The sequence below is a fragment of the Chenopodium quinoa genome, unplaced genomic scaffold, assembly GCF_001683475.1.
Source record: "Chenopodium quinoa cultivar QQ74 unplaced genomic scaffold, ASM168347v1, whole genome shotgun sequence".
Lineage (NCBI taxonomy): Eukaryota > Viridiplantae > Streptophyta > Magnoliopsida > Caryophyllales > Amaranthaceae > Chenopodium > Chenopodium quinoa.
Window position 1 is genome coordinate 395,151 of NW_018743946.1, and position 71,497 is coordinate 466,647.

General features: G+C 37.3%; 5 protein-coding genes across 6 annotated transcripts; 3 read left to right on the plus strand and 2 right to left on the minus strand.

Annotated features, from left to right (window-relative positions):
- Positions 1-2,518: 2,518 nt before the first annotated feature.
- Positions 2,519-10,419, plus strand: LOC110688942. Of its 2 annotated transcripts, XM_021865691.1 has the most exons (9): positions 2,519-3,293; positions 3,832-4,075; positions 4,658-5,928; positions 6,057-6,175; positions 7,442-7,619; positions 7,700-7,819; positions 7,911-8,087; positions 8,218-8,406; positions 8,682-10,419. In XM_021865691.1, the coding sequence occupies exons 4-9, from the start codon at positions 6,108-6,110 to the stop codon at positions 9,219-9,221; spliced, it is 1,272 nt and encodes a 423-aa protein (XP_021721383.1). In that variant the 5' UTR covers positions 2,519-3,293; positions 3,832-4,075; positions 4,658-5,928; positions 6,057-6,107; the 3' UTR covers positions 9,222-10,419. The 2 variants fall into 2 exon arrangements, with proteins under 2 accessions (XP_021721383.1, XP_021721382.1); XM_021865690.1 differs by having other exon boundaries at positions 4,658-6,175.
- Positions 9,938-12,798, minus strand: LOC110689026 (protein FAR1-RELATED SEQUENCE 5-like). Its single transcript, XM_021865776.1, has 2 exons — positions 12,535-12,798; positions 9,938-10,882 (listed from the first exon to the last, which is right to left on the minus strand). The coding sequence occupies exons 1-2, from the start codon at positions 12,796-12,798 to the stop codon at positions 9,938-9,940; spliced, it is 1,209 nt and encodes a 402-aa protein (XP_021721468.1).
- A 28,544-nt stretch (positions 12,799-41,342) lies between these two features.
- Positions 41,343-43,223, minus strand: LOC110689027. Its single transcript, XM_021865777.1, has 6 exons — positions 43,023-43,223; positions 42,777-42,857; positions 42,233-42,508; positions 42,116-42,133; positions 41,620-41,852; positions 41,343-41,562 (listed from the first exon to the last, which is right to left on the minus strand). The coding sequence occupies exons 1-6, from the start codon at positions 43,221-43,223 to the stop codon at positions 41,343-41,345; spliced, it is 1,029 nt and encodes a 342-aa protein (XP_021721469.1).
- Positions 43,224-52,807: 9,584 nt separating this feature from the next.
- Positions 52,808-55,248, plus strand: LOC110689028. The gene is made up of 3 exons (XM_021865778.1): positions 52,808-54,008; positions 54,108-54,488; positions 54,665-55,248. Exons 1-3 carry the CDS (start codon positions 52,808-52,810, stop codon positions 55,246-55,248), a joined length of 2,166 nt encoding a protein of 721 aa, XP_021721470.1.
- Positions 55,249-58,721: 3,473 nt separating this feature from the next.
- LOC110689029 (DNA damage-inducible protein 1-like) lies at positions 58,722-59,468 on the plus strand. Its single transcript, XM_021865779.1, has one exon. The coding sequence runs from the start codon at positions 58,722-58,724 to the stop codon at positions 59,466-59,468; it is 747 nt and encodes a 248-aa protein (XP_021721471.1).
- Positions 59,469-71,497: the final 12,029 nt, after the last annotated feature.

Below are 71,497 nucleotides of genomic sequence, written 5' to 3' on the forward strand. Positions count from 1 at the left end.
TCGAATCATGAATTAGTTGTTGATTTTGTAATTTTTTTGAATTTCATTATTTAAACCCTAGGTCGTTTAATTTTTTATGTTTTCTATTTACGAATTTCATTATTCAAACCCTAGGTTGTTTAATTTTGTATCTACTTTAGTTTGTTTTGATTTATTTCATTTCATTTGTTTTTTAGGTTTCATTTCAACCTTGATAATTATTTTTGCTTTGTATGTTATCAATATTTAATGATCAATTTTCATATGTGTTCATGATTATTTTTGCTTTGCATGTTATCAGTTGTATTTGTTATGTTTATAAGTTATTGTTTTTTTTTTTCTCTTTTCTGTGCAGTTAATGTTGTTCAATTGCTTGTTTTTGTTATTTTGTTACCTGTTTCCGCTATGTTGTGACTTGTTTTTTTTTTGAAATGTGCAAAATACTCTGTGTAGTGACAGTTATCATGATATGATTTAGTTAGATTGTTACAGAGGAGTTACTAAGGGTGTACTGAGAGGTTACTTAGTGAGGGGTTACTAGGGGTTACATGAGTTGTTATTGAGAATTTAGGGGTTACTTAAGTTGTTACTAAGAGGTTACTTAAGGGATTACTGAGAGAATTACTGAGGTATTCAGGGGTTTCTGAGGGGTTACTTAAGTAGTCACTAAGATGTTACTTAAGAGTTTACTTAGTGAGGGGTTACATGAGTTGTTACTGAGTAGTGAGGGGTTACTTAAGTTCATATTTAGGGGTTACTTAAGGGGTTACTGAGAGGATTACTAAGGTATTGAGGGGTTACTGAGGGTTTACTTAGGGGTTATTTAAGTGGTTCTAGGGGATTACTTCAGGAGTTACTTTAATTTGGGGTTACTTAATTGGTTAATGAGTGGTTACTTGAGGGGTTACTGAGGGTTTATTATAGGGGTTACTTCAATGTGTTTACTTCAATGTAGTTACTGAGGGTTTACTTAGGCGTTATTTAAGTGGTTCTAGGGGGTTCAATTCAGGAGCTACTTTAATTTTGGGTTACTTAATTGGTTACTAAGAGGTTACTTAGGGGGTTACTGAGGGTTTACTATAGGGGTTACTTCAATGTACTTACTTCAATGTGGTTACTGAAGATTGAGGGGATACTTAAGTTGATACTAAGGGGTTACTAAAGGGGTTACTTAAATTATTGAGGGGTTATTGAGGGGTTATTGAGGGTTTTTTAGGGGTTATTTAAGTGATTCTGCGGTGTTACTTCAGGAGTAACTTAAATTTGGGGTTACTTAATTGGTTACTGAGGGGTTACTTGAGGGGTTACTGATGGTTTACTATAGGGGTTACTTCAATGTGGTTACTAGAGGGGTTTCTGATTGGGGTATTGAAGGTGTTACCTTAATGTGATTATTAAAGGGGTTACTTTAATTGGTATTATTATTGGATTATTATTGAGTTTGTTACACAAGGTGTTACTTCTATTGGTTTATGAGGGGGTTATATAATGGGTTACTTTATAGATTACTTAAGGGGATATTTTAATTGGATTATTATTGAGTGTTATACACAAGGGGTTACTCAACTAATTTCTTTAAATCCTGTTGATTAAAATTATAATTGTCACTTGTACTCTTGACTTATTTTGATTTGTTTCTTGTGTAGGTGTAGTAAATGATGCTGGTGGTATTGGTGATGCCGATGTTCTTCCTCATGCTGGTGAAGATACTGGTGGTGTTGATGCTGGTGTCAGTGTGAACAGTGAAGATGTGAAGGCTGTAAATTCTAATGACCAGAAGGATGTTGATGTAGCTGAATATAAAGAGGATGAGAGTATTGCTGAAGATGTTGATGAAAATCTAGCTGCTCCTCCAATGAAGGGTAGTGATGAAGATCTTGAGGTAAAGCCAGCTGCTAAGAAGCGTGGCAGGAATTTGGTGAAAGAAGAAGATGTAGATGTAAAGCCGAAGGTTCGAAGAGCAAAAACATCAACAACTGTCTATGAATCTGTTGATTTAAAACCTATTAAAACTCGGAAATCTTCTACAGGAAAAATAACACCAGATGCTAAAGTTGTTGAAGTTGTAGACGTTGAAAAAGGGTAACATAATTTTCCTGGAAATTTGTTCTGTATTGTGTCTTAGTTTGGTCACAATCATGTGCCAATTTTTAATTTTTAGCTTTAGTTCCTATTTTTCATATAAACTTCAAGGGTTACATATGGGGTTACTTATGTGGTTACTAGTGATTACAGTTGAGGTTACTTATGGGGTTACTAGGGGTTATATAATGGGGTTACTTGATATGTTTTACTATGTTATATTGTTTATAAGGTTACATATGCGGTTACTTTAGGGGTTTTTTGTTATGCTTTACTGTGATGTGTGTTTTTAATTGATTTTTTCTTTTTTTTTTTTTTAATATAGGGATTCTGATGTTATTGCTCGATGTAGACCTTCGGGCATTGTTGAGTTGATGAATTTGATAGTGAAAAATAAAGAACAAACCCGAGCTGTTATGATATTGGTTTTGGTAGTCTGTTTTCCATTAAGATGACTGAATTTCCAAGGGAAATGATACGTTGGTTGTGTAAATGCTTTGTGCCTAGCAGTAGAATGTTTGTTATGCCCAGTGGTGAGAAGTTTTAGTTGACTGCTGCTGATGTGCATGATGTCTTTGGTATTCCTATGGGATCTGTTCCTGTTCCAGTCTCTGCTCGAGGAGATAATGATTTGAAGGTTGCTTGGAGGAACACATATGGTAATGGAAAGACAGTTACTGTGAGTCAGTTGGAGGGATTTTTGAAATCAGATGTAGGTATGCAGTCAGGGAATGCTGAATTTAAGAAGTGTTTTGTGATGTATGCAATGATTACTTTGCTGACACCCACTACAAACAGATTGGCTGATTTAAAGCTTGTTTTAGCTTTTGAAGATGTGTCTATGATTAGGCAATATAATTGGTGTCAATATGTGTTGGATGATTTGGCTGATAAGTTAAGTGGATATAAGCCAAAGCAAAATTATATTGTTGGGTGTGTCTTGTTGCTTCAAATTTGTTATTTTCATCGGCTCCATTCAGAGGGGCAGCTTGTCCTACATCTATTCCATTGATTAAACATTGGGGTAATCAAGAAGTTAGGCAAAGGTTGGCTAATGAGAGTGGAGTTTATGGTGTTGGTGAATTGGATAAAGATACATATCCAATAACTTCAATTGATTCTTTGCCTGAGCTTCCTGTTTTTGAGGATGAAGATGAGGATAAACAGGAAGAGGAAGAGAAAGATGAAGATGAAGAAGGAAATAAGGAACATAAGAAGATTTCTTCACAAGGGTAAGATAAATTTTATAGTAATTTATTTTGCTTGTTATTTTGAAGTTGATTTCAGATGTTTCATGTGAGATTACATATGGGGTTACTTAAGTATTTTGGTATATGGTTTTGAAGTTGATTTCAGGGGTTTCATGTGGGGTTACATATGGGGTTACTTATGTAATGTTGTATTGTTGTTAATTTATTTCATTTGAGGTAATTGAAGGGGTTACATAAGGGGTTACTTGATATGTTTTAGTATTTTGATGTTATAACAGGATTACATTTGTTGTTATATACAGAGTTATTTAAGGATTTCATATTTCTGATGTTCATTTTAGGGATTTATGTGGGGTTACATAAGGAGTTACTAATGTAATGTTGTATTGTTTCTAAGGTATTTCATTTGAGGTTACTTAAAGAATCACTAGAGGTAACATTTTAAGTGTTACTTAAGGTGTTACTTTTTATGCTTTACAGTGATTTGTGTTTTTCATTTATGTTTTCTTTATAATAATATGGATTCTGATGTTTATTTTTTAAAAATTTATTTGTATAGGGATGCTACAGAGTTGGTGCAGCATCAAAAGAAAAAGGGAGAGAAAGAAAGTGATGCTGTAGAAGTGGTACAACATCTAAAAAGTGCAAATGTAAAACCATCTTCATATGATATGGTTGCGTATGGTGAGAAGCAGGAGAAGAGTCAGGATGCAAATCCTTCTCCATTTTCTTCTCGGGTTGTTACATTTGATCTCCCAAATGAAATTTAATCAAATGAAGAAATCAATAAAGTTGCAAAGAATGTAAGTACTGAGTGGTTAATTAATGGGTTACTAAGGGGTTGTTAATGAGGGTTTACTTAAGGGGTTGCTAAGGAGTTTTTTTAAGTGGATACTGAGGGGTTACTTAAGGGGATAATATGGGGTTACTTAAGGGGTTACATAATGGTTTATTTGAGGGATTCTTTGAAGGGTTACTTAATTTGTGGGGTTACTTAAGGGGTTACTATGGGGGTTATGTATCACATTTTCAATTACTTATTTTCTTTGTAGTCTATGTTACTTTTAATTCTTTTATTTTATTTTGGGGTTACATGTTAGTTACATATTTCATGAAGGTTACTTCTTGTAATTTTTAATTAGGTTACTTGTTGGATGGGGATAATAAGTGTTTATTACTTGTTGGGTTACTAGAGGGGTTACTTATTTCTTTATTTGTGTTATCTAATTACTGTTGGTTTTATTACTTGAAGGGTTACATGATGGGTTACTTGAGGGAGTTACATTATGGTTTACTTAAAGGGATTATTTGAAGTGTTACTTAATTTGTAGTTTTAGATTTGCTCTATGGTTATTCATTTATGTGTTATTTTTGAATTATTTTAGGATGTTGAGGAGAAGTATTTACTAATGAAGAGAGATTTGAAGTTAATTGTGTATCAATGTGAACAACACATTGAATCAATTAAGCAGCAATCAGTAGCTGTTCAAGAAGATTCGAAGCTTCCTTCGAAGAAGAGATCTCCTGAGCTCTCTTAGTTGGATCCAATATTCAATGATTTGTCATTTTGGGAACAAATTGATAAGATTGTTGATCAAAGTTTGAAAATGAAGCAATTGGAAGCTGATATGCCTTCTTTTGAGCTGTTTTCTGTTTCAAATCCAGAGCTGAATGCTGAAAAAAGTATGAAAAAGAAGAATAAAGAAGAAGATATGCCTTCGTTTGATCTGTTTTCGTACTCAAATCCAGATTTTTCGACTCCTATTGAAATACCAAATGTTCAAAGAGAGGATGAAGTTAGCAAAGAAATTTTTGCTCAAGTTTCTGAGCAAACTCCACCAAATATTGATCCCAATATGGTGGAATTTTCAAATCCTGTTGTGAATGATGTGGTAAGGTTGATTAATGATAATGAAATTGGAGTTTTTGATACATACCAAGGTGAAGAAGCTGTGACTGAGACTACGTAGGATTTGAGTCTTAAAGATATACAAATGGAAGAAGCTGCTAGTGAACCTACTACTAGTGGTTTAATTTCTGAAGCTGGTTGTTTGAAACCTTCAAACGGAATGCAGGTTCCTTTTTTCTGATGAAAGGGCAGATGTTGGTGAATCTGTCACTGAGAAGGACAACATTGATGATTTAACAATTCAACTATCTCAGTTTGAAGAGCAACAAGATAGAGAATTTGAGATTGATGAAAATGACAACATTGGTGATTCTCAAGCTGCCAATCAGAATATGGAAGAACCTGTTGTGGGTGGTTCTTTGTGTGAGGTACAGGAAGTGATCCTTATTGATGAATCTGAATTTCTCAACAAGAAATCAATAAGAGAAAATGAAATACTTCATGATGTTGAGCCTATTTCTACTGTTGTATCTGCACCTCTTCCTGTTCTGCATTCTGCTTTGTCATCTTCCATTGGTGGTGCTGCTTCTTCTGCACCAGTTGGTGCATCTAATTCTGTTTAGAGTTCTGGTTCAAAGGGGAAAGTTTCTGCAACTCAAAAGCAGAAAAATAAAAAAAAATCTGGATCAAGCAGTTCTAGTAATCCTAGAAAGAAGAAGGAAATATTGTGGTGTTCTCTTCCTGGTCACACTGATGAAGAAGCTTTAAAAATTTTGAAGGAAAAGATGAAAGATGTAGATCCTGACGGTGAGGATGCTCATAATTCTCATATTCCAGACGAAAATTCTGATAGTAGTGGTTCTACTTTTAAAGATACATCTGGTCTATTAAGCTGTAGTATTTACTGTGGTCAATCTGGTGGTTATACTTTACAGCTGACATCAGGATCTTTAAGAGTTAGAAACAACAGGAAGAAACTCTACGCGATGAAGGAGTTGAGGCTTGAGGTTGCTGATTATTGTTTTGTTGAGAATTATTCCGGTGTTGATGATTCGTAAGTATTTAACTTTAAACTTTTAGTGTTTACTTGTTGCATAAAGGAAATACTTGGGATTTCTAGAGTTTACTTTGGGTAATTGTTGCTTTTATAGATTTTTTGGGGCATCTAGGGGTTACTTTTTTGTTTTATGGGTTACTTGTGTTTTTGGGGTTACTTATGGTTTTTGGGGTTACTTTGGATTACTTGTTGCATTGAGTGGTTTCTTTGGATTTTTAGGGATTACTTTGGAATTTTAGGGGTTACTTATTGTATTAAAACTGTACTTGGGATCTGTTGGGGTTAATTGGGGTTACTTGTTTGTTTTAGAGGTTATTTGGGGCTAGTAAGGGTTACTTGGGGTTACTTGGGATTACATGTATGTATAGTATTTAATACTGGTGTTACCTAGTGTCCATGATGGGGTTACTCAATTAATTATACAGGAGCAGGGGTTACTTTAGAGGTATAAGGATAAGGGTTACAGTGGAGGTTATTATATGTTACTTTTAGGGGTTACTTATGGGTTTTAGGTGTTTCATGTTGCATTTAGGGGTTTCTTTGGATTTTTAGGGTTTCTTTAAACTTCTAGGTGTTAGTTGTTGCAAAAAGGAAATACTTGGGATTTCTAGATGAATAATTGGGATTTCTAGGTGTTACTTGGGATTTCTTGTTGCTTTTAGAGGTTATTTGGTGCATTTATGGGTAACCTGTTGGTTTTAGGGGTTACTTGTGGTTTAACTTGTTGGTTTTAGGGGTTACTTGTGGTTTTTTTGGGTTATTTAATTGGTTATTGAGGGTCTACTATAGGGGTTACTTTAATGTGGTTAATGAATATTGAGGGGTTACTTTAATGTGGTTACTGAGGATTAAGGGGTTACTTAAGTTGATACTAAGGGGTTACTTAAGGGGTTACTAAGAGGATTACCGAGGTATTGAGGGGTTACTGAAGGGGTTACTGAGGGTTCACTGAGGGGTTATTTGGGTTACTTAAGGGGTTACTAAGAGGATTACTGAGGTATTGAGGGGTTACTGAAGGTGTTACTAAGGGTTCACTTAGGGGTTATTTAAGTGGTTCTTTTATACTAGGGTTACCCAGTGTCCTTAATGGGGTTACTTTATTAATTTTACAGGAGCAGGGGTTACTTTGGGGTATAAGGATAGGGGTTACATTGGAGGTTATTATATGTTACTTCTAGGGGTTACTTATTCTATTAAAGTGTTTTTGTGTAAATTGTTATTTGTAGGTGTACTAATAATTTTGTTTGTGTTATTTTATAACAGGGAGACTATATTCCATTATTCTGAGGTATATCAGTTGAATCGTGAAGAATTTAGTACATTGATCCCAGGGCAGTTAATATCAAGTCGTGTGATGGACTGTTTTTATATTCTTCTTAATCTTGAGGAGGTCTTGACAGGTTTCACTTATAATAGAGTTTTCATTGGTGATGACCATATGGTAAGTTTGAAATGTTTAATTTTAATTCTGTAACAGAAATTATAGAATCTTACTTATTTATGCTTGTTTGTTTCATGTAGTGGCCTGTTCTGCAGTGTCTTTTTGCTGGTGATGGTTGTGTATATGAGAGAGATGTATATGGGGCATGGGACACTTGGTTTTTGAATGTTAAATGTACTGATATTTTGACTGCAAAGCTGGTACAAAACTGATCTTTTGTCAAATTTTCTTCTATATGAAGTTAGTTAATTTGGTATGACAATTTTGTACAAAATGATGTTGTTTATGCAGGTTTTTATGCCAATCTGGTATGATAATCACTATGCTGTTGTTGTGGTGAACTTTTTAGACAATACCATTGATTATCTTGACAACAGAAAGTATTCGATCTATGACGAGAATTTAAAGAAGTATACAACAAAGTTTGATGGATTGCATTCTGTATATTATAGTATCACATATCGTTTGGTAAGGTTTTTAATATATTTTTGTATTTTTTTGTTTCTATTGTGGTTACTTAAGGGGTTACATTTTTGTGTTAGTGTTTTTTTTAAAGGAATATGTTAGTAACCACCCTAACTCTGTTTGTGTTTGTTAGAGATATCTTATGTCAAGATACATGACAATCAAAGGCCGTGAAGATGGAGTGGATGTGGTGGGTTTCCCAATTCAGATGATCAAATTGGATGGACAAAAAGTGGGTCAAAATGTGGACTGCGGAGTATTTTGTCTATATCACTGTGCTTCATATTTTGGGAAAACATTTAGAAGTTATTGTTTAAATCAGGTATTTCTTTTAAATGCTTTTATGTTTTAATATTGTTAAATCCAAAGTTTTTGTATTTACTTTAGGGTTACTAAGGTGGGTACTTAAATTAACGGGTTTACTTAGGAGGTTACTAGATGAGTTATTTCAGAGGGTTACTAGAGTCGTTACTGGAGGGGTTACTAAAGTAGATATTCTGGGGTTACTTTAATTATTTCTTTGTCTCTTATAGTCTTTACATTGCTGTTTTTTTGTTTTTTAGTTGTTGATTTAAATTTCTTTATATTGTTATGTAGGTTATTCAACGCCGTCGTTATCGGGCTGAAATTTGTGCTTCATTGGTGTTGTCTGATTTGAATAATGAAAGAAAATTTGTCTTGTCCCGTGCTGATCAATATGTCAAAAATCATGAAATGATTATGGCTGAAGTCTTACAAAATGAGAAGCTCATTAAAGAGGCTGAAATTGAGGCTTATAAGGTAGAGCAACGTGCTGATTATGAAAGAAGACGGAAAGCTAAAGTTGAAAAAGAAGAAGCTGCGTTGGTGGCTGCTACAATAGCTGCGGAAGAGGATTTCGCAAAAAGAAAGTTAGCTAATTCATCTTCAGCAACTGTTGAAAACCAAGCAAAAGAGGCACCAGCAGAAGAGGCAGCTGCAGGAAAAAGATCAACTCGAAATATGTCAGCAGCAGAAACAGCACCAGCATCAGCAGTAGAACCAGCCCCGACATCCAAATCCAAAGCTGTAGCAGTGGCTAACAGTAAAGTACATGCACGTAACAGTAAAGCTTCAGCACCTAAGAGTACACCACCAGCAGTTAAGAAGACAAATTGAAAATTACAGTAAGAAGTAAATTTTAGTAATTTTTTTTTAGGATTTTAGATCTGATTAAACATTATTTTTTCTTTATTCGTATAATTTGTTAATATTTTATTTTATATCTCTTGTTTAAGTATAATTTGTTTAAAATTTGTTCTATATATTAGGGTTTATTCCTTCTTTTGTGTCTATGGAAGTTTAAGGGTTACTTGGGTTACTTGGTGCTTTTTAGGGTTACTTAGGGTTACTCTGTGCTTGGGGTTACTTGTGGTTTTTTTGTGCTTGTAGTAAAGGTTACTTTCCTCTTGTAGTGGTTACTTTGTTCTTATAGGGCTTACTTTCTGCTTTTTGGTATTACTTTCAACAGATTGTTACTTTGGTCTCCTAGAGATTACTTGATGTTTTTGGGGTTACTAGGAGTTACTTGGGGTTACTAGGAGTTACTTGGGGTTATATATTTTTTTTAGGGGTTACTTGGTGTTTGTAGGGGTTGCTTTGTTCTTGTTGGAGTTACTTGGGGTTACTTGGTTCTTGATGGGGTTACTTGGTTCTATTTTGAATTAACGGTGTTTTGTATTGGTTTGTGTGATACACACTATTAGATACAAGTTATAACAATTGAAAGCAATAGTCAAAGTACATGATAAATGTCAAAGTAAACAATAAATTAATAAATATTTGTTTACATTATTCATAAACTGTAATTTTTGTAAATTAAAAACATTACGAAACTAAAATAACTTTGGATTTATAACTGGTGTTATTGTCCCAAATTCCCTTGTGTCAGCTTTGGTTTGCATTGCTTTTGTTTTCTTTGCTTTTGGTTGTTTTTCTTTTTCAAAATGTCCCTTGATTCTTTTGCTTCTTCCTTTTGTGTTTGCTCGATCTGGATCATTTACTCTTGGTATTTGTTCTTGATTTTGTTGTTCTTTTGTGATTTCAACAGATTGTTCATCTTCTTCTTTTTCTGCATCTTGCAGTTCTAGCTGTCTTTTTATTAGATCTGCTTCTTTATCAATTTTCTTTAGTTGTAACTCAATGAAGCTCCGTGTTTCTTTGTGATGTTGATATTTCAGTATAAGATTGTAGGACTTTCTTGCCATTGTGTGACGCCAAGGCTTGAATTTTTGTATTCCTGTTGAATTTTCTGCTTCATGATCATCTTTTTTTTTCCATACATTAGATTTAGCTAGCTTTGTCCATCTTGCTAAGATGTAATGTTCTAGAATTTTTGTAACTGAATGCTGGTGTAAGATTCGTATACAATGATAACAAAGCCAACCTACTTCTTCAAAATTTTTGCATGAGCATGCAACTCTGTTTTCTGAACTGACATATGTGACCTTTTTCCTAGATGATATATCATCTTCAATTTGCACCTCATAAAAGTAATGATCTCCCAATTGACCATGCAGATGTGCTATGCATCCCATTGAATAGCTGAATTCTGACTCAAAATATCTAAATATTGTTTGTGTGTATGTTTCTGATGCATGCTTTAATAGTCCATACATGGGGAAATTTGATGTTGGTTCAGAGTTTGAACACTGGAAATCTGTATCAGATTCTTTTTTTCTCCATCTCTTCACAGTTTGCTTGAATATTCTGAAAAAATCTGAAAGACTTGTGTTCTTGTTTGCTTTAAACCCAACAGCATTATTAGTACTCTCACTTCTCTGAGATGACAAAATACTAGCAGAAAAAAAGTCTTTACTCAGAGCTGTGCACCACTTTTCCCTAAGGTTATATAACCTTTTGAACCAGATATTTTTTTCAAGTTTATAGGTTGTTATCATGTTATCCCAACAAGCTTGAAATTCTTCTTCAGTTACGCAACCACTTAGACATTTATTGAATGCATCTTTGAAAGCTGTGTTTCGTTTTCATGCTCCAAATCTTGAAACAACATTTTTAATTAGATGCCAAATACACAACCTATGCCTTGAGTGAGAAAATACCTATAAGTTCACAATTGAAGCAAATTATTAAAGATTTTTATATAGGATACATAAAGAGTTTAAGTTTTATGGATTGTTATAGGGTCTACTTATTTTTATTATTGTTATTATATGTTATCTCTTATTAATTCTAGGAATTATTTGGGGTTTTTAGGGGTTACTTTGGTCTTCTAAAGTCCACTTGTTACTGAATTTAGGGGTTAGGGTTACTTGTTATTTCTAGGGTTACTTGGGGTTATTTGTGTTAATTAATTGGTTACTTATGATACTTAAGTCATTTTACAGGTGCTCAAAGGTTATTTGGGGTTACTTGGGGCTTCTAGGGGCTACTTGGGGTTACTTAATTGTTGCTAATTTTAGTTGTAGGGGTTACTTGTTATTTCTAGGGGTTACTTATGGTTACTTATGTTTCTATAGACATTTTACATGTGCTCAGGGGTTACTTATTTAACTAATGCAATTATATTTTATCTTTTATTACTTCTAGGAATTAATTAGGGCTTTTAGGGGTCACTTGAAGTTTTTTGTTTCTTTTAGGGGTTATCTGGCATTATTTGGGGTTTTTAGGGGATACTTGGGGTTACTTTGTGATATTGGGGTTCACTTGTTGCTGATTTTAGGGGTTGGGGTTACTTGTTATTTCTAGGGGTTACTTGTTATTTCTAGGGGTTACTTATTTTAATTAATTGGTTACTTATGATACTAAAGTCATTTTACAGGTGCTCAGTGGTTACTTTGGGTTACTTGGGGCTTTTAGGGGTTACTTGGGGTTACTTAATTGTTGCTAATTTGTAGGGGTTACTTGTTATTTCTAGGGGTTACTTAGGGTTAGTTATGATTCTATAGTCATTTTACATGTGCTCAGTGGTTACTTATTTATACTAATGCAATTATATGTTATCTTTATTACTTCTAGGAATTAATTAGGGCTTTTAGGGGTCACTTGAAGTTTTATGTTTCTTTTAGGGGTTATTAGGAATTACTTGGGGTTACTTGTTATTTCATGGGGTTACTTGGGGATACTAATTTTAATTAATGGGGTTATTTATTTTATAGCTGCTCAGGGGATTTTTTTATGATAGTCAAGTCATTTTACAAATTCTCAGAGGTTACTTGGGGTTTCTAGGGGTGACTTGGGGTTACTTAGGGCTTCTAGGTGTTAATTGTTGCTTTATGGGATTACTTAAATAATTAATGGGGTTAGTTAAATAATTTTATATGGGTTGATTGGGTTAAATAATGAATGAGGTTTCTTAAAATACTTAGTGGGGTTACTTAATTAATTTTATATGCTTTCAGGGGTTAAATATTAAGGTTTATTTGGGGAGATAGTTATGTAGGGGATTACAAAAAATTACTGTAGTGGTTACCTTTTCAATTGCTTTTTCCATTGCCAAGTCTTGATTTGTGAATATTGTGGCGGGCTGACTTCCTACCATAGACTTCTTAAAAGTTGACAAAACCCACTCAAATGTAGCAATCTTCTCATCAGCAATAAATGCACAACCAAACATCACAGTTTGCCAATGATTGTTGATTCCTACAATAGGGGCACAAATGAGATTGTATTTGTTAGTTCTATATGTTGTGTCAAAAATGATTACATCACCATAAATGTTGAAGTCTTCCTTCATTTCTGAGTCTCTCCAGAAGATGCCTGTTAACTTGTTGGTGTTTTCATCACCTCCAAGTTTGAATCTGAAAAAAAAGTCTTCTTCTTTTGCCTGTATTTGATATAGACTGTCTATAACTGTTTGTGCATCCCTTTAGTCATTAGATTGTAAGCTTCAGTAGGCTTTAATCCACTCTCTGCCATGAAATCAATTACTTTTGCTTTGTCTTCAGTGATCTTTCTTTCTGACCTATGTAGATGTTGCCATGCTTTTCTAGTTAAGTCATGATTGTGATTAATCACATGTTCCTCAATTTCAAACTTCCCTTCCTTGTTCTTTTTTGCTCTAATAAATGCTTTGCATCCTGTTCTTGTTAAAGGAACTTGTCTTGTTTTTTTCCTGTTTTCATTTACTGGAGGAGGAGTTTTTTGAACTTTGGGTTTGCATCTAAAGCCTTCTTTAGAACAAACAAAATCTTTTCCCTTAATTTGTTTGTTTTCTCCTAGAGTCCATCTTGTGGTTGATTGTCTTACTCCAAAACCCAAAACAAATGCATGCTTCTTATATTTTTCATGGATTTCATCCAAAGTTTCTGCAGTATATCCTATTAAGCTTCCTGTAAAATCAAAATCTTCTTGTTGTTGACCTTTACTTTGTTGTGTTTGCATGTTATCGTTATTGCTTTCTTCTGTTAATGTGCTTGAAACCTTCTCTGTTGTGTTGTCACTTGTTTCTGCTGTGTTATCATTTGTTTCCGCAGTTTATGTATCAAGAATTAGAAGAGGTTACTTTTATGGTTACTAGAAGAAGTTACTTTAATGGTGTTACTAGAGGGGGTTACTAGAGGGGTTACTCAGCGGTTACTAGAGGGGTTACTTAGCGGTTACTAGAGGGGTTACTGTAAAATGGTTATTTTTATGGGGTTACAGGAGGGGTTATTGAAGGGGTTAATACAGGGGTTACTACAGGGGTAACTTTAATGGGGTTACTGGATGGTTTACTGAGAGGGGTTACTAGTACTTTACTGAGGGGTTATTAGAGGGGTTACTTTGAAACGATTACTTTAATGGGGTTACAGGAGGGGTTACTGAAGGGGTTACTAGAGGGGTTACTTTGAAATGTTACTTTAATGGGGTTACTGAAGGGGGTACTGAAGGGGTTACTAGAGGGGTTACAGTAATGGGGTTACTGGATGGTTTACTGAGGGGGTTACTAGAGGGGTTACATAGGGGATTACTAGAGGGGTTTACTACATTAATTACTGTGGGGTTACTATAGGGGTTATTACATTGATTACTAAGGGGGTTACTAGAAGGGGTTACTTTAAAATGGTTACTCTAATGGGGTTACTAGAAGGGTTACTAGAATGGGTTACTTTAATGTGGTTACTGGGCGGGTTACTGAGGAGGTTACTAAAGGGGTTATTATGGGGTTACTGAGGGGGTTACATTAATGAGGTCACAGAGGTATTAGTTAGTGGCTTACTAGAGGGGTTACTAGAGGGGTTACGTTAATGGGGAATAATTTAATGGGTTTACTTAAAGGGTTACTTAAAAGGTTATTAGGGGTTATTTTGGGCTTCTAGGGGTTATTTGGGGTTCTAGTGGCTACTTAAAGGGTTACTAGGGTTTACTTAAAGGGTTACTTAAAAGATTATTAGCGGTTACTTGGGGTTACTTTCTAATGTTTTTCAAGATTAGGTGTTTCTAGATCTTTCATAGCAGAAAATTTAATATGAATATTTGAATGTATTTACCTTGGTATTCTATGTTTTGTAATAAGTGTTCTTTGATTTCTCTAATTTTGTTTTCGATCTCTAGATTCATCAATGAATCTCCAATTTCTTCTATTTCCATTGATTCTTGTGAATCTGGAAAAAGTTGTTCTTCGTCTGCCATAGTACAAAAAATTTTGAAATAATTAATCAATCTGGAATGAGTGGAGCTAGAAATTCTGGAATGAGTGATGTGAGAAATTCTGGATGAGTGAGTTGAGAAATTGCGGCGTGTTTGTAGGTTTGTGAAATGTGTCAGACTTTAATAAAAATTTTGGGCTGCGCGCTTTTTGGGAGTTTGGGCTCCGCATTTTTTGGAAAGTTTGTTAACTCTGTTATTTTGGTGTTTCCCGTTATGCCGCACGGTGTGGTTGGGGGCACTAAAAACGCGCTCATCTTCACATAGTTTCGTATGTGGCTGATGTTAATAAGAGATCATAATTTTGCAATCAATAAAAACGAAATTATTTTATGTTCACTAATATTAATTTATCTTGTTAAATTTCACTTGATCAAAATTTAATAAAGTAAAATATAATTGGGTGAGCCAGGCTGGATTTAAGGAGAAAAAATAAGCCCACTATGTAGGGCATGTTCAGCTCAAAACTATGGCAAATTTTAAAATGCATCATGGTATCTAGGTGCACCACGCCTATATTTTTTTGAATATTTAAAATGTGAATAATTGCAAATTTTGAACATAGAGTAAAAACATCTAAACATCGCAAATTTTGAACATTTAGTTTAAAAACTGAACAATTACAGTGCATCACGCCTATACTTTTGAACATTTAGTAAATAAATCTGAATAATCGCGAATTTTGAACATTTAGTTAAAAAATTTGAACATCGAAAATTTTAAACATTTAGTTAAAAAATCTGAACAATTGCAATGCACCACCCCTATACTTTCGAACATTTAGTAAAAAAATATGAACAATAACAAATCTTGAACATTAAGTAAAAAATGTGACAATCGCAATTTTTGAATTATTACGAGTCAGAAATTCGTAATAATTCAATAATTTTGTAATATAAATTGAGCATTTACTGATACAAAATGAACATTTCTTTATAAAATATGAAAATAAAAATTGTTCAGTTTTTTACTAAATGTTCATTTTTTGTTAAATGTTCAATTTTTTTTAACTAAATGTTTAAAAGTATAAACGTAGTGCACATATTTCTAAGTACATCGTGGTGCACATAATACTAAGCAAAAACTTTTGCATGCCCCCGGTTTACAATAATTTTATTGTACATCGAACATTTTTGCGAAAAGTGACCCTTTTTCTTTATAAAAGTGACCTTTTTTTTTTTACAAAAGTGACCTTTTTTTTTTACAAAAGTGACCCATATTTTCACAATAGTGACTCTTTTTTTTTTTTTTTTTTACAAAAGTGACCCCTTTTTTCACATAAGTGACCCCTTTTTTTCCACAAAAGTGACCTTTTTTAACACAAAAAAACTCTGTTAATGCTTCTAATTACCATACAAGCATCGTCACCATCAATACCTTTGGAAGCAAGGAACGAAGACCTTGATGCCGCGATCGAAGGAATGAACGACCAAACACTCAACAACCGTCAGATCACTGTTGACGAGGCTCAAGCTCCCGTAGTGGGTGAAATATAAGTGAGGAGAGAGAGAGAGGCTCAAGCTGATGGCGGCGGTGGCGGCAGTGGTGGCGTCTGTAGTGAGTGAAAAATAAGTGAGGAGAGATAGAAAGAAACTAATAAAAGAAAGTAATGAAGAGGCTCACTGCTATTGATTTACAATAGCATTATTGTACATCCGATTTTTTTGAACATTTGTGAATACTAATTGCAAAATGGTTTTCCCAAATATTGTATAATTGGATCGGGCCTAGCGTAGTAGCGAGCTTTATTTGACCGAGCCTAAAAATTACCTAAAAATCTTAATGTTGTTCACCCATGGCCCACCCAAAACGATAATCACTTTGGACTGGACTTGACTTCGGGATGAACTTCTATGTAGTAAACCCGCACAAAAATTAAGTCGAGCCGGACCAGACTCATCTTTATCACCACTATACTTGAGAGTCAACAATTGAGGACAAAGGAAATGTTCAATACTCTAAAATCAACAAAGTGAACAATCTATTAACATTGTTAAAATAATTAAGTATTTCATATAATATATTTCCTTAAATATGAGTACAGCAATCAATAATGAAGTAATATACACAATATAATCTCACTTGATTTTTTTACTCAATCTATCTCTTTTTTCTTAAGTTAGAACTCAAAGTAATACAATGTTCGTTACATCACTACAAGACTTCCAAGGCTATACTGTATTTACACAATCTATCTGATATAATATTCTTACATCGCTACATTTATTAATAATATAAATTATAATTTTATGGTTAAACTTGTTTATGGTCAGACTTGTGTATTAACAAGTATATCAGAAAAATTGGTACACGTACGACTTAATTTTCAAGAGAGGGAATATCAAAATCTGAAAAATATAACATCAAGACAAATCCAACTTTAGGTACGAAAAATTTATACATGTGCCACATGCCCACATTGTATATTACCTTTTTTTTTTTTTTTAGTTGACACTTTTTTACTTTAGTACTATTCACACATCTCTCATTGACCGTGATTTGTGATTTATATTTAATGAAAAATATAATCATGTGGGGTCTTGTTAGATTCGTCGTGGGATTTCTAAATATCAACTTTTTATAATTTTTGGTTTTTAATAATTAAAGATATTAACGAATGAAGTTGTACATTGACAAACGTGACTAAAGAAACATGTCAACTAAAAAAAATGGAGAAAGTATTAAATAAGTCAGAAATAAAAAATTTATCCATGTGCGTGGATTTTAAAACTAGATATTTAGGTGTTAAGGTAAAAGTTATAGAAATAAGTCATCCTATATCCATTGTAATAATTGTATAGGTGTCTGGTGGCTCTATGAGTACATGAGAAGTTAGAGTTTATGTATGGGTTGTTGGTGAATTTAACTTTCCCCATCACATAAATGTATATACGGGATCATAATTTTATTCTCCAAAGAATTGTTTTAGACTCTATTTGTATTAATTTCTATCTCATTAATCTCATACATAAAAGTTTAACTAAGTGATATATGACTTGAGAGTGAACAATTGAGGACAAAGGAAATATTTTATACGGAGTACTTCGGAATCAACAAAGTTGACAGTTTTATTAACACAAACTATTGGGTGTGGCAGTCAGCACCCAATAGTTCGTGCGGCAACGTCAACCCTAATTGAAAGATCTTCAAAGCATTGCCGGAAAAGTACGCCAGGGAACTCCGTATCCATTGCAACGAAGGAGAGATTGTCGATCAAAGATCGAATCAAGAAAAACTCGGATTCAAGAATATCAGACCATACCTCAAGGATCTTAATAGATTAAACAAAGGCCATGAAGAATCCAGAACTTGTCGAATTGTAGGGTTATTCAATGTTCACTTCTTCAATAAACAGAGAGTACTTCGTTCTTCAATGGCCGCGAACCGCTGGTGAGGTGCAATTACAGTCCTGGCTGTTGTGGACGATGGCGAGGTGCGATTCACTAGTGAGGTGCATGTCGCAGGGGAGGAACAATTACAGTCGCGGCTGTTGTAGATGGTGGTCGTTTTTGGTGGAGGTTCTTTGCTAGTGGAGTACGCTCGTTGATGGCAGGGCCGTTTCTGAGATTTCGGGGGCCCATGGGCAAAAGAATAAACCGGGGCCCTATTATATTTAGAATTTTTTTGGTTAATATAGAAGAGGTATTTTTTTCTATTTATTTACTTTAATATGAACAAATTATAATTCTTACAAAAAAACACTTATAATAAATTAAACTCAATGTTAAAAAAAAAAAAAACTTCTATATACTTGTAGGGAATAATTTCAAGTCTTTAAAATCCCACTAGCTTGAACCCCACTGTGATCATACACTAAAGTACGGTGGCGTCCAAAAGGGAAGAAGATAGAGCAAAAGAGTCGCCAACAAGTTTTTAAGGAACTTGTAAACCGTTCACGAGGTGAAGGTTACACCCCTTAACGATCCAAGAGATCGTCAACTCCATAAGGTCATGAACCAAATAAGGGTTCGGGGATGAAGGTACAAATCCAACCTAAAAGAGATTGAACCTGCCCTAATAATAGGCCTCTACTTTATTCTTATCGTATTCATGTGCGCTTTCTGACTAACATGCAATCAATAGGATTAACCCTAAACCTGTTTAATCTATGTTGGTTGAATTTAATGCACAAATAAACTATTATTGGCGATCACTTGAATTATAATCACAATTAACCCTAACAAGATTATTAATTATCTTATTAAGCGTGGTTGCAAATACCAATTCCCTTTAACCTGCAATAAAAGGTTATCAAGCAATAACAATATATAATAATATGCATCAAGCAACATAATTAATAATAAACATCATTAATAATCATAAATGTAAATGTTAGGAAGAACATATGAAGCATCATACTTTTAATCATGCTTAAAAACACCCTAAACATGATACTAGGAATCAAAATAACAATCTAAACATGATATCTACATCATAAAATCAATTAAACCATTAAAGTACTTACTTGGATGCCTCGTACCTCTTTCACGTCTAGGGTGAAGGCAACTTCGAATATGGCTAAGTGTTTCTAGATCTTGTGAATGCGGAATTTTGTATGAAAAAGCAAAGTTTAGAAAAGAATGCTAAAAGACCAATGTTATTGAAAATTGATGAATGAAAGATGAAGATGAATAAAGAGAATTGATTAAAAATCAGGAAAATTGATGAATGATGATTGTAGATGATGAATGAAAACGGAGTTTATTAAAACTTAAGAATAAAAAGGATTGGTGAATGATAGATGTAGATGATGATTAGAATAAGGAGAATTCGTGAATGAAAACAGAGTTTTGATACGATATTTATAGAGAAAATCATCCAAAAAAAGATAATTTATCAAAACAGAGTCTGAAGATCGCAAAACCACCTTGGCGCCAGCCCTGGCTCATTGGCGCCAGGACCAGTGGCTAGCGCCAGGCGCCAATGGCTGGCGTCTGGCGCCAATCCTGATTCCAGGTGCCAAGGCCTGGGGTTGGACGCCAAACCGGCTTTTAACGCGTTTTCGAAATTCTGATAAAATTCCCGTACTGGAAGATAAAATAATATAATTTCAGTCGAAAATGCTATTTGATCTAATCAAAACTCTGAAGAATCCTAATTGAATTAAGAATGATGAGACCTTCTAGAATGTTCTAGAAGACCAAAACCATTCCCAATTACATTAGGAATGATAAATCATATTATGCCCTCCCCTAAATCATTGGGCCGTACTTAAAGCTCAAACCGGGCCCAGTTTAGTAAATTGGCCATAAATTCCTCAATATTCATCGGAATTGGGCTTATAATATATCGTTGGAAAGGTCTTTGCAAGCCCCATCTAACTATACCACTATTGGACCCATATCATGGACCAACCAAACTGGATTGGCTGTTTTCTTAAAATAAAGTTTTCAAAAACAGAGAGAAGAGAAAAGAAAAGAAATAAAACTCTCCGCAACACTAGACCTTTCCACACTTTCGTTTAATTCGATTATGATTCGGCGTGAAAGGAACTCATCACTGGGTTTGGTTTTGGGGAGACACAAATGGGTGTCTACAGAAGCCCCCACTTTGACTGAGTTTGGAGAAACGCAAGTTTCGAAAAACGAAAGTCAAAGTAACGATAGGGACGGAGAATGATTCAGAACGTTCTGCGATACTAAATCAATCTTATAACGCCGATACCTGCAAAACTAGCATTAGTTAAACAGATAAAAGAGTTAAGAAACGCGTATCTTGAACCGTCGAGCACACGTCTCTGAAAGTAACCGATTGCTTTGATGACCTCCTGCAAGCTAGAGAATGTCATCCCGCTTGAAAACCGCTGCGCCTTGTAACTGCTTCCAAATTAGAAGATTGCTTCGCCTGAAACTATCCTCTCCGCCGTGATAGTATTCCACGTCCAAGGGAATACCATCGAAAATTATTTATGTTGAAATAATTCTCATCCGCATTATGATCACGTCCCATGCCTCAGGAACTATGATCGAAGACAATTTCGCCCGAAATTACCTTCAGTTGTTTGTGACAACTTTCCGCAAGCTAGGGAATGATGCCGAAGACGTCTTCTCTTGAAGTCATCCTCATTTGATGCGATAATCTCCCAAAGGAAAATACCGAAGATCCACGCCCGTCGATCTTTAAAAGTTCGCCTGAACTTGCTTTTTTGCTATGCCTGTACGTCGGCGCTCTTTGCTCTTGAACCTATATTTCGGTGCCCTTTTTGCTAATGAACATGTATGTCGGTGTCTTTTGCTAATGAACCTGTATGTCGGTGCCTTTTGCTAATGAGCCAATGCTTAGGCGCTTTAAGCTTAGTGAGACGATCTTTTCATCAGGTCGATCACTTCATGTAATCAAGCCGATTACCTAATCATGTCAAATTGCTCAGAGGGGCTAACTGGCGTACCAAGGAACCCAAAATATATTGCAGAAGGCTAGCACTACCCCAAAAGGTGGCTGGCTGCTTTGGCGTCGCTGAAAATCCATCAGCGCTAGCCTAATGGCATTAGCGCCAGGCACTGGCGTTGGTGTCTGGCGCCAAGCACAGAAAGTGATGCCAATGCCTAGGGACTGGCGCCAGCACGGGAATCACTTTAAATTCCCGTTTTCAGTTCTTTTCGTGCTCTGGTTTGTTGCGAACGCTGCTCGAAAAAAGTCAGAACTTCAATTGATCGTTGCTCATTCGTTTCTCAACCGAATTTGCTCAAATTTGTTGCAAATCAAAGCTCTTTTCATCCATATCCCCGATCTATGTAAGTTTCCTTCCAACTCACACCGGGTTTTATGAATTATTGGCATGTTCATTCACGAATTTCATGAAAATTCGGAACTTATAATGCTCAATTTGATTTATTTATAAAACTTTATGCCATGAAATTGCTTGTTTATGCTTGTATATTGCCTTGGGAGTAATTTTAGACTTATTTGACCCAATTTGGTGAAGAAATGAGCAATCTTCCATTGTTGGACCTCCTAAGGTCGTGAAAAACAATGTGGCTCGTTCTTGATGTTTTTACTAGCAATTCTTGTTCAATTTGTCACAATAATCACTATAGTGTTGCAAGAAATTGTTTGCTTGCTTGAAAAATGCTTATCATGCTCAATTCTAATTTGTGCTCTGTTTTAGTACTTCGTACTCTGTTTTTGCGAACATAGTATCATGCGGCTAGGCAAACCTTTAGATACTATAGAACCTTGATTTATGATGATTTTGCACAATGTATCATGGCTAGACAACGAGGCTCCGGTTCATGGTCCCGAAACACTAGACGGGAGCATGAGCCCGTGGAGGACGACACTACACCGTCCACTTCGCTTGGTCAGTTCCCAGAGTGGGATGAGCGGACCTTGTTCTTTGCCCCTGTCCACCACATTTCTGAGAGGGTGAGACGGGGAACCGAGCCTGGAAGGACACGACATCACGGCTCTGGCTGCGATGGCCTAGGCGATTTGTACAGGATGCATATCGCCAGAGATCGAGAGACGAGACTCCTATGGGAGTCTTGCGGGTTGGTTGCCCTGTTTGAGACCTCCGAGGCTATGGTTGCCTCAAGCGGGGGTCACCACGTAGTACGCGCTCTGGTGGAGTTATTTTGGGACACCACAACACCTTTCATTTTCATTTTCTCTTCTGTGCCGCTGCCATTCGACGGCGGTATCGACGTCTTTTCTCCAGAGGTCAAGGAACTACTGGGGTCGATTGCTTTTCGGGCCTAAGCTGAGGTCGAGACGACTCAGTTTAGTGCCAGAGGAATTCGCCGCTCGACACTGGCAGCGACTCTTGATGACGATGCGACCACCCGAGAGCAGTGGGTGCGCATCTTTGTGCTGATGTTATTGTCAGGGAAATTCTCCCCTGATAGGGGTAGTAGGGCATTGCTTTACTATCTCCCTGCTGTTCGCGATCTCCGGCGGATCGGGACTTATGACTGGACCAGTTTGGCCTATATTGACTTTGTTCGCGCACTGAGGGACTCGTGTCGCCACCGGTCTCTTAGGACGAATGTTGCTTTTTCTGCTTTCTGGAAAGTTGTAGAGGTAAATATTATTCCCTATAAAATTTAGCCCTATATGTTTAGTTAGCATTTACTCATGCTTTAACCTTTTGTAGATCTGGTTCTATGAATACTTTCCTTCCATTGCGCCGGCGAGACCATCGCCGAGGGGGTATCCGGTGAGCGCCTCTTGGGGCAGCCACCATGTGGACCTGTCTACTGCACGCGTCCGGAGTCGGATCATCTCGGTGCAATTTTTGGCGCTTATCTTGCTCTTCTGCGACGTTTTATACATGTTCTTACCCGATTGGTATTTTTATAGGGACCTGAGGTAGTATACCGACCATGGGGTGGTTGGACAGTCCCTGGATTAGCTGCACAGTACTCTGCTGAGCGTCGTTACTTTATGGGGACCTACGGAGCGGTTGCGTATTTAGGAGAGAGAGTTGCTAGACAGCACTCTTCCGATGCCTTTGTCGTTCCTGCTCCTCCACCACGCCACATGTTCGACGAGAGAGAGTTGTCGAGCATGGCTGAGGAGCCTGGTTCTCTTTGGCGGTCCCATGTGATCCTTGGGCGGAGTTATGCTGAGGGGCTACTTCCTTTGTTAGCTCCAGCCCCCGTGCCGGCCGAGGATATGAGGGTAAGATTCTTGGCTTTTTGTTTTTCGCTGAGTAGCCCCCAAGTAAAACCTTACTGATTTCTTTTCTGTTTTATCAGGATGGTCCCACTGAGTTTGTGCCACCTCGTATGTCCATCCACTACCAGGGGATGTACGGGCCGATCGAGGAGATGATTTCTCCGGCTCCTGAGGGCGAGCGCTTCGTGGAGCGGTCGATTCCTCGTCACCAGACCAGAGTAAGTCTAGCTCTAATTCAGAATCTTGTATTCAGTTATCATGCATTTTTACTGACTTAACTTTCCTTGACAGTTCTGACGCGAGGTGGTTTCGGCTATGGCACGATGCATAGATGCCTTCCGGAGCCAACTCGTCCGGATGAGGAACGCAGCTACCTGTCGTCGAGACGACGCTGTCCGAGAGGTAACTTTTCTTTACTTATTGTTTCTGCACTATGCTTTAGTTTTCACCTGGTTTCTGATTTATTTCTTTTTGCAGGGTCAGCCGATTGCTTCTCACACCCGTACGCAGCCTGAGGGGCGAAGAGAGCCGGCGATGTCTAGCTCGAGACGTCGTCGTACTTCGTTAGGAGGTAGAGGTGGTCGTTCCGAGGCTGCTCGAGTCGACGTTGCTGAGGGCTCAGGGTCTTCTTCTGAGGAGGTTCCTGCTGCACCGTTAGGAGAGGCTACCTCGGCTTTCAGAGGTGGTGGGATGTACGAGGTGGACTCGTCATCGCAGCAGCCTCCGTGGTCTCAGCCTCAGGTTAACCTTGGCTGGAGCGGTCCTGTTTTGAGTTTCCCTCCTCCTACGGAGACTGAAGCTGGTGGAGAGGTTGGAGCTGGTGGAGAGGTAACTCCTCGGATGGCGTAGTTTTATGGCGTAATGGGCCTACGTCCTCCGGCGCCGTAGTTTATTTCTGTATATGCATTTTATTTTGACTTTTTATAGAACTTTGCCTTTGACTTGTTATTTAGACACTTTGTTCTGTAAATCTATTATTATGTATTATTATTATTATGTTAGTGTATGTTAGTGTGTGCAAATGTGATAACAATTTTGTGCAAAAATTCCGTCATTTTTATTATTGATGGAGGGTATTATCTGACTCTCTCCCCCAAAAGGAAAAAATAAAAAGGAAAAATAAAAACGGAGAGAAAGGCTGATTTTTGAATTTTAATATAAAATCCAAAAAAAAGAAGAAAAAAAAAAATTAATTAACTAAACATAATTGCTATATTTAATTAATTAAGAAAAGGATAGAAAGTTATTTAGAAGAAATTAAAACGGGGCCATAAAATCATTAACCGACTCCAATTTAATATCAAAACGCAAACTGAGCACGCGCGGCTGTCCTGCTGACTTGGCGCCAGCTAGCGCCAGCCTGTGGCGCATGGCGCCAGGCGCTATTGCTAGCGTGTGGCGCCAAGAGCTGTTGTGTGGCGCCAATTTCGGGTGTGTGACGCCAATTGACGCTGACTACGTATTCCAGTCAGGTTGAAATTCCTCACAATTTGTGCATAAATAGCCCCCTGCTCAGTCGATTATTCACATAATTCCAGCGAAAAAATTATTCTTCTCTTTAGGAAAAATAATAATCATGTCTCTAGCCACTAAAACCTTCACCCAATATTCTCATGAATGGTGTCGATCTCTCAACGCTAGAGAAAGAAAAGAATTGGATTTATTTCACTTGGGGGGAATATATGGCATAAAAGGGGTAGATCTAGACATAGACTTCATTCATACCGCTTTAGAATATTGGAACATTGACACACATTGTTTTAGAATAGGGTATGAGGAAATTAGCCCTTTGCCAGAGGAATTTGGTGCTATTTTAGGCTTTCCTGCAATAGACCTGGTAGTGATCCCTAGAGTAGATGCATATTACTATAAGGATTTTGAGCGCTTCTTTAATTTGAAGGAAAGGAATTTATCAAGGATAGTGAATGGAAACGTGGTGAACTTAAAAGAATTCGCACGCTATTATTTTGATAAACCGCTTTCTGAATCTCTTCACATATATAGAAGAAGGTCGTTCTTATTCTGCATGCTTAATCAATATTGTCTTAGTAGTGGTAAAATTAATGAGGGTCGATCAATTATAACCACTGTGCTAGAACAAATTGAATCAGGGAGAAATCCGATGCCTTTAAGAGTTGGAGAGACTATGATTAGTCTAGATGAGTTAAAAAGGGACCCCAAAGCACCTCTTCGCGGTTCTCCAATTTTATTACAGGTAGAAAAATAATATTTTTAATTGCAGAAATTAAAAAATATATTTTTGTATTGTAATATTGATTTATTTGCATTAAATTTTTTTTTTTTTCAGATGTGGCTAATGGAAAGGCTAGGATTAATTAGCCCTCCGGACGACATTGAAAGTTATACGCCCACTTGCTTTGTAAGAAGAAAGAAGCGCATCCCTAAAATTGGGCGCCATGGGTGGAAGAAAGTCTTTGAATCACGTGACTTTTCTATCAAGTGGGTCATCCCATGGTGGAAAATAAAAAGGATGGTTGGTGTTAACAAGCAACCTTTCTGCCGTCTTCCAAGCTTGTCTCTCATGACATATTATTATCCCTGCAGAGTAAAGAGACAATATGGTTTGCTTCAAAACATTCCTTCCGGGGATCTTCGTCCTCCCTATGAGTATCCCATATCTCAAGAAGTAGATAAATTTGACACGTACTGGAGCGCTAGACCTTTATGGGAAGCGATTACCCAAAAGGTTTCCCCTTCTTTGCTTAATGATGTAAAGAAGTGGTTGTTGAAGAAGTCTTCAATTGATCAGGGTAGAACTAATGTGAAGAATCGTCTAGGTGACAGGGTGACACCGACCAAGGAATGCTTAGGTGCAAGAATTGAGTTCAAGACACCTATAATACCTAAGAAGAAGAATACTACTAAAGACGAGGGGAAAAGGAAAGTTATAGACAAGAAGGCTTGGGTGGAAAAGAAGCATGGGGTGCTAGCTGAAGGCGAAATAATCTATTCTAAGATTGAATGTAGGTCCTCTAAAGGATGCCTACTAGCTAAAGTAATGGATGAAGAGGAGGAGGCAGAAAAGAATTGGAAAAGAGCAAAGAAGGAGAAGAAAGATTAGAACATTGCTTAGCTTTCGATTAGATTCTTAGTTTTTATTTAAAGTTAATTTATTTCAGCTTTATTTAAATTCCATTAACAATGCAATTTTATTTTATTAATGAAATTTCAGCTTTCAATTAAATTGTTACTTTAAATTTGTTTTATTAAAGCAATGAAAAACCGAAAAAATTGATTTTCCAGAAATTCTTCGAGTACGGAAGTCGAAAATTTTCCGAAAAACACCGAAATTCGCCTAGATTTTATTACTGAATTGGCGTCAATAATTGCGAATTGGCGCCAGATATTGAGGTCTGGCGCCAGGCGCCAATACTGTCGCCTGGCGCTAATGGCCTTTTGCTGGCGTCAAGCTTTGTTCTACGACGCCAATTGCTTTTCCGACTTTTGTTGACTTTTTGTTGATTCTGGAATGCGGAGATGTCGAAAAATAAAGTGGCCGCACCCGTAATGGGTTGCCTACGTATCCTTTCCTAAGGAATCAGGCCGAACGTAGCTCTCTTGAGTGTCCTACTCAAGTAATTATGGGTAGTATTTTTTAAGTTGGTCAAGATTGGTCATGTTTGAGAATTCATTGCCATCCATGTCAGTTAATTTTGCTGCACCACCTGACAGGATTGTTTTAACAATGTAGGGGCCAGACCAATTAGGTCTAAACTTTCCCCTTGGATCTAAAACATTTTTCCTTAGTGCATTTAATACCAAATCTCCTATTTTGATATTTCTTGTCTTGACCTTCTTATTAAAATGTCTAGCCATACGAGTTTGATAACACTGAGTGTGATGTAGAGCTTCTAGTCGTTTTTCGTCGAGTAGGATCAATTCTTCATATCGTGCCCTAGTCCATTCGACTTCATCGAGTTTACTTTCTACCGCAATACGTAGAGATGGTATTTCTAGTTCGACGGGTTGTACGGCATCCATTCCATATACCAAAGAAAATGGTGTATTTCCTGTTGACGTACGGATTGACGTACAATAACCCCACAATGCAAAGTGAAGCTTGTCAGGCCAATCCTTGTAATTATCTGTCATTTTCTCGATGATAGTCTTTAAATTTTTATTAGCTGCCTCGACTGCTCCGTTTGCTTGAGGTCTATAAGGGGACGAATGATGATGTTGGATACCATATTTATGTAGCAATTCTTCACATTCGGCTTGAAAGTGAGTTCCATTGTCACTTATCATTTCATGTGGGACTCCATATCGACAAATGATATTTCTCTCGATAAAAAGTGCTACATGTTTTGCGGTGAGTTTAGCATATGATTGTGCTTCAACCCACTTCGTAAAGTAATCAATCGCTACTAGAATAAATTCATGGCCTCCTGTCCCTGGAGGAGCGATCTTGCCAATTATGTCAATTCCCCATGTATAGAATGGCCATGGTGATGTGTAGGTGTAGAGCAAAGATGGAGGAATGTGCTGTAAATTGGCATAAATTTGACACTTAGGGCATCTTTTTACATATTGATGGCAATCCCTATTCATGGTAGTCCAATAATACCCTTCTCGCATTATTTTCTGGACTAACATTTTGCCATTTATATGAGTTCCACAGATTCCTTCGTGGACCATTCTCATTATTCTTTGTGCATCCACCTTCCCTACACATAGGAGGGCTCAACCTTTAGGTACCCTTTTATGTAGCTCGTTTTCTATGAGTACATATTGAGAAGCCAAAAGTCTCAAGGCTCGCTTAGCTCTTTTGTCAGCATGAGGAGGGTATTCTCCATTGGTGACATAGTAGAGAATGTCTGTGTACCATGGTTTTCCTTCTCGTTCTTCATCTTCGTCTTGGACTGGATTGTCATCTTCTATAGCCTGTATATTTGCTGGTTTGTGCCTTTTTCGATAGTGAGAATCCTAACCATTGAGGCTAATCTTTCCAAGGCATTTGCTCGATATCCTTGGGAATCCTAACCATTGAGGCTAATCTTACCAAGGCATCAGCAAATTGATTTTCTTCTCTAGGTAGATATGTGTATTCTACCTTCTCTAACTGATCGGTAAGAGTTTCCAGATAAGTTTGGTAAGGAGCTAGGCTTTCACTCCTTACTTTCCACCTTTTAGATATTTGATTGATGATTAGAGAGGAATCTCCAAATATCCTTAACTTCTTTACTCCCAATGTCAGGGCTGTTTCAAGGCCTACCACACATGCTTCATATTCAGCAGCATTGTTGGTAACGTCGAAATCAAGATTTATTGAGATTGGGACGTGTTCTTCTTTAGGTGATACTAGTAGCACTCCGACACCACATCCCTTTTGGTTTGAGGCTCCGTCAAAATACAAGGTCCAAGTATCATTTTCGGTGACCATCAAATCTTCATCTGGAAATTCACTGCCCTGTATTGATGTCGAGTCTTCTATTGGAAAGTCTGCCAGAAAGTCTGACACCACGGATCCTTTAATAGCTTTTTGTGGCATAAACCGTACATCGAACTGGGCTAAGTTGACTATCCATCTTGAAATACGTCCATTGAGCGTTGATTTCTCGAACAAGTATTTGAGTGGATCCAATCGAGATACCACGAAAACGGTATGCACCAACATGTAATGTCTCAACTTAGTTGTGGCCCACACCAAAGCGAGGCACAATTTCTCGAGTGGTGTATAGTGTGTTTCGTATTCGAGCATCTTCTTACTTAAGTAATATATTGCATTCTCTTTTTTTCCTACCTCTTGTGCTAGCATGGCTCCCATTGTCTCTTTGGTAACCGTCAAATATAACCTAAGAGGTATTCCGGGAAGTGCTGGTGCTAATACGGGAGGATTTGCGAGATAGGCTTTGATCCGGTCAAAGGCTTTTTGACACTCGTCATCCCATATTACTGGTACATTCTTCTTGAGCTTTTTGAAGATTGGTTGACATATCGTTGTTAGTTTTGATATGAACCTACTTATGTATTGTAACCGGCCAATGAATCCTCGAATCTGTTTCTCGGTCTTGGGCGGTGGCATTGACATGATTGCTTTAATCTTGGTTGGATCTATCTTTATTCCTCTAGAGCTTATGACGTATCCTAAGAGCTTGCCCGAGGTGACTCCAAAAGCGCATTTTGAGGGATTTAACCTCATATTATATTTTCTTAGCCTTTCGAAAAATTTCCTTAAGGCTACTTGATGGCCTGGACGGTCTTTTGATTTCACAATCATGTCGTCTACGTATACCTCGACTTCTTTGTGCATCATGTCATGGAGCAAGGCAGTTGCTGCACGTTGGTAAGTAGCACCTGCGTTTTTCAACCCAAATGGCATTACCATGTAACAGTAAGTGCCCCATGGTGTGATAAAGTTGTCTTCTCCATGTCTTCTTCCGCCATGAGAATCTGATTGTACCCTGCGTATCCATCCATGAATGAGAGGAGCGCGTGATTTGCTGTGTTGTCTACCAGAATATCGATGTGTGGCAAAGGGAAGTCGTCCTTTGGACTTGTCTTATTTACATATCGATAGTCGACACACATCCTTACCCTTCCATCTTTCTTTGGAACTGGGACGACGTTAGCGACCTATTCGGGGTATTTGGATACCTTGATGAAACCTGCAGTTATTTGTTTTTGAACTTCTTCTTTTATTTTAAGTGCTACGTCGGGTTTCATTTGACGTAGCTTTTGTTTTACAGGTTTCATTCCTGGAATTAATGGTATAGTGTGTTGAGCTATTTCTCTGTTAATGCCTGGCATATCTTCATATGACCAAGCAAATACATCGATAAATTCTTTAAGCAAGTTAATTAAATCGGTTCTTTCTTGTTTATTCATTGTTAGTCCGATTTTAACTTCTCTTTTATGAGTTGAATCATTTGAGATGTCAACTGTTTCAGTCTCTTCAATTACTGGTGTTTTCTTTTCAAGTGTTTCCATTGCTTTAATAAATTCTTTATCTTTTTCATCGTTAGCTAAGCAATGTTCGTCATCTTGGGTTAGGGAAGAACACGAGAAGTAAGGAGAATGAGTGATGTTATTATACTCTGAGATCATTACATTAAAGAGTGATATGTCCTCAGGGACTGGATCACTAACTATCCTAGGAGAAGAAACAGGAAGGAAAGACGTTATAACTAAAGACTTAGAAGATTCTAAAGGGAAAGACTCTGACTCAGACTCTGACTCTGACCCTGACGATTGTTCAAACATTGGCCCTTGTCCTGTCGTGATTGATATCTTCCTCCTACTTGGAGTAATCACCTTGATAGTCTTGCGCTTCCCTTGCAGTAATCCTTCAGCTGGAGTAATTAGCTTCGAGGGATCGAAGTTTTCGCTTTGTAGGACCGTTTGAATGAGTGAGGAGTTGTCTTCCTCAAAAAATGGCTCATTCTTTTCTCGCCCAAACAGTAATCCCATGACGTTAAAGTCAAAGCATGGAGGTGCTTTCTCCTTATGGACGGGAATTGGGATTTTATCAGTGAAATAGCAATCCAAGAAAATCTCGATTCCTGGTTGTCGTATGTCATTTACAACAAATGGTTCGGGAAATTCATAGCATGGATAGTCCTCTCCTTCTTTTATAAACTGACCATTAAGCGTAAGAGGGTACTGATCCATTGGAATTGCTTTCTTTTGAATGCGAGCGTCCCTACGTGCTTTCAATTTGTCCTGGGATCGCTTGAGATCTTTCCGAGTCGGTTCGAAACCAAGTCCGAAAGTATCTAGTTTAGGGAGGCCAGGTGACTCTATCGATTTTGCTATCCCCTTCTTCTTTCCTAAGGTCATCCCAGGGAAGTGTCCTTGTTTTTTCAGCATAGTGTTGATAATCATGTTGGAATGGGGGTTGTGGCAAAGAGATGTCCTTTCATCCTCTTGGATTAAGGAGACTTCTTCGTTAAAGCCCCATAGGTCTTCATCATCTTCGTCGTGCTCCAAATTGATGATTGGATTCTCTATTGACTTGATCCTCATTGGCGAAGCATCAATGGTGATGGGGATTCCTCCAACTATAGCTTTCACTTGTTGGTGGAGAGATGAAGGGACGGCCTTTAGATCATGGAGCCAAGGGCGTCCTAACAACAGATTGAATGAGGCTTTGATGTCTACCACTTGAAAAGTAGTAGCATGTTCTATTACTCCTGCCGTCACATTTAGGGTTATTTTTCCAAGAGCTTGACGTCGAGTATTATCGTAAGCTCTTATTCCTTGTGTGGACGGAGTTAAATCCTCATTCTTTATGCCGAGCATCCTCGCAGTCCTAAGTGGACAGACGTTAATAGCCGATCCATTGTCTACAAGCGTCATGGGAACATTCATTCTTTTGCAGACTACTGTGAGGTTTAACGCTTTGTAGTGCTTGTCACCTTCCGGGGGTAAATCTTTATCACAGAAGGTGATCAGATTAATTGGACTAGGGAGATCACTCGTGAGGAAGTTAGCTAGTTCCTCAGGAGTGGTGTCAGAATCTATCCTGATTTTATCCAAGGCATTCATCACAGCCAACCTATGTTCTCGAGATGTTGCTAGAAGCTTCCATACATTCATCTCAACTTTTGTCTTCTTGAATTGTTTAACAATGTCATTGTCTTCGATGATAGGTATGGGAATTTGTTGTACAGTAGGCATGGGTTGTGTTGAAACAGGAGGTTGTATTCTCCCGGATCTTGTGAGGACGTCTATTGATGCATCTTCTTCAGCCCAAATGTCGTCTGTGGTGTATGATATGGAAGGTGAAGGTTCTAATATGTCTTTTAGATAGACATCTTCTTCATCACTGTCCCATACTCCGTTAACATTTATATCCTCTTCTTGTTGAACTTGGACTAATTCCTTTATATCAATCATTTTTTGCACCAAATCCTTGAATTTGAAGCAGTTTTCTATGGTGTGTCCTCCTGACTGATGGTATTGACAGTAATATCTATCTGTTCTTTTTAATGATTCAAATGGTCTCGGTTCGAGAGGTTTGACCTTGCCACTCTCGGAGAGCATTTTAAACATTTGTGCATACGGGATCCCAATTGAAGTATAAATTTTATGGCTCTTCTTGGGTCTTTTGGTGACTTGTAAGGGAAAGTATTTTGCCTCATAAGTCGTTTTTACTGGTGTGAATTCTCTCTTAGGTTCTTGATCATATTCCTTGCGAAGTTCATTCAGAATTTTGAGAGTTTCATGTAACAGTTGTGATGTCTCCCTCAAATATAGTGTGAGTATTCGTATCTCTACTTCATTTTCTAGTTTTGGAGGATTATCCTCGACATCGAAAAAGATCTCTTCTTCTTCTTATTCGGTCACTTTGACAGGCTTAATGAGAGATGAGGGGTCAACTTTGCTTTCTTCATCGGAGATAACCAATGTGTGAGCTAGAGGTGCATTATCAATACTAGGTTTCTTACTGGCAGGAGGCAACGACAGCTTATTACTGTCAATCAGGTCTTGGATAGCTTCCTTAAGTTTCCAACAGCTTTCAGTAGAATGGCCCCTACCTTGATGATACTTGCAATGTGCATTGGGGTTCCAATTAGGCGACCTTTTCTCGTTTGGTGGATCTCCGAATGGTCCAATGGGAGTTATAAGACCTTTTGCATTTAGCCCATCAAACGCGGTGTCATAACTCATGCCAATAGGAGTGAAGTTTCTCCTAAACAGTTTCTTTTGTCCTTGGTTGTTCATGGCAAGGACTTCTCCTAGATTAAAGGCGCTAACATTATTTAAATGGGCGGTTTTGGAAGAAGAAGGATTGTCGTTCTTCTTTCCTTTCCAGCCACTGTTGGAGTTATTGTTGGCAGCTTTAGATTTAGCTAAGTTATCTTCAATATTAATCCCAATATCATAAACAGCCTTAAAGGTATGAAGGTTATTTTGATATTTAAGATGTTTTGAATATTTTTCTTGGAGATTTTTAATGAACAATCTCACGGACTCTTTTTCACTTGGTACCTCAATCATTTTAGCTGAGGTTTCTCTCCACTTGTTAAAGAAAGATGTGAAGCCTTCATTCTCCTTCTGCTTGAGAATTTCAAGTTCTCTATGGTCAGTTTCGACTTGAACGTTGCATTTGTACCTATCAACGAAAGCGTTTTCTATGGATTCCCAGGTAGAGGTCTTTTCTTTTTCAAGAGAAAAGAACCATTGTTGGCAAACGGTCTCGAGAGATAGCGAGAACAGAGAAGGGAAAATTTTCTTATCGATACCCTTGATACTCATTATTGTTTCAAATGCCCTTAGATGGAATTAGGGGTTGTCGATTGCCCTAAACTTTGGGATGTCGTTGGCACTGAACTTCTGCGGAAGAAGATCCTTATCCACCGAGACCCCTTGGGATGTGAGTTCTTGAAACTTGTAGTCGCTGGACAACTTGCTTAGGCTTTCTTGCATGAGGTCCATTTGTTGTTGCTTCGCGGGATCCTCGATCTTAAGTGCGAGAAGCCTTAGTGTCTCAGTTACAGTAGCCAATTGGTTTTTGAGATCGTTAACTTCTTCCTGAGTTGCCATTATAACTCTTGCTTTCCTCTTGCGAGCTATAGGTTTGTCAAAAAGTTGGACTTGTACATTATTGCTCCCTAAAAATATGCATACTTTGTTTATTGGAGGATTAATATCCGACTTAACCCCCTAAAAAAAATGACGAAAAATAACGCGCGCACACAAGACTCCCTTAATCATGGTCAAGACATGTGTAATAGTGTGTGTATTGAGTGTAAGTGACATGCTTGGATTCTTGTGTAAGACCATGGGACTTAGTGCCTAAACTCGAATATTGATTCAATTAAGCAGAATTAACCGAATTAAATAGGAAACTGAATAATTAGACATTAGGTGATGACTCGACAAATAATTCGAACTGTCGGCCAAGCGACAGGACTGGCGTCACAATATGGTGGTTGGCGCCAGACTTTTTAGTAAATGTCTGGCGCTACACACCATACAGTGGCGCTACAGCCCAGATTTTGGCACCAACATCGGAACCTCGGTCTGGGACTGTTTTCGATATTATTAGTCAACTTGGGCATGCCTAAAGTCGTACTAGGTCAATTCCGATTAAAAGAAGAAAAAATTTATTGACTCGAATTAATTAATTAATTAGGCAAAGTTCTTTAAGTCATTAATTATAATCTCAACACAAATCAACAAACGATTAGGAGGAGCATAGAATATATATGCGCAACAAATAATGCACAATTAGGCAAGTAGGCACAATATGATGCAATGAGTTCGCAACCTAACCATGGCGCTAGTTCTCTAAAGTTCGGGATATGGTTTAGTCAAATAGGGTCCATGGTTAATTGTTCAGATGCACCGCGTAGAAGCCTAACCGTGAAGGGTTAACGCATGTGGATAGAACACCGCGAGTTTTTTAGAAAAAACTCACTTCCATGGTTTGGTGAATTCAACATCTCAGATGTACCCTTTGTTGCCAGGAGCGTTCAATCGGGTAGATAGAGCATGAATTCCCAGAGGGTTATGTCCATATGTAGAACACATATGGGTTTCAGAAAAATGAGAAAAAATTCAATCAGGAAGTAGGATCGAGCAAACAATACGAAAAACTGGTCGAAATTAGAACGCATATTTCTGGCTCGGTATTGGGGGAATTTGGCGCCAGCAAACAGAGACTGGCGCCAACTTTTAACTGTAGCGCCTGGAGCCAATACTGGCGTCTGGCGCTACGGATAAAAGTATGGCGCCAAGCTCTGGCCCCTGACGCTACTTCCCACATGCCTCAACAGCTTTCTGTGCTCGATAAAATCATCCAGTTTCGCGCGGTATTATTTTAGTCCTAGTTGTGAAAGACATTTCTCAAATTTCCTACGTGTAAAATCCTATGTTTTTGACTCATTACGGATGGTCTTTCCAATGAGAACCTTTTTATGCATATGACAATAATGTTAATCAAAATTACGCACATGAAATACTTAGAACTTTTCGAGTCTCATCCACTCATTCTAAATCATTGCCGAAACAAATTCAGGAATTAAAGTAGAAATCCTCCCCAGTGGAGTTGCCAAAAAACTGTAGGGAATAGTTTCAAGCCTTTAAAAATCCCACTAGCTTGAACCCCACTGTGATCATACACTAAAGTACGGTGGCGTCCAAAAGGGAAGAAGATAGAGCAAAAGAGTCGCCAACAAGTTTTTAAGGAACTTGTAAACCGTTCACGAGGTGAAGGTTACACCCCTTAACGATCCAAGAGATCGTCAACTCCATAAGGTCATGGACCAAATAAGGGTTCGGGGATGAAGGTACAAATCCAACTTAAAAGAGATTGAACCTGCCCTAATAATAGGCCTCTACTTTATTCTGATCGTATTCATGTGCGCTTTCTGACTAACATACAATCAATAGGATTAACCCTAAACCTGTTTATCTATGTTGGTTGAATTTAATGCACAAATAAACTATTATTGGCGATCACTTGAAATTATAATCACAATTAACCTAACAAGATTATTAATATCTTATTAAGCGTGATTGCAAATACCAATTCCCTTTAACCTGCAATAGAAGGTGATCAAGCAATAACAATATATAATAATATGCATCAAGCTACATAATAAATAATCATCATCAATCATAATCATAAATGTTAGAAAGAACATAGGAAGCATCATATTTTTAAATCATGCTTAATATTAAAAATACCCTAGACATGATACTAGGAATATCATAATAACAATATAAACATGATGTCTACATCATAAAATCAATTAAGTACTTACTTGGATGCCTCGTACCTCTTTCTAATTACAAAATACACACGTTAGTAACTTCAAGGAAAATAATAAACAAAGAAATAAAATTAAATAATTGAAATAGAGATTTGGGACCAAACCCTCAGAAATTAAAACCTTTCACGTCTAGGGTGAAGGCAACTTCGAATATGGCTAGGTGTTTCTAGATCTTGTGAATGCGGAATTTTGTATTAAAGAATAAAGTTTAGAAAGAATGAATAAAACATTAATGATTCATAAACTAATTTGTTGACGATTGAAGATTGTAGATGATGAATGAAAACGGATTTTATTAAAAATTAAGAATAAAAAAAGTGGTGAATAATAGATGATAATCCGTCCCTCAAAACGGAGTTTTTGATACGATATTTATAGAGAAAATCAGCCAAAAAAGATAATTTATCAAAACAGAGTCTGAAGATCGCAAAAACAACTTGGCGCCAGCCCTGGCTCATTGACGCCAGGACCAGTGGCTAGCGCCAGGCGCCAATGGATGGCGTCTGGCGCCAATCCTGGTTCCAGGCGCCAAGGCCTGGGGTTGGACGCCAAACCGACTTTTAACACGTTTTCGAAAATCTGATAATTTTACCGTACTAGAAGATAAAATAATATAATTTCAGTCGAAAATGCTATTTGATCTTATTAAAACTCTAAAGAATCCTAATTGAATTAAGAATGATAAGAACCTTCTAGAATGTTCTAGAAGACCAAAAACCATTCCTAATTACATTAGGAATGATAAATCATATTAGGCCCTCCCCTAGATCATTGGGCCGTACTTAAAACTCAAACCGGGCCCAGTTTAGTAAATTGGTCATAAATTACTCAATATTCATCGGAATTGGGCTTATAATATATCGTTGGAAAGGTCTTTGCAAGCCCCATCTAACTGTACCACTATTGGACCCATATCATGGACCAACCAAACTGGATTGGCTATTTTCTTAAAATAAAGTTTTCAAAAACAGAGAGAAGAGAAAAGAAAAGAAATAAAACTCTCCGCAACACTAGACCTTTCCACACTTTCGTTTCATTTTATTATGATTCGGCGTGAAAGGCACTCATCAATGGGTTTGGTTTTGGGGAGACACAAATGGGTGTCTACAATAACTGAAGCTGCTTCAGTGGTAACTTAGGTGGTGATTTTAACTTTCTTGGGTATTTGGGCTGGGTTTGAGTCTCCTCCCAGACATTTTTTTTTTCTTTCTTAACATGCATTTATATTCAAATAGATTTAAATAAAAATGACTTCCATAAAATATTTAATATTCCCAATTTACTAATTTCCACTTCTTTGACATTTATGTTCAATTAGATAAAGGTTATCTCTCATAAAAATTGGTTAAGAACAATTAATAGTATAGATAATATCTTATAAATTTGACTAATTTTATATGGTTGTAATACAAAGTATTTGGTGTACATATATAATTTATGAGATAATTTTTTTAGTGAAAATTTATGTGATAATAACTCAGTGCAAAATCTATAGATATTCAAAAATTTGATAGTAACTTTTTCGACACAATCACAATACATGCATTATGCAAAAACTTAACTTGTTATGTTATTACCAACTTAAAATCAAATTAGTCTGCGTTTCAAGTTAGTAGGTGTATAAATTTTTTTTCCCTATCATTAGTGCTACCCCTAATTTGGAATCATGGATCCGCCACTGTAAGATAGTATAGCTAATCAAATGCAACAACCGTAATTTGAGAGGTTCATTCATGCAAAATAATACAAAGTATTTAAAGAGTTACTTTTGTATACATCCGGGGTCATTTTTACAATTTTTTGGGTAATTTTTTATCAATAAATCATAAATAATTCGTAACTTTTATTTATGTCAAGGTAAATTTTGTTCATATAAGGGTAACTTTTGCTCATTTTAGAGTAACTTTAAAATGGATGTACGATTGTAGACACCCATTTATGTCTCTCCAAAACCAAACCCAGTGATGAGTACCATTCGCGTCAAATCTTAATCGAATGAAGCGAAAGTGTGGAAAGTATAGTGTTGCGGAAAGTTTTCTTTTCTTTTCTCTCTGTTTTTGAAAACTTGTTTTAAGAAAATAGCCAATCCAGTTTGGTTGGTCCATGATATGGGTCTATTAATAGTGTAGTTGGATGAGGCTTGACCAGAGCTTTCCAACGATATATTATAAGCCCAATTCCGATGAATATTGAGGAAGTTATGGCCAAATTACTAAACTGGGCCTGTTTTGAGCCTTATATGCGGCCCAATGATCTAGGGGGGGCCTTATACGGATTTATCATTCCTAATGCAATTAGGAATGGTTTTAGTCTTCTAGAATTTTCTAGAAGGTTCTTTTCATTCCTAATTCAATTAGCATTGATAAATTGACTTTTGACTTTTTAGAGTTTTAATTAAAATCAAATAGCATTTTTGAGGGAATTATATGATTTTATCCTCCAGTACGGCAAACTTATCTGATTTTCGAAAACGCGTTGAAAATAGGCATGGCGCCTGACCCCAGGCTTTGGCGCCTGGAACCAGGCCTGTCGCTAGCCATTGGCGTCTGGCGCTAGTGTTGGTGCCTGGCGCCAGTTAGCCAGGGTTGGCGCCGACTCTGTTTTTTGTGTGTCAGACTCTGTTTTGTTTATTTTATCTTTTTGGCTGATTTTCTCTATAAATATTGTATTAAAAACTCCGTTTTCATTCACCAATTTTCACCAACTCTCATCAAGATTTTCTTGATTATTCTCTCTCTCTCTCTCTCTCTCTTTTTCTAAACTAGCCTTTTCTCAAATACAAAATTCCGTATTCGCAAGATCTAGAAACACCTAGCCATATTCGAAGTTGCCTTTGCCCTTGACGTGAAAGGTTTAATTTATGAGGGTTTGGTCCCAAATCTCTCTTTCCATTATTTAATTTAATTGTTTTGATTATTATTTTCCTTGAATTTACTAACGTGTGTATTTTGTTATTAGAAAGAGGTACGAAACATCAAAGTAAGTGCTTTAATGGTTTTAATTGATATTATGATGTAGAAATCATGTTTATATTATTGTTGTGATATTCCTAGTATCATGTCTAGGGTAATTTTAATATTAAATATGATTGTTACGATGCTTCCTATGTTCTTCCTAATATTTATGATTGTTAGTATCATGTTAGGGTTAAAGATTTGATATTTATTGCTTAGTGACATGCTAGGGTTTGTTATTAATCTTGTTAGTATCATGCCTAGGATCTTGCTATTTTTATTATGCTTTAATATTAACATGAACATGATTATGATTATAACTGTTATAATTTATTATTATTATTATTTTAATGATGATTATTATTATGATTATTATTTTTATTATTGTTATTATTATGTTGCTTGATGCTTATTTATTATTTATTGCTTGATCACGCCTTTTATGCATGTTTAAAGGGAATTTTGTACTTGTAATTGCGCTTAATAAGATAATTAATAATCTTGTTTGGTTAACTTTGATGATAATTCAAGTGATCGCCAATAATAGTTTGTATGTGCATTAATATTCAACCAACATAGATTAAATAGGTTTAGGGTTAACCTAATGATTGCATGTTAATCAGAAAGCGCACATGAATACGATCAGAATAAAGTAGAGGCCTATTATTAGGGAAGGTTCAATCTATTTTAGATTGGATTTGTACCTTCATCCCCGAACCCTTATTTGGTTCTAGACCTTATGGAGTTGACGATCTCTTGGATCGTTAAGGGGTGTAACCTTCATCCTATGAACGGTTTACAAGTTCCTAAAAAAAACTCGTTGGCGACTCTTTTGCTCTATCTTCTTCCGTTTTGGACGCCACCGTACTTTAGTGTATGATCACAGTGGGGTTCAAGCTAGTGGAATTAAAGCTTGAAATATTCCCTACAACGATAAAAATATTGTACATCTGTTTTATTTAAAAATTTGTCTTACTTTAAAACATTTAAATAGATATAATTATTAAGAAAATATGGAACTATGGAAGGATATATATTGTCTTTCTCATAAAATAATACAGGAGTTTTTTTTTTTTAAAAAAAAAGAAAGTGAAATGATAAAAAAAGAATCGGGCATTAGTCCTCTAAACACAACCTCATTCCAGTAACCAAGCTGACAAACACAGCCTCCTCATTCTACTACATAAATGCAAGTTCAGGAAAATAAGAGATAAAAAATTAAAATGACAGGGAGGGGGTTTGATTCCGTGCTGATTGGTGTGGATAAGGCTCTAAAATCAACACTTCAACCACTGGACCATCTTCGTTCAACCACTGGACCATCTTGGTTCATATGCTACTGCACATAAATAAAATTATAAGCTATTTTTTTTTATAGTGGGGAGACAGTTGTCCCCCCCTTGTACCTTGCTAGCTCCGCCACTGGCTTTGACAGGCCATCTTCTGAAAATGATTTGCAGCCTTCCAACACCAGCTATTGCAAGAATCCAGACTATTAAAAGCCATATGTCTTCCAATTCTACCCTGCAACAGACGAATTAACTTCTTACTATACTCACACTCAAACAACAGGTGGTGAATTGTTTCTGAGCACTTACCACATAAAGGACAAGTGTCCTTAGAAGTATAACCCCAATCCTCTTAAGTTTCTCTCTGGTTCTGAGCCTTCCCCAAGCTGCTATCCAAGCTATAAACTTGCGCTTAGGGATATTATACCTATTCCAGATCCACTTACACCAAAGAACATCAGGTTGCTGCTCTTGAAGCCACCTATAAGCACTAGACACAGTGTACCCCTTTCTCATGTTGATTCCACACATTCCTTTTAAAGATATGCTTAATCTTCTTTTTCACCTTTCATATTTGCTTCCACTGCCAGCTAGCATGGGTCGGACACCCCATTCTCTTCCAGTTCTTCCCTTTAATATAGTGATGACTCACCCATTTCAGCCATAAACTATCATTCTTATTTGCAATGTCCCAAATATACTTTCCCATTGTTGTATTATTCCAACTAATACAATCATGAACGCCCAATCCTCCCTGCTGTTTAGATCTACAAACTATATCCCAAGCAATTAGAGGAGCTCTGCTATAAATAACTCTTCCATCCCAAATGAAGTTTCTATAATAGCTATGACAAAATTCACTAATACCACCCTAGCAGTGTAAGACATAGTTCTACTACCCCACACTCTGATTCTTGCCACAACTTTATTAATTAACACCTGACAGTCATCATTTAACAACTTTTTGGCATTAACATTAACCCTAAGATACCTAAAAGGTAATTAACCTTCTTGAAAACCCGAGTTTCTAATGATGGCTGTCTTAACATCCTCCTAAACATTACAGAAGTAAACATTGGATTTGCCACTATTAGCAGCAAGACCAGAAGCTGCAGCAAATGTAGCAAGCCCTCTCATTAACAGATTCACGACTTTTTCATCCCCTCTACTCATAATGATTAAATCATCAGCAAAAGCTAGATGATTTAACTGCACAGCTTTACATCTAGGATGATAGACAAACTCTCTATGCTTGCCAATATTTTGCATAATTCTAGTGAGATAATCCATACAAATAACAAACAACAGAGGAGAGAATGGATCCCCTTACCTTAATCCTTTTTTTCCTTGAAAGAAACCACTCATATCGTCATTTAAAACCAAAGAGAAGCTAGGAGTAGTGACACACTCCATGACTAATTTCACAAACTGCTCAGGAAACTTGAGAGCAACTACCATATCCTTTAGAAACTCCCAGTTCATTGAATCATATGCTTTCTTGATATCCACCTTAAACATGCATCCAGGTGGAGTATTCTTCCTCTTATATCTCCCAACAAGGTCCTGCACTATACAAATATTATGGCAAATCTTCCTTCTTTACACAAAACCAGACTGATTTTATGAGATTATGCTGGGTAGAACCCTTTTCAATCTATTACAAAGCAGCTTAGTAATGACTTTGTAAATCATATTACATCATGCAATGGGTCTAAAATCCATAACAGACTGTGGCTGCTTAATTTTAGGAATCAACACCAGATTTGTACAGTTGACTTCCTTAAGCATCTTCCCATTTTAAAAAAGAGCTTAACATCATTACATACCTCACTTCCAACTGTATTCTAGCACAACATATAAAAAGAGCTATTAAATCCATCAGGTATAGGAGCCTTAAGGCATGGAATGCTAAAAAGAGATTTCTTTATTTCTTCTTGAGAGACAGAACAGGATAAACTAGCAGCTAGCTCACCTGACACTACAAGACCTTGCTCAACAATTCTCTGATCAACCTTAATAAGGAAGTCTTGATCAGTACTCAAAAGCCATTTATAATACTCAATGAAAGCATTATTCACAACATTTCTATCCTCACACCAACTACGATTCATATCAGCAATAGCCAAAACCTTCTTCCTGTAAGCCTGGACTTTAATATTTCTATGAAATAAAGAAGTATTATCATCACCAGCTTTCAGCCATCTAATCTTAGCCTTTTGCTGTAAGAAATCAAAATAGTCTTTCTTTACCTTGGAGAAATTCCCCAAAATATCTTTTCGCTTTATTCTGAAGCTCAGTATTGCTATAATCTTCTTGAATTCTCTTTTTCATAGCTATCAAATCATTCTTAACCTTCGGATACCTAGCACCAATCTCAGAGTAATCACTCCTATTTATGCTCTTGAGGACGCTTTTAACTTTCTTCAATTTCTTCACCACTTGATACATCAGCTGATCATGTACCTCAATTCCTCAAGCATCACTAACAAGCTCACCAAACTGAGGATGACTACCCCACATATCAAAAAACTTGAAAGCTCTAGGACCACTTCTTCTGAATTCATCAAACTGAATTACAGCAGGATAATGATCATACCAAACCTCAGGACTATAATAAACCATAGAATTAGGAAACTCCATGATCCAATCAGAATTAACCAAAGCTCTATGAATTTTACTATAAACCCTATCTTCTCCATGCTGCTTATTTGTCTAAGTGTATCTAGAACCAACTTGGATCATATCTTTCATATCACAATAGTTCACACACTCAACAAAAGGAACAATCTCTGCACTATTAATCTGTCTTCTAATTCTATTATCAAGAAAGAGAGGATTAATAAAATCCCCTGTTATGATCCAGGGTCCTGAACAATTACCAGCAATACCCCTAAGTTGATCCCAAAGAAGAATCCTCTTAGCAACATCATTCATTGCATACACAAAAGAGCACTCAAAACTCTTTATTAGTGTCTTATTAAATACTTGTGTATGTATAATTTGAGGACCACTATACAAAATATCCACACCAAACAATTCATTTCTCAAAGCTACCAAAATTCTACCACCTTTGACTTTATTGAAGTTAGTAGTAACACACCAACCATCAAACAATTTGTGACAAATCCTAGGGAAATTCTCTAGCTTCACCTTAGTTTGTATTAAGCAGTAGAGACCTATACTATTCTAAGCCATGTAATTCTTAATCTCTCCTTTCTTACTGAGGCTATTGATAAGTTCATATTTTATATACTTTATTATATCATTTTTATGCTATTTTTTAGTATAATTTAAGTGTTTATATAGATTTTAATGTCTTATCATGAGATTTACTTTATTAAGTTTAATTGATTATTTTTAGTTAATTATACTTGTATTATGCTAATATGTTACTATTATGGAAAAAGAAATTAAGAAACCCATTTTTCATTTGGTCTGCAGGTTTATTGCAAGTTGGACTAGAAGAAAATCACAAAGAAAAGAAAAAGAACAAAGAAAGCCCACATTCTCCCAACTCACGTGCAACATATTAAGAAAAGTAATGGGTTTTAATGTTTTGCAACCCACTAAGGGCCTATTCTCATTGACTGAACTCAGCTGAACTGAACTGAACTAAAATGAACTGAGCTAAACTGAACTGAACTGAATTGAAATGAAATTAATATTTTATAAGAGAAGGAAATTAGGAGCTGAACTAAATTGAACTGAACTGAACTGAACTGAATTTCAACATATGAGAACAGGCCCTAACTCAATACTACAAAAAGAAAGTAGCAGCGGCAGCAAGAGGAAAAACCCACGAAAGAACCCTCACAACTACTACTGTATAAATCACACATTCGCAGAGAAGAAGAGAGGAGTCGGAGATGACGCAACAGAGGATGCACGAAAGGGGAGAGGAGACGAACAACAACACCTCGCAAGAACCGTGACTGGACCGAGCTTGGAGCAGCGTTCTTTCTTCCCTTAATATATGCAATTGACTGGTTTTTGCTTGATTTGATATGTTTAATATTGATTCTTCATTAAATAGTTGTGTTCTCTTAATTTCCATGTCTAGCTAATTTCGCTTGTTCTAGGTTAGGGATATAGTCTTTTACAATTTATCCATGAGTTGAATTATTTTGTTTGGTTTGATTTATATAATTGCAATTTGATAATCTTGTTTTAATTCGTACTTTTAATCTGGCCAGTTGATTGTATGTTTAAGGTATTGGATTATTAGCGGAAGTGAACTTTCAATACTAGTTCGTTGGATTATCAAACGTCAAATAGTATAATTTTAGGAATAGTTATACACTTGGGGTGGTCTTATTGAATTCTTGTTCTTAGTGAGTTTATTTCAATTGTTGTGATCACAGAAGTAGACATGAGATTGATTTAGATATACGTTTTCTATCTTGGGAGAGGAGATAACATACTTTTGGTAATTCGATCATTGTTATTTTATATATGTTTAACCCTACAATTAGTTTAATTTCATTATAGAGAGTAATTGGCGAAACCCCAAACCTAGAACTACTTCTCATTATTGTCTATTGTTTTATTAGTTTGCAACCTTAATCGTTTATAGTTTAGTACTACTTTTCCCATATTTTCGTCGTCTAAATAATATTTAGTTTCTTAATTTGGTAATTGAATATGTAATACCCGTATTTTTCATACGTATTTTCTAACTAATTAATTAAGAATTATTTTATAAAAAGGGTATTTTAGTAAATTTATTATTTGGAGCCAAAATAATATTTTAATTTTGGCGCCAAAAGAATTTTGAAAACTAATCATTATTTTGGATAAGATTTATTATTCATTTATCTTATCTTAAAAACCAGATTATTTACATATTTCGGATATTTTAATTAAAGAAAAATAATATTTTAATTAATTAATTATTATGTCCAAAATTACCTAATAACTAGCTAGGATTTTCGGATTTTCCATGTATGGAAAATCTGATTTTTCTTGGTTATTTATTGGTAAATAATTGGTAATTAATTAATTAATTATTCTATATTATTTATGAAATTATTTTATTCCTTAAAAACCAAGCAAAATATTCCTAAATATATCTAGAGGAATCCGAAAATTTGATCTATGGTAAGCTCAATATTTTCGGCCCTCTTGTATTATCTTGGGGGAAATTATTTTGGTAAACTATATTTTTAATTATCTCCCAAAATCTCTTATTTTCCTTAATTCTAATTCTCCGTTTTTTAATATCTAATCAACATATTTTCTTGCCATTCATTCTTTTTAATTATTCCCCAAGTAATTCTAATTTCCTTATTATTTTTCATGACATACATACCTTCCATATTCAATTATACACAATCACCTTAATATCAAAAATTTCCTTAATTCTTTTACTCACTTCTCCAAGTAATCCCATAAACCCTACTTGCCATAATTCTTCCCACATTCTCTTTTCATAATTCTTTCATGAGCTAGCCTATAAATACCCCTTCATACCTCTCACATTCTTCACACCAGTTCTCTTCTTTTCTTCTCAATTTTACACAAATCATCCCGTTTATCTTTGAAGCCGATTTTTGGGCACTTCTGATCGGTTTTGGGTTATTGACATTTCACAGAATATTGTTCTTCTCGAAAAGTACTTGAGGTTAGGCTCAAGAATCACCCTATTTGGAGTTATATCAAAGGAGTTATAGCCTCTGCAAGTTCTGCCTATTCTTTCCAACGCAAATCCAATTCTTCTATTTTCCTTGGTTTCTTATCTTTTCTTATTCTCTTCTCTTATTATTATTATTATTATTATTATTATTATTATTATTATTATTATTATTATTATTATTATTATTATTATTATTATTATTATTATTATTATTATGAGGGATTTATAAATAATTATTATGAGTAGTTTTAATTATATAAAATCATATTTTTAAGGAAAATTCTCTGTGGTAATCACGAACTTTTATTTTTTCTCAGTGGTAAAGTGTGAAATTTTTTTATCAATGATAATCACGAATTTATATTATTAAGCAAATGGTAAAATTAATAATAAAAAAATATTTTTAAATGATTAACCAAGGTTAATCTTGGTTAAGTAACAATAAATTTACATTAGTACCCTTTAAATTACTTAAAAACAACAAAAAAATCCAAACCACTCCCCAACCACACTGCCACCAGCCAACCGCCAGCCCCTTCCCCGTCCCGGAGATGGCGTCTCAGCCCCTTCCCCCGCCGGAGACATCCACCTCCGACCACCGCAGCCTTGTGCTGTTGCACACCGAAGAAACCCCCTTCCCCTTTTTCCCCTCTTTCTCCCCCCCCCTATTTCTTCTCCTCTACACTGCCCCTGTGCCCCAACTACCACCACAGCCACCCACTTGAACCACCGCCGTAGAGACCACCTGAACCACCTCCACTAACGAACAATACGCAAACAATAAAGCAATAGAACAGGAACCCAAATCCCAATTTCGGCCACACTAATAACGAGTAATGAGAAAACCTCCATTAACGTAATTATTGAATTTAAATTAATTATACAATTATTTAACATTATTCAATTTCGGCCATCACTTTTCACCAATTCGCAAACAATCAAGCTACCCCAATTCGGCAATTTCGATCCTTTTTGGATCAATGTCGTTGCCTGCTCGAGAATGGAAGGATAAGATTTGCAGAGATCAACAAATTACTTTAGTTGCTAAACTTTCGAATCATCCAATGTTATCTTTTCAAGCTTTAAGTTTAAGATCTGCATAAATTAATAAATCAAACAAAAATTTGGGTTTTGCAGAAAAATGAACAGGGAGGTTGAAGATGATTTCGTCCTAATATTCTCCTTGTTGATCAACTTTTCAGGTCGAAATCATCGTCGTGTTCAGCGGCGGTTTCCTTTGGTTAGCCTTAGGTGTGAGGGTTCCTCCGATGTTGCGTTTACTTCTGTTGATTATGGTCGGTCTTCTGTTGATTGATGTTGGAAGGAGGAAAGAGAAAGGAAGAAAATCAGGAGAAGGGAGATGTGGTTGTTTTTGGGGATGGTTGTGTCTTTTTGCAATCTTGTAGCTAAACCATGGTTAAAGAATTAATAAATATTTAACTTAAGTTACCATTTGCTTAATAATATTAATTCGTGATTACCATTGATAATTAAAAGTTTTAGACTTTACCACTGAGAAAAGATAAAAGTTTGTGGTTACCAAAGAGAATTTTCCTATTTTTAATGATGTTTTTGAGAAATTAATTTAAAAGGTTCATGTACATATAGTTGGGGGTTTTTAATTATTTGTTCACTTTATATTGATTAAGGTTATATTTATTTGTAGGGTGTGTTCGATCAAGGTTCTTAAGGTTCTTTTTGTGTGGTTTTTTTTTAGCAAGGATCAAGGTACGTTTAGGTGGCTAGATACCTTTGAAAGTGATTGGTTTGAATAACATGTTTTACATGATTTGATTGGTGATTAAATTAAATTGATTTGAATTATGATTTGAAATAAATTATGTTTGAAGGTATTGATTTTAATAAAAGTATTTTGAATGATTGATTTTTAAATCATGTTTTGAATGGTTTGGATTCCTTATCGTGTTTAAATAAAGGAAGTGATTTTAAAAGGTTTGTTGAATTAAATAAAGGTTTTTCAAGGGTGAAAAGTTATTAATATGAGATTTTATTCTCAAGTATTAATTTAAAATGTTTTGATTTTGAAATTATGAGGAATTATTAAAAAGGATTTTGAATTATATTTGAACTATTGGATATTAAAAGGATTTATTGAACCATTGAATTATTATTATTAATGCTTTATAAGCATGTTAGTAATCCTATTATGCAGATTTGGTTTATTGATAAGGCCTTGGACTTTGTATGACCGGTTCTTTCCTCAAGAATAGCCTTGTAATATAAGGAGACTAGCTTGGGGGGTGTGCACACTTGGGTGAGGAATTGGATTAAAAGGAATTGGTTTTATTAACTATTATTTTGAATATGAATCATTGGAATCGTTTTTGGAATAATGAGTTTTGAATTTATTGGATTAATTATTGGAATTTGTTCTAAAATCATGTTTGCAAATAAATTGAGTTTACATTACCTTGCACTTATCGTACTTAGCATATTTTGCCAATCCGTATATCCTATTTGTTTTGGCTCGCCCTGTTTACCATAATGGTAAGCAGTGTTGACTATTTTCAGGTGGAGTCATGAATGAGCATATGGGAGTCCCGAGATTTACTTCACCTAGATTAGGAAATGTTGGTCTTGTCTTTATTTTTGAGTATTCATAACAACGTTACTATTTTTATAAGTATTAATAAAAGAAAGTTGAGTTTCCGCTACAAGTTTTGTTGTTCAGTTAAGTATTTTGAGTAGCCTTGCGTAATTATGCGGCGGTAATACGCCCAAGAATAGACCTCCTTGTGGATACGATACCTTGCTCACCCTATATTTACTGTAATTGACCCGTACACTTGCGGTAGATTTAGACCTGACAAGCTATTTAAGCCTCTAATATTCCATACTAAAACTCTATCCATAATCTTGGGCAGGAGTCTATGCTTGAGCTTCAGTAGCAGTCCTAACATCACCAAATACCATCTGACCAGGCTGCTCCTCACTCCTCAAATAAGCAAAAGAGTTCCTTAGAGGAATAAGAACTGTCTCATTAGTAGCTTGTTTAATGGGGCTCAAAACCTTATCAGTTTCTGTTGGCAAATGAACATGATATTGAGATGTCAACACATTACCATCCTGTAGGCGTCGCTCGAAGTGCGCCTACATTAAAGCATGTGTGAATATGATTGGCACTCATAGAAAGTGGGAATTGACATAATACGATTAGGGACAAGGAAAGAAGGGAGCCGCCAACAAGTTTTTAAGGAGCTTGTAAACCGTTCACGGATCATAAAAGGCAACCACGATAAAGGGACAACGAAGGCAACAACGATTGACCCGTGAAGGTTACACCCCATTCATAATTGTAATACCCTGAATTTTTAGAAAATATTTTGGAAAGTTATTAAATTATATAATTTGGAGCCAAAATGAATTTTAAATTTTGACGCCAAATATAAGTATTTAATCATTTGAATAATTAATTATTTTCGGATTTCTAAATTAATAATATAGGCTTAATTATCTTTTAAAGGTCGGTTTATATTTTATACTAGCAATTTCAAGAGTTTTTAAAGATAATATCTAATATGATTTACAACTAACTTAGTTTTAATATTATCTAAAATATTTATATTTTTGTTAATTACTTATTTAAGTATGATTTTCATTTATTAAAAAAAAATGAAATGTGAATTGAAGCTGATGATTTTAAGAATGGATTTTATCATTTTAGTTTGTTAATAAGTATATTTTAACTTAACTTCTAATCTTCTTCTTCATTATCTCATTTTGTTCTTATCTTCCTTCTCCCAACCATATGTATATCCATTTTAACTTTCTTATCTTTTAACCCAACTATTAATCTAGAATTAATTTGATTCAAGTACCTTAACAACCCCAAAAACTTATCACATTTTATAGTAATCATATCACACCTTAAGCTCTATCCTTTCTACACCCTCAACACTATAAGTAGACCCTTAATTCTTCCCACTTATTCACACAAAAAATCAAAAATTCTCTTCTCTACTCTCTATCTCATCACACCCTCTGCTTCCTCTATCTAGCTTAAATAAACTCCACAACCCGCAACCAAGTTGCTGCCACCAAACAACTACCTCATCATTGCCACCGCCACTGCCGCCAACCACCACCTCACTGCCACTCGTTGCTGCCGTGACTTGTTTCCAGCAAGTGCGTACATTAATCTGTACTCCATCCTTTGCCGCATAACAACAACAAACAAAAAAAAAATTGAACTTTGCCTCTTATTACCATTACCAATATTTCTAAAATACTACTTTTGATTTTGATACTAACGTCACAAGTTTTCTAATATACTAATGTCACTTGTTTTAGTATTAGCTACCATAAGTTATAAAAGTTTCGATTAATAAGGATAATATTTCGGTAGTTCATGCACAATAGAATGGTGTTTATGGTTTTGTGTTATTTTGTTAACCTTATATTAATTAAGGTTATTTTATTTGTGTAGGAGGAATCCCTCGATCGTGGTCAAGTTTAGTAGTCGTACCTTATTATTATCGTGATCAAGGTACGTATAGGTGGCTAGGTCCTTGATACAATGCGTGTTTTGTACAATTTTTGTTTTAATGATTGTTTGAATAAATGTTGTGTATAAATATTTAAGTTAACAATTTTCATGACAAGTTAAAGTATATAATTTTATGATTTGAAGGTTTGATCTCTAAAAGTGTTGATCGATTTAGTAAAAGTTTTTTGATTTATAAATCACTTGATTTAATTCATTTGCAGATCATTATGAGCCTGAGTATTTGATATTTTAATTGTCCCACTACCCGGAACTGGTTAAGTAAGACCATGAACTTTGTATGATCTGGTCTTTCCTCGAGTATAGTATAACTTCCTTTGGGAGTGTGCACACTTAGGTGAGGAAAATTGGTTTGGAGTTATATTCTTTAAATTGGAAAGTTTTTAATGATGATCATTACTACCCTTGGAAGGTTTAATTTTAGAAAGTCTAATTTTGAATGTGACTTGTGACAAGTCAAATGGTTATTTCGAAAGCATGTTTGACTATTAAAAGTATTTACATGTCTTGCACTTATATGTACTTAGCGTTTTTGCTAATCTATTTTTCTTTTTGTTTTGGTTCGCCCTGTTTACCATTTTGGTAAGCAGTCTTGATTTCAAGTGTGGAGTTGTTCGTGCGCATACTAAAGTCGGGACTGGGATCACATAGTTAGGAGCTAATTTTATCTATATGTGGAGTTTTTATTAGATTATTTTGAAACAGTTATTATGGTTACTCATATTATTATTAATAAAAGTTAGTTATTTTTCTACTGCAATTTGAGTAATTAAGTAAGCCTTACGTTTTCACGTGTCGGTAATACGCCCAAGTCTACTTCTACAGTATTTGTACACGTATAAATATAGTAATTACGTAGAGAGAGATTTGGGGGTGTTACAAAGGGGTATTAGATTTCCAGGTCTAAGAAAGATTAAAATTGAGAAATAAAACTTATGGGTAGACTTAAGATGGGCATATAGGATAGATAGAGTTTCGCATTCTTCAAAGTAAAATTATTTTCTATAAAAACTATTTTCTTATTTGGAAAGATGATTGAGAAAAGGATGCTCGGGTTCTCTTCGGAGGCCTATAATGGGTACGACTCTCTATCTAGGAAAGGCTCGCCTCGATGTTGTAGGTAACTTTCCTGGGAGACGCGGGCTCGACCGTCCAATATCAAGAATCGAGTACATTATTATTTTCGAAAACAAAATGGATTGAAACTATTTGATTTTGTAAACACCTAATGTGCATTAGTCTAAGTATAATTAGGGTCGTCTAGTTATTTGTGTGGTTATGGAATTTTGGTTCCATTGGTATTCATTTTGGATTTATCCTTTAGGAAATTTGAATTGCTTACTTAAATAGTTTGTGTTATCACAGATGATTAAAACTGTTAGAAGACATTTCTTTGATAAAAAAACTAGTAAAATCGGATGCTATATCTGTGCGTGACTTTACAACAGACATTTTTTGACATGCTACTGATATAAAAAGATACAGGAATATGAAATTTATGATCGAGGAACCATGGATCATCCTACTGGACCTAGTTCACTAACCCAACACACCTAAATATAATACATTAATCCGAAAGTATGGAAATTTAATTAAACCTAATGGGTTGTGGAATATTGAAGCCTATATGCATGAAGAAAAATGTCTAGGAACCTTAACCAATTTTAAAGCAGACCTACATTTCGCCGAAGTTGACTGGAGCCGAATACCAAGACCAATAGTTGCTGAAATTCCTCTTCGGTTTACACCACAAGAAGTCCAAAAGTTAAATAATCTAAACTATGATATGCCACCCTTACCACCTCCACGTTTGTATCTTGACTATACATCATCCAATGACTTAGAAATCCCTCACCCAAATGAATTTGAATCCCCACCTCATTCTCCTGAACCCCTTGTCCCAAGAGGTCGAGTATCTGGTCCAAAACACAGTACAAACTGTAACCCTAGCCCATATGTTAGCTCAAACCGCAACTCTAGCTATGGCTCGTGCCGTAGCCCAACTTATAGTGAATTTTATCTTACCTTCTTGCTTGAATGTAACCAAATTCCAACCCACATGGCTAAACCTGTAGAACCTGATTCCCCTCAGCAAACACCGGTGATGTGGCCAGAAAGATGATCTAGCAAGCTAAGACCAAGAGTAGAACTTCAAAATAATAATTGATTGATTTCTTCCATTAATAGCAAGTTGTTTTGTTTTGTAAGCCAACTAGTGGCCCTTATGAATTTGTAGTGACAAGATGCATTAATTATTTTAGTAAGCCTATATGGCTAAATATGGAGTTTCAATCTTTAATAAGAGTTTTATGAAATTTTCTTATATAATAAATGTGTATGTGTTATTTTAAGTTATTCAGGATGTCTCTAAGAGCCAGAAATAGTAGACGCACTGGTTCCAAAATGAGCTCTACTCTTAGGAAGCTAACGACCATTGTTAAAAGCATGAGCCAGCTGGTGAGTCAGGGGAATCGTAGCAACGACTTAAATCAATTTAGGGAAGTTTTTAAGAGGGTAGCAGCTGCAAAACCACCCACTTACCTTGGGAAGGAGGATCCTGCTAGTTTGGAGAATTGGATAAGGGAGTTTGACAAGTTGTTTGATGCCATTAACTTTCCTGAAGAATTGAAGGTTAATAATGTTGTTTATTACTTGAGGGAAGAAGCTGACCTATGGTGGAGTCAAAACCGGACTAGGATTTTAGAAACCCCTAACTTTGGGTGGAAAGAATTGAAGAAGGCTATAAGAGACAAGTTTTATCCGGCCTACCTGAAGAAGCAGAAATGCATGGAGTTTACCAATCTGAGGAAGGGAAATATGACCATTAATGAATATTATAATAAATTTATTGAGTTGATGAAGCTTGCACCTGAGGTACTACCCACAGAGGAATTGAAAGCCCAAAGGTTCGAGCAAGGTTTAACCCTAAGTCTTCAGGGGAAGTTGGGGGGGGGGGGGGTAACCTTCAAAACACTAGATGAAGTCTATGGGAGAGCTGCCCACCTATATGGGATCCGAGGGAGAGAGTTACAGAACTCAGCTGGAGGGAAAATGAAGAGTGATGGGGGTTCACATGAAGTTGATAAGAGGCCTAGGATTGGGGAGAGTTCTGGGGGAAATGGGCAATTCAATAGGAGGGACAATAGGGGAAACCTTGGGAAGGGAGCTAATGGACAGGGAAATAACAACCATGGGAATGGAAATAACACCAAGCCTAAGAGAAGTTATTTTTATAAGAGATGTGAGAAAAATCACCCTGGGAAGGACTGTGAGGGAAACCCTGTGACTTGTCGTTACTGTCAGAAACTGGGGCATTGGGAGTATGAATGTTACACCAAGGAGAAGGATGTTAAGATGGGGAAAGTCCTGGAGACCAATAACCCACATAAACCACCCCAGACCAATGGATCAGCTCAGAGGAATGGAACCAGTAGCGGTGCAGGAGGGGCCCCTAAGGGTCGTGTGTTCATGATGAATCGTCGTGAGGCTGAGGCTTCTAATGATGTGGTTTTTGTTACTTTCCTTGTTTGTTCTTTGAATGCTAGAGTCATGTCTGATTCGGGTGCGTCTCATTCTTTTGTTTCAAAATCTCTAGTCTAGAGATTAAAGTTAGAGAGTCCATTGTTAGTGTCTCTAGATGTTTCTATTCCAACTGGGAAAGTGAGGAATTGCTCTAAGTCACATAAAGGGGTACCTATCACCATAGCTGGAGTAGAATTTCCTTCTGAATTGATTGAGTTTGATATGAAAGACTTAGATGTGATTTTAGGAATGGACTGGCTGGGAAAGTATAAGGCTCACATAGATTGTGCTGCTCAGAAAGTAAAATTGTTGGGTCCGGGTAATGTGATAGTGACTTATAGGAAGGAAGGGAAGAGTTCAGGGATCAAAATCATTTCTGCCTTGCAATTTCAAAATTGTGTCAGGAAGGGTTATCCTATATACATGTGTAGTGTTGAGGAAGTGGGAAGGGAGGATGAGAAGAAAGAGAGTATTCCAGTAGTTGAGGAATTTCCAGATGTGTTTCCTGATGAGATACCAGGTATGCCACCAGTATGGGATGTTGAGTTTACATAGAATTTCTACTAGGGACTGGACCTATCTCGAAGGCTCCATATAGGATGGCTACAGCTGAGATGAAGGAATTGAAATCACAGTTAGATGAATTGTTGGATAAGGGATATATTTGACCTAGTTCTTCTCCATGGGGTGCTCCAGTGTTGTTTGTGAAAAAGAAGGATGGAATTTTGAGGTTGTGCATAGACTATCGTGAGTTGAATAATGTGACAGTCAAGAATAAGTATCCTTTGCCTAGAATTGATGGTTTTTTTGATCAGTTGAAAGGGGCTGGAATATTTTCCAAGATAGATTTGAGGTCAGGGTACCATTATTTGAGAATTGCAGAGAAAGACATTGCCAAGAGTGCTTTCAGGACGCGTTATGGTCATTATGAGTTCATAGTTATGCCATTTGGGTTAACTAATGCACCTGCAGTTTTCATGGATTTGACGAATCGAATCTTTAGGCCATATTTGGATAAGTTTGTGGTGGTTTTCATTGATGATATTTTGATCTACTCCAAGAATAGGGAGGAGCATGAAAATCATTTGAGGAAAGTATTGTCGATCTTGAGGGAGCACCAGTTGTATGCTAAGCTGTCGAAGTGTGAGTTTTGGTTAGAAAAGGTAGCCTTTTTGGGTCATGTGATTTCTAGAGAAGGAATTTCAGTAGATCCCTCAAAGATCAATGCAGTGAGTGAATGGACAACTGATTACTTGTTATTTGATACGATTTTAGAGTGATTTCGAACCTTGTTTACTTGGTATATTGGCATTTTGGTTCACTTTTACTCTATTTTTGTTCAACTTTTGTGTATCCCTTGCTTCACGGGTTGTTAGTGTTTTTTTTTCGGGTTTTTAGGTTCAAAGAAGACCATTTGAGGCATTTGGATGATAAACCGTGGTTAGAAGCCGAAACAATGGAGCAAAACCGAAGAAAAGTGAAGATAGAGGCCTTAGAGAGTCTGCACGGATGTGCAATGTATGGCACGTCCGTGCAGAAGTGTTCCAGCATGACCAGAAGCTGCTGCCTACTGCTTTCAAGGCCTGCACGTCCGTGCAGAACTCAGCACGTCCGTGCAGGATATTCAACACGTCCGTGCCTGATCCTGCACGTCCGTGCAGGTTGCTCAGCCAAAACTGATCCTTCTACCTCCCAGGTGCACGCCCGTGCCAATATCAGCACGTCCGTGCGGGATGCCCTAACTTAAAACAGTACCTTTTTCCTCCCAGGTGCACGCCCGTGCCAATCTCAGCACGTCCGTGCAGGTATAGCTGCACGTCCGTGCCAACCTCAGCACGTCTGTGCTGACCTGTAGCCGTGCCCGACTCTTGTTTTCTCCGTCCTTTTTATTTGGGGGTCTTTATAAATAACCTTGGGAGCTCATTTGTACGGAATACAAGTTTTTAGTGCTTCCTCTTAGTTTGCAATTGTAGAAACACAAATATTCTCAAATCATTAGTTAGATTATAATTATTAGCTTGGAAATTTCATTCTCAATCATTGTAGAAGACAAGTTCTACCATTGATATTCAAGTTGAAGCTTCTAGTAACATTTTCTCACTCTTCTCTTCCATTTTAATTTCTTTGATTGTTAATTATCTTGCTTAATTCATGATGCTTAGATTGTTATTTGGCTTAATCTTTAGTTAATTCTTGTTCATGAGTTACTTGAAATCCTTAATTGCTTTAATCTCCATGGATTGTGAGTAGTCTAATTTTCTAGGGTTTGGGTAAAACCCTCAATGTAGTCACTAATTACTTGATGCATGTGTTAATTTGGTAATTGTTGGGTATTAATTAGTTGAGCTTAAGTGGTTTAATTGCTTAGTTCTTGTATATGGCCATTGCTAGAACTATTATCTAAGCTTTCTCAACGAAGGATCGAGAGATGAACTTGAGTTAGCTCCCTTATGCTTAATTGACTTGAAATACCATTAGAATAGGAATTTCCAGTCAAGGGAATGTTTTTGTCATCGTGATTATGCTTTAATACTTGTTTTATGCTTTGTAACCACGAGAGTAGGTTGTATTCATAATTCGAGTAATCCCTCTAGCTTGAGAGAGTAGTTGGGTGCTTTAGATGACTTCCCCTATATTATCCCCTTTAATTACCATTGTTTGCTACTTGCTAAATGTGATTTTTGACGAAATTGAGTGGTATATCCCAAGCCCTAGAACTCTCTAAATATTGTTAATCTCCCCCTAGCTTTAGTTGACTTGAACTAGCACTTGTTACATAAAACCAAACCAATTTCGACTTCATTTAGCTTATTTATGCGGTAGTATTTCGGTGGTTGATTCAACGCCTCTCTTGGGTTCGACCCTTTCTTACCCTTGCTATTAGCTAGTGAGACCAAGATAGGACTTTATCTTTGGTAGGCTCGACGACGGCCTATCAAATTTTGTCACCGTTGCCGGGGAGGCAAAGTCACATTGAATGTATTATTGTTGAATGAGTCTAAGTGTGTATATTTGTATCATAATTTTTCTTATTTATTTTTGTATATTTGTGTTTTCAACTTGTGATAGTCATTGCTACGTTTTTCTTAGCTTTGTTTGACCTTGCATGACACGGAAGAGTAAGCAATCACCGCTTATTCCCTTTGATCCAGAGTTAAATAGGACTTTGAGAAACGTGAGGAGGCTTTTGCAAGGCACACCCGAGTTTTATATTGTATATTCGGATTCCAATCTGGAGGAAATCTTTGCAACCAACGAAGAAGATAACATGGGTGATAACAATCCTCCTCCACCATTGTTATGGGATTATGACCACCCCAATGCCTTCACACTTCGGAGTGGCATACGTCTCCCTACTACGAATGCAAATAATTTTGAGCTTTCACCTCAACTCATCCGTATGATACAAAGTGATCAATTTGGTGGGAGTTCTCATGAGTGTCCTTTTGCTCATTTGGACAACTTTCTCGAATTGTGCACAACCATTAAGAAAAATAACATTACGGAAGAGTTCATCTGTATGCACATGTTTCAATTCTCCCTCCGTGACAAAGCAAAGCATTGGTTGAGATCGGTAGAATAGGGGTCATTGACCACATGGGATGAAGTTACTAGAGCTTTCCTTGGAAAGTATTGTCCACCCGAAAAGACCGCCGAACTAAGAAGGAAAATCACTAATTTCAACCAAGAGATTGATGAAACCTTAAGTGAAGCTTGGGAGCGTTTCAAGGACTACACTAGAAAATGCCCACACCATGGTTTCACATCATGGATCATTGTTCAAAGCTTTTATGATGGTCTTACTCCTACTTCAAGGGTCAACCTTGATAACGGGGCCAGTGGTAGCCTTAAAAAGCTATCGATGGATGATGCATACAAGATGATTGAAGAAGTGGCAAAGCACTATGCGTACGGAGGTGATAGACGGAAACCTCAAGCAAAGAAGGGCAGAATCCACGACCTTAGTGCAATAGACCTTATTGCATCAAAGTTTGACATGCTAGCTCACAAGCTAGATCAAGCCACCCTTACATCTCCAAGCTCTTCTTCACAACAAGTCATGTCTTGTGAAACTTGTGGAGGAAATGATCAATTGTCCTCCTATTGCAACTCAACTAACCAAGAACAAGCTGCGGCTATTGGGAAAAGAAACGATCAATACTCTCAACCCTACAATCAAGGTTGGAAACCCCAACAAAACACGGGTTGGAAACAACAAAATCAAGGCCCCCCTCAAAATCAATACAACCAATCTCATCCACAAAACCAACAAGCTCCTTACCGTCACCCTAACCAAAGGGACCAAAACCAACAAAGGCAACAATATAACCAACCCGCTCCTCCACCTCCTCAAAAATCTAGCCTTGAAGCCGCACTTGAAACCTTCATTACACAACAAGGAAGAAGCAATTCGGATATGCAAGCGAACATCCAACAACTTCAAGCACACAATAAGATAATTGAGAATCAATTGGCTCAAATTGCGCAACAAGTTGGAAGTTCATCCTCCAATCCTAGTGGTCACTTCCCAAGCTCAACGGTTGTGAACCCAAAAGAGCAAGCTAAGGCCATTACTTTGAGATCGGGGAGAGGTTATGAAGGGCCGGTTATGAGTGAAGAGGAGCCACAAAAGAGAGATGAGGGAGTTGTGCTGAGAAATGAGGATGAGTTTGAAAATGAGATAGTTGATGTAGAGAGAAAGGAGCCACAAAGTTAGAATGAGGGAGATGAGGAAAAGGTAGAAAAGCCCCCCATGAAAGTATACAAGCCTCCCATTCCATTCCCTCATAGGATTGTTGAAAAGAAATTGAATGAAAAGTTTTCAAACATTTTTGAAGTCATGAGAGGACTTCAAGTGAATATCCCCTTTCTTCATGCTATGTCACAAATTCCTACATATGAAATTTTTTTGAAGGATCTTTTATCCAACAAGAGTAGGCTTGAAGAGAATGCAACCATCTCCCTTCCTAAGGAGGTGAGTGCAATCATTCAAAACAAGCTCCCTCAAAAGCTTGGTGACCCCGGTAGCTATGCAATGCCGGTGAAGATTGGAGACTTAGAGGCTATGGATGCTTTATGTGATTTTGGGGCATGTGTGAGTTTGATGCCCTATTCTATTGCTAAGAGTTTGAAAGTGGGAGACTTGAAGCCAACAAGGATGTCCTTACAATTGGCCGACCGCACGGTTAGGATACCTTTGGGAATTCTTGAAGATGTACCGGTTCAAGTTGGAAGAGTATTTGTGCCATGTGATTTTGTGGTAATGGAAATGGAAGAAGATACTACGGTGCCCCTAATCTTGGGAAGACCGTTTTTGAACACCGCGAGTGTTGTGATTGATATGAAGCAAGGAAGATTGACCTTGAATGTGGGAGATGAGAAAATATCATTTTCATTTCCAAAAACATTGAAAAAGCCATTGTATGATGAAGTTCATAGAGTTGATACATTGGAAAGGGACTTAAAGGGACTTAGAGAAGTTCTAAGAAAATTTGTTTGAAGGAGATCCTTTACAAGCTATCCTAACGGGAGGCTTAGTTGAGGAAGTTGAAGAAACGAGGGGGTATGATCTTTTGCTCAACAAACCTTTAGTCCACAACGAAAATAAAGTGGAAGTGCTTAATGTGGAGGTAAAAGAGGAGAGGACTACGCCTCCTCACAAGGTTGAACTTAAACCCCTTCCTCCTTTACTTAAATATGCTTTTCTTGATGATAGTGAGAGTTATCCCGTTATTGTCAATGCTAAACTCGATGATACTTCTCTTGGGAAACTCTTAGCTGTTTTAAGGGAGTATAGAGGTATCATTGGGTACCAAATTGATGACATTAAGGGGATAAGTCCTACTATATGCATGCATAAGATTTTACTTGATGATTATCATGCTTCCTCGATTGAGCACCAAAGAAGGCTCAATCTAAATATGAAGGAAGTTGTGAAAAAAGAAGTTTTAAAACTTCTTGAAGCGGGCATAATCTACCCTATCTCCGATAGTAAGTGGGTTAGCCCGGTTCAAGTTGTGCCTAAAAAAGGAGGCATGACCATCATCAAGAATGATAAGGGTGAGACCATTTCTACGAGGTCGGTCACCGGGTGGAGGATGTGTATTGATAATCGAAAATTAAATAAGTCCACCCGGAAAGACCACTTCCCACTCCCCTTCATCGATCAAATATTGGAAAGACTAGCATCACATAGTCACTATTGTTTCTTGGATGGATACTCGGGATTCTTCCAAATCCCAATCCAACCCGAGGATCAAGAGAAGACTACATTCACATGCCCTTTTGGCACCTTTGCTTATCGAAGGATGCCATTTGAACTTTATAATGCACCTTCCACATTCCAAAGGTGTACGATGTCTATTTTTTCCGACATGCTTGAATCATCAATTGAAGTATTCATGGATGACTTTTCTGTTTTTGGTTCATCTTTTGACATTTGCCTTTCAAATTTGATTAAAGTATTGAAGAGATGTCAAGAGGTGAACTTGGTTTTGAATTGGGAAAAATGTCATTTCATGGTAGAGGAAGGAATTGTTCTTGGTCATGTAATTTCTAGTAGGGGCATTGAAGTAGATCGTGCCAAAATTGAGGTCATTGAGCGCCTCCCACCCCCTACAAATGTGAAGGGGATAAGGAGCTTTCTTGGACACGCGGGTTTTTACCGCCGGTTCATAAATGATTTTTCAAAAATCGCAAAGCCGCTCACTCAATTGTTGGTAAAGGATGCCCCTTTTGTGTTTACTAATGATTGTTTGCTAGCATTTGATAGGTTGAAGGGGGCATTGATTTCGGCTCCTATCATTCAACCCCCTAATTGGGAGCTTCCTTTTGAGCTTATGTGTGATGCATCGGATTTTGCCATTGGGTCCGTTCTAGGACAAAGGAAGGATAAGAAGCTCCATGCTATCTACTACACTAGCAAAACTTTGGATGATGTACAAAGGAATTACACAACCACAAAAAAGGAGTTTCTAGCCATTGTTCATGCAATTGAGAAGTTTAGGTCATACTTGTTGGGATCTAAAGTCATAATCTTCACCGACCATGCGGCCTTGAAGTACCTCTTATCCAAGAAGGAACCAAAGCCAAGATTGATACGGTGGGTCTTGCTCTTACAAGACTATGACATTGAGATTAGGGACAAGAAGGGTGCCGAAAATGTGGTGGCTGATCATCTTTCACAGTTGCCTATCCTTGTAGGCGATCTTGATAACTTGCCAATCGACGATTCATTTCCGGATGATCAACTATTTGCTATTCTCCAAGCACCGACACCATGGTTTGCGGACATTGAAAACTACTTGTCTTGCTCTATTCTCCCTCCCGACCTCTCCTATCAACAAAAAAGGAAGTTTCTTCATGATGTTCGCCAATACTTTTGGGACGACCCCTTGCTCTTCAAACAAGGTGTTGATGTCCTTTTTAGAAGGTGTGTCCCGGATAATGAAATTGAAGATGTTATCACAATGTGTCACTCCTCACCTTGTGGAGGACATATGAGTGCCAACAAGACCTTGGCGAAAATATTGCAATGCGGTTTCTTTTGGCCAACAATGTTCAAAGATGTGTGGGGCGTGGTGAAAGCTTGTGACCGGTGTCAAAGAACCGGTAATATTTCAAAAAGAAATGAAATGCCTTTGAACAACATCCTTGAACTTGAAATTTTTGATGTATGGGGCATCGATTTTATGGGGCCTTTCCCGAGCTCTTTTGGGAACAAGTTCTTTCTAGTGGCCGTCGATTACGTATCAAAGTGGGTGGAAGCGGTTGCATCTCCTACTAATGATGCTAAGGTTGTGGTCAAGCTCTTCAAAAGAGTAATTTTCCCAAGTTTTGGAGTGCCCCGGGCTGTGATTAGTGATGGAGGTTCACACTTTGCAAAGAGATCCTTTCAAGCTCTCCTTGAGAAATATGGTGTGAGGCACAAGGTGTCATAAGCCTACCACCCCCAAACAAGTGGTCAAGCTGAAATTTCAAACCGGGAGGTAAAAATGATCCTTGAGAAAACGGTGGATAGGTCTAGAAAAGATTGGTCTACAAAACTTGATGATGCTCTATGGGCCTATTGCACCGCGTTCAAAACTCCTATTGGCACCACACCATACAATCTTGTTTATGGGAAGTCATGCCACTTGCCGGTAGAACTTGAGCATCGGGCTCATTGGGCTATCAAAACATTGAACTTCGACCTTCAAAGCACCGGTGAGAAGAGGTTTCTTAACCTCCATGCCTTGGAAGAATTAAGAATGGATGCATATGAGAGTGCAAGGATTTACAAAGAAAAGACCAAGGCCTGGCATGACAAGCATATTAGCAAAAGGGAGTTTAAGGAAGGTGATAAGGTCCTACTTTTCAATTCCTGGTTGAAGTTGTTTCCGGGTAAGCTTAAGTCAAGATGGAGTGGACCTTTCACCGTTAAGAAGGTGTTTCCATATGGAGCGATAGAAATCTCAAATAACAATGGTGAACCGTTCAAGGTGAATGGCCAAAGGCTTAAGGCATACTTTGACGGTTTTGTGCATGAGGAAGCCAAGGTTGTTCACCTTGATGAGTTTGATGTTCCCTACTCTCAATGATCTCGCAATGTCGTCAAGCTAGTGACGTTAAAAGAGCGCTTCCGGGAGGCAACCCGAGTTTCTCAACTCTCTCTCTCTCTCACAAACTATTATTTAATTTCCATCACTCTTACTATTACTAACTTTTCTCTCAAATGTCTTTTGTAGGTGTTGATGAAAAGAAAAGTAAGAAAAGGTTTTTGTGGAAGTGAAGTAATAGATAATAATAATAATAATAATAATAATAATACTAATAATAATAATAATAATAATAATGGTAATGATAATAATTTTATTATTATTATGCCTTACTATTACTATTATTCAAAAAAAAAAAAAAAAGAGAGGATCGTGCAGCATCAGGTCTGCACGGACGTGCAGGGTATCGCACGTCCGTGCAGAGGCAGTCAGAAGCAATCAGAAACTTTGTATTAAATTTCTCCATATTGGCATGGACGTGCCAAATTAAGCGCGTCCGTGCAAGGTAGCTAAGCACATCCGTGCCAAGTCCTACACGTCCGTGCTGAACAAGTCAGTATGTTATCTAAGTTTCTGTCAGAGGCTGCACGTCTGTGCCAAATTACGCACGTCCGTGCACTTTAGCACGTCCGTGCCGAATTCTGCACGTCCGTGCCAAACAAGTCAGTGTCTTATTCAAGCTTCTGTCTGAGGCTGCACGTCCGTGCCAATTGTTGCACGTCCGTGCCAATTGTTGCACGTCCGTGCAGACCCGAAAATACCTGGCAGCAGCACGGTTATAACGAAAAAAAAAACAAATTTCACTCACTCTCATTTCTCCATCTCACGTTTCTCACTCCTCCTCTCCCTAAAACTGTTAATTCCTCTTTCAAAACCCACTCAATCCTCCATTCTCACCCAAATTCAACAATTTTCTCCAAAATCTTCACTCCATTTCAACATTTTTACAATCTACTACTTTTCTCACATTCAAACCCAAAAATCACCCAAAATACTCAAACCCTAACCTTGAAAAATCAATTTGGGGGTTTTCTTTGGAGTTAAAGTTCAAGACAATTGGTTGAAGGAGTAAGTTCAAGTAAGCAAAAGGAAGGTTAGAAAGGTTCATTTGCGGGTTTTACACCCACGAAAGGCTCGGTATAATCGTTCCTCCCTTTTACTAATTTCATGTTTAATTCCTTGAATTTTTGCATGAAATTGCTTGAGAAAGTTTGCTTGAATTGGTTGTGAGTGATTGATAGTTGATAATTGAAAAGCATTATTTAGTTTGAATGAATTTTGGTGTGTTTTGAAAATTGGATTTTTTGTAAGTGAGGTTGAAAAATTGATTTTTATGAAGGAAGAACATGCTTGTTTAGGTGGATTGTTGTGTTGGTTTGTTTGATAATGTTGCATGAAATCGATATAAAATTGTTGTAGATGCATTATTGAAGTGGTCTTTGTTGCTTGGTGATTTCCTTGTTTTAGGTGGGAGACTTAGAACTTGAATTGATTGTGTTGGGTCCATTGGCCTTGTTTGAGCTTTGGTTGGTCGATTTGCGGACTTAGTCTCTTTGTGTGGTTGCGAGGTGATTATTTTGTCTTGGTTTGTTTGATTGCATTACATTAAGACCGACCATGTCTAGAAGAAATCGACCTAGAAACACGGATGCTAGGTACCGCAACCCCTCTCCTCCTCCTCCCGTTGATCCACCACAAGTGGACACCATGGGAATCGTTTTCAATGACCCAACATTCTTGAATAACTATATAAGAATAAGTAGGAGGAGAGTTCGACCTACAAAGTTCTATGACGAGAGTGTTGCCGAGGCTTTAGGGGTAGGGGACGATGTTAGGATGCTTTTCGAGGGCTGTGGCTTAGGAAATTGGCTAGATTTAAGCGCCCCGACCTACAAAAGGTTGACACTTGAATTCCTCTCCACCCTTCAATTGCAACGAGACAACAATAGATCCCCCCCCGCCGCCTTACCTTCCAACTCATGAACACCAAAACAACTTGAATATAAAGAGGGTGAACCAAGCTTTTGGGTGGCCAATTAACGGCACCATAGGACCAAAGGATAGCCCTCCCCCCCCCCCCCCGTAACTATTGTGCGGGTGAGTTTTGGAAAAAGATCACCGGCCTTTTCGACTACAACCCTAGGACTGATAAAGCTACGGCCATAATCCACCCCGCCTTTAGGATGTCACAGCGCACCATAGCAAACACGATGTTCGCTAGAGGTGATAGTTCGGGTGTAGTGTCCACTAGGGAGCTTCACTTCCTATGGCACTTGAGCGAGGGTAGTACGGCCTTAGATGTAGGGGCTTGGTTTGTCGATCACCTAGAGGATGTTGCCACTAGGTCCGGCAACATCACCATAGGTGGCATGATCACTATGAAAGGAATGGTGTCCTTCGAACAAGTGTACTATTCCGTTAGTGGGTTAAGAATTATTAGAAAGCTAATATATTCAGTGAGGTCAAGTGATCGGAATGCTTGGGTGGAGGCCGCTTCCGATCAGTAATATTAATGAATAATTAATACTACAGCTTAATCTTGACTGAACCCTTCGGGTCACACCCAAGCATTCAACAAACAGAACTGGCGAATTAATTCGGAAGGAATTAATGAGTCGACCGAGTAATATTTATTTAGACGTCGGAAATTCGAGCTTAGAGCGTCGAAACCGAGCGTTGGAAGTCGAGTCGAAAAATAGTGAAAGACGAGATGAGAAATAGTAATAAATCAACAAAAGACCAAAAAACCCCTAGCATCGGAATGCCGAAGCAAACCGAGTGCTAAGGGCGTATAGCCTAGCATGGTGGCTAGCATGCGCACCAAGCCGAGCCTAGGCTAGCTGGTGCATGCTAGCGCACCCATGCTAGCATCGCAAGGCTAGGCGCTGCCTAGTGCGTGCTAGCATGCTAGGCACAGCCTTGTGCGCGCAATGGCTAGCAAGCCATGCCGCAACAAGCTGCAGCAGCTAGCACGCTAGGCGCGCCAACTCGCCACAGCTAGCAGCAGCATGGCTAGGCCATTGCTTGCTGCCTAGCAGCGCTGGCCAAGGCACAAGGCCAGCAGCAGCCCGCACAAGCATGCTAGGCTTGCTGGCCATCAGCGCCTGACAGCCCGCATGCGAGTGCTGGGCCTGCAGGGCTTGCTGGGCGTGGCTGCCACGGACAGCAGCACATGGCAGCCCACCTTGGCTGCCTTGGTGCCCAAGGGTGGGTGCCATGTTGCTTGTGGTCCTTGAGTGTGTGTGGAGTGAGGTGGCCGGTTATGGGAGAGGGAGTGGGGAGCAAGTTTGGTCCCCCCTTCACCTAACCACTCACATGAGCTTGCCACTTGTTGATTTATTACTAGCTTGATTATTAATTTTATTTTAGCTTTAAAATAAAATGGAAAAATCATAGTATCCCACATTGATGGGAGAGTAAATGATACTCCCATCATTTCCTATAAATACCCAAGTATGGGCATTGGGATTGGGGCTTGAGTAAGAGTTGGAAAAGGCATCACAATTAGTGAAAACCTTTGAACTCAATATAATTACTCGGGTTTTATTGGTCGGGTCTTGCTAACCCCAAGACATTGGACCTAGTCGGTTTTGTTGGTGCGAGTGGACTTCGTTGGAGGTCTCCGTATGAGCGGGACTTGAAGCTTTCAAGTAAGAGCTCATTTTGGAGCGAAGCACGCGTCAAAGGTAATTAGCTTATCTTAATCTTGTGATTAATTTAATTATATTTATGGTTTTATTTATTGCTAGTGCGATCTTGTTTTTGGGTTTGTTTCCGCGGTGAGTCAGACTCGCCAAACCCCAACAGCGGTATCGGTGCCTCGCTCGTTTATTTTTAAAATCATAATACTTTCAAGGTGTTTTTATGGCTTAATTTTTCTGGTTTTAAGTTGCTTATTAGATTAGTAACTCGTTTTTCCAATTTTTACCTCGTATTAGAGCTGTCTTCAGCTCCCGAACTCAGATTTCGACCCAAAAATAGTGAATTTTGGGTGGAAAAGGCGTTCTGGAAATGGTTTTACCTTTTTTAGGACTCGGGTTTTAGCCAAAAACGACCAGAAACGCATTTTTCGAGGGATTTTTCGTTTTGACGAGAATTTTTAAGTCTTTCTAACCTTGAAAATTGATTTCATATTTATGGTGGTTATGTATTTGGTTCTTTTCTTGATTTATATGCAATTTTAGACCACTTTAAGCATGATTACTTGGTAGTAATTGGTTCTTGAAAGTTTGGTTTTATTTTTTCACATAATTGCAAATTAATTGCATTAAGTGTGAAATTGTTGTTCTTTGTTGCTTCCAAGTACTAAAGATTCAATCTTTATTTATGATAAGTGATTGAAACTTTGAGTTACTAAATTCCATGAATTTTGGTTAAACTTTGTTGATTTAATCATTTTTTAGTTGATTGGAATCATAAAGTTTAAAACTTGTGATTGAAATTGGTTTATCTTCATATTGGAAGATATAATTTTTCATGAAGTCACAAGTATTAAAGTTGGAGTCTTTATTGAACTTATGTTCATTTTTCCAACTCCCTTTTATTTTGTCAAAATCTCAAGATTAATTTAAAGTGATTAAATTAATAGTGAGAATTGCCCTAATTTATTTTATTACACCAAGTTAAACCAATTTTATTAAAGAATGGTTCTTGGAAATAAATTTGGTTAATTGCATTTGGATGAATTATTTAAGTTGGACTTGTTATTTTTCATTTTTCCTCAAAATTGATTCTAAAATTAATTTAGAATTGATTTATAATGTCACACACAAAAATCGATAATTTTCGAAGCATTAGCACGCAACACGAGGCCTAAGAGCCCCGAGCTAGCTCTCGGCCAGTTGGGCTGCTCACGCAACCCATATGTGGCTGCCGAGGCAGCTGGGCACTTCGTTCTTAGGTGCTTGGTGTTGTGCGTGTGTGTGTGCGAGGAAGGGTGTGGGCTGCTGCTCGCTGCCAGCAGCATAGCGCGCCAGCCAGCAGCAAGCAGCAGCATAATGCTGTGCGTGCTGCTACGCTTAGCTTGGCTGGGCTGGGCGTAGCGCATGCGAGCACAAGCAGCCAACATGCATGCTTTGTGTTGCGGGGGTGCGCATGGGCATACTACGTGCTTGTTATACGGTACGTACAATCCCATAAATGGCACAATAACCCCGGGTTATTAAGGCGATGCTATTTTAAAGTTAATTTTAGCGTTGCTTAATATGTAAATAAGGGTATTTTTTTTTTGGACTCTAAGTCTTAGTGTTAGGTACTTAGACATTTTGGAATTCGTAATTTTGCTTAAATTGTTGTTTTAATTATTTTAATTATTTTGTTTATTTAATTAAAATTTTTGGAGGCTAGGCCTCGGTTTTTGAGCGACATTTGCAAAAATTAATTTTGGCAAATATTTGGGTTCACCGACTTAATTAATTGGATTAGTTAAGTTGGATGCGGAATTTAGTGGGAGCGTCTCTTAGTTATTTCTATAACCGGTTAAAACAACTTTGACTAGTTTAATTAGGCGTGTTAATTGGATTAACCACCTAGATTAGTTACTAGTTCTCGCGCGTTTTATGCATTGTTACTTGTTTATCGTTGTAAAATGCATGGGCCATTCACAGATAGTGAATGGATGAATGTAATGTAAAATTCTCTCACAGGTTTTATGAAATGGCAACTAGTGGGGCCCGATTAGGATAGAAAATACGGACTGTGATCCGTGATGTATTTTTGTAAATCTAAATACGGTCTGCGAACCGTTGAGTATTTTTTTACCTTAATATTTAGATTAGACCTAATCGTAGATACTAGCAATTTGTAATATTTTGGTCAAGTCTTGAAGACGGGGTTCTTAGAAGACAAAGCCATGAAGTTGCAAATGAAGACCTTTTGAAGACTTGAAGATCTCAAGGGGTCATGCTAGTTGCCAAATGCATCTCTATTTATGTTTTTGATATATATTTATGTTTATATATATGAATTATATGTAAGATGCATGTTTAGGATTTCGAATGTTGAGATGATTAATTAAGTTTACTTAAATCAACCAACATAGAAACCCTAGGTCCCTAAAATATTGAGTAAAACTTGCCATTCCAAAACACACTTACCAACCGAACGAGGGTAGTGGTGGGCTACGCCAAAGCGAGGCATCACTATTTCTCCAAGGAACGTAAGGCATACCGGGTATGCAAGGTGGTTTTGGTTATACTCAACGATATGAGTGATGGAGTCCTAACATGTCGTGGCAAAGTGAATAAATTGTTTAGAGAGCATTGGATGCGACGATTTATTCAACCAAGAGTGGCTTGGAGCCATTAGCAAAGCATTGCTTACCTTAGGAGATTGAGTGTTAAGACAAGCCAAAGCATGCTTAACCACTCTTTGTTTCTTTGGATCTTGGAATCGACTTATTCTCACCTAAAATGGGGACAATCTTTAATGTGTGAATAAGACGTTTTAAATAAGTTTGATTAAAATGCATGAATTCAATCTTATTTAAGTATAATGAATGGTTTTTCATTACAAATTCTTTCAATTGTAGAATCATGTCTTCAAATAACTCAAACAACCAATTCTCGTTACGCTCAATTCTCGACAAGGAGAAGCTGAGTGGGCCTAATTTTCTTGATTGGCAAAGGAACTTGCGAATTGTTCTCATGCAAGAGAAAAAGGAATATGTCCTTGATGAGGAAATGGCCGAGGCTCCCAATGAGGAGGTGACTCAAGCTGCCCTAAATCAATGGCAAAGTGCCAATCGAGATGTCAAATGCATCATGTTGGCCACAATGTGTCCTGAGCTTCAAAAGACTTTCTTTGAAAAGGAGACAACTTTTGAGATCATTTCTGAATTGCAGAATATGTTCCAAGAGCAGGCCAGAACTGAAAGGTTTGAAACCCACAGGCAGATCCTTGAGAGCAAGCTCAAGAAAGGAGAGCCAGTCAGCCCACATGTACTCAAAATGATTGGATTGTTTGAAAACATGGGAAGGCTTGATGCGGGGTATTCAACTGAGATGGCAATTGACATCATTCTCCACTCGCTGCACAAAGGCTATGATCAGTTCAAGATGAACTATAATATGCACGACATGGAGAAAACCCTCACCGAGCTTCATGGTATGTTGAAGCAAGCTGAGCAAACGCTCAAGGATGAGGGGAAGAATGATATGCTCATGATTAAAAAGGGCAAGCCATTTAAATTTTCGGGCAAGAAGAAGAAAGGCTTTAAGGGGAAAGGTAAGAAGAAAACTTTTCCGCCTAAGTCTAAATCTACCAAGGATAAGAAGGTAGCGTCTTCTAAATCTGATTCCGAATGTTTCTACTGTAAGAAGAAGGGACATTAGAAGAGAGATTGCCTCAAGTTCAAGGAAGATAAGAAGAACGGAGCCGTTGCTTCTGAATCAGGTATATTCGTTATAGACTTTAACTTCACTAGCTTAACATCATGGGTATTAGATACCGGATGTGGCTCACACCTTTGTTCTAATTCTCAGGGACTAAGGAACGCTAGAAGGTTAGAGAAGGGAGAGATTGAACTCCGGGTCGGCAATGGAGCCAGAATTGGTGCCGTATCCGTAGGAACTCTAAGTTTGTCTTTGCCCACCGGGCTAGTTTTGGAACTCGATAATGTTTATTATGTTCCTAACATTACCAAAAACATTATTTCAATTTCGGCGTTGGACGCCAAAGGTTTTGAATTTCGAGTAAAGGACAAAGAATGTTCGTTTTATCTCGATAATATTTTATATGGTATTGCACATTCTGAAAATGGCCTTTATTTGCTTTCTTTAGACAAACAAGTTTATAATGTGAATAATGATACCAAAAGAGTTAAGACCATAGAGTCAAATCAGACTTACTTGTGGCATTGTCGTCTTGGCCACATTAACATCAAACGCATCAAGAAACTTCTACAAGAAGGTGTTCTTGACTCTTTCGATTTAGAATCGTTTGAGAATTGTGAGGGATGTCTATTAGGCAAGATGATTAAACAGCCATTCTCCAAGTTGGGAGAAAGGGCAAGTGACTTATTAGGTCTTATACATACCGATGTATGTGGACCAATGAGCTCAACCACAAGAAATGGACATCGATATTTCATCACTTTCACAGACGACTATAGTAGATATGGCTATGTCTACCTCATGTCGCATAAATCTGAATCATTTGAAAAGTTCAAAGAATTTCAGAGTGAAGTTGAAAATCAGCTTGGCAAGAAAATCAAAGCCCTTCGATCAGATCGAGGTGGTGAATACTTGAGCCAAGAATTCGATGACCATCTGAAAGAAAAGGGTATACTTTCATAATTGACACCTCCAGGAACTCCTCAATGGAACGGAGTATCCGAAAGGAGAAATCGGACCTTGTTAGACATGGTACGATCAACAATGGGTCTTAGTGATCTTCCTATCTCTTTCTAGGGACACACACTTCTAACTGCGGCACTAACACTGAACCGTGCTCCATCAAAAGCTGTAGAAAAGACTCCATATGAATTATGGACGAAGAAACCTCCCAGGTTATCTTTTCTAAAGATATGGGGATGCGAAGCATATGTCAATAAATTGATTTCTGACAAACTTCATCCCAAATCTGACAAGGTTTACTTCGTGGGCTACCCAAAAGAAACCAAAGGTTATTACTTCTACAACAAATCGGAGAACAAAGTGTTTGTTGCTCGCGATGGTGTCTTTTTGGAGAAGGAGCAACTTTCCAAAATGACAAGTGGGAGGAAAATCGAACTCGACGAAGTTCGTGAGGATGAGCAACAAAATCATAATGACAGTCAAAGTGCTCAAACAACATCTGTTGACGCAAGTTAAAATGATCAAAATGTGCAAAGTCGAACCGACAATGCAAATGCTCAATCCATTACCCTATGTAGGTCTCAGAGGCTGAGATCTCAACCTGATAGATATCTTGGTTTAGTATTAACCGAGAATCAGGACATCCTGATTATGGATGGAGATAAACCGGCAACCTACAAGCAAGCGATGGCAAGCAT

Excerpts from the sequence above, each read along its gene's own strand:
- LOC110688942 (XM_021865690.1), top strand. The coding sequence starts at position 5,907 with ATGAAAGATGTAGATCCTGACGGTGAGGATGCTCATAATTCTCATATT. Across the intron at positions 7,820-7,910 it reads ATATTTTGACTGCAAAGCTG|GTTTTTATGCCAATCTGGTA; the intron begins GTACAAAACTGA and ends TTGTTTATGCAG. Across the intron at positions 8,088-8,217 it reads ATAGTATCACATATCGTTTG|AGATATCTTATGTCAAGATA; the intron begins GTAAGGTTTTTA and ends TGTGTTTGTTAG.
- LOC110689026 (XM_021865776.1), bottom strand. The coding sequence starts at position 12,798 with ATGAAGGAAGACTTCAACATTTATGGTGATGTAATCATTTTTGACACA. Across the intron at positions 10,883-12,534 it reads TGGAAAAAGCAATTGAAAAG|AGAAGTGAGAGTACTAATAA; the intron begins GTAACCACTACA and ends TTGTCATCTCAG.
- LOC110689027 (XM_021865777.1), bottom strand. The coding sequence starts at position 43,223 with ATGAATGATGTTGCTAAGAGGATTCTTCTTTGGGATCAACTTAGGGGT. Across the intron at positions 42,858-43,022 it reads ATATGAAAGATATGATCCAA|TTTGATGAATTCAGAAGAAG; the intron begins GTTGGTTCTAGA and ends GCTGTAATTCAG. Across the intron at positions 42,509-42,776 it reads ATCCTCAGTTTGGTGAGCTT|CAAAAGGCTAAGATTAGATG; the intron begins GTTAGTGATGCT and ends GATTTCTTACAG.
- LOC110689028 (XM_021865778.1), top strand. The coding sequence starts at position 52,808 with ATGTCTCTAAGAGCCAGAAATAGTAGACGCACTGGTTCCAAAATGAGC. Across the intron at positions 54,009-54,107 it reads TAGAGTCATGTCTGATTCGG|TGAGGAATTGCTCTAAGTCA; the intron begins GTGCGTCTCATT and ends CAACTGGGAAAG. Across the intron at positions 54,489-54,664 it reads GTTTCCTGATGAGATACCAG|TGTTGTTTGTGAAAAAGAAG; the intron begins GTATGCCACCAG and ends GGGGTGCTCCAG.
- LOC110689029 (XM_021865779.1), top strand. The coding sequence starts at position 58,722 with ATGAAAGTATACAAGCCTCCCATTCCATTCCCTCATAGGATTGTTGAA.